This window comes from Oncorhynchus mykiss, chromosome Y (assembly GCF_013265735.2).
Source record: "Oncorhynchus mykiss isolate Arlee chromosome Y, USDA_OmykA_1.1, whole genome shotgun sequence".
In the NCBI taxonomy this organism is placed as follows: domain Eukaryota; kingdom Metazoa; phylum Chordata; class Actinopteri; order Salmoniformes; family Salmonidae; genus Oncorhynchus; species Oncorhynchus mykiss.
Window position 1 is genome coordinate 16,892,872 of NC_048593.1, and position 72,089 is coordinate 16,964,960.

The 72,089-nt window shown below is 44.4% G+C and overlaps 1 protein-coding gene across 3 annotated transcripts; it reads left to right on the top strand.

Moving 5' to 3' along the window:
* The first annotated feature begins 7,856 nt into the window (after window positions 1–7,856).
* On the top strand, window positions 7,857–56,204 carry LOC110509336 (patatin-like phospholipase domain-containing protein 7). 3 transcript variants are annotated; one of them, XM_036967282.1, is made up of 35 exons: window positions 7,860–8,059; window positions 16,048–16,139; window positions 16,326–16,409; window positions 19,237–19,324; window positions 19,621–19,700; window positions 21,327–21,415; window positions 21,490–21,630; window positions 21,721–21,880; window positions 22,197–22,277; window positions 22,651–22,779; window positions 23,018–23,098; window positions 23,505–23,715; window positions 23,804–23,892; window positions 24,051–24,206; window positions 24,598–24,675; window positions 28,039–28,244; window positions 28,360–28,491; window positions 29,155–29,278; window positions 30,164–30,277; window positions 32,808–32,874; window positions 33,017–33,166; window positions 33,659–33,722; window positions 33,996–34,164; window positions 35,056–35,238; window positions 36,616–36,734; window positions 39,343–39,499; window positions 40,252–40,368; window positions 40,785–40,854; window positions 43,991–44,107; window positions 44,321–44,469; window positions 44,856–45,008; window positions 49,542–49,661; window positions 53,555–53,642; window positions 54,249–54,367; window positions 54,713–56,204. In XM_036967282.1, the coding sequence occupies exons 2-35, from the start codon at window positions 16,050–16,052 to the stop codon at window positions 54,830–54,832; spliced, it is 4,095 nt and encodes a 1,364-aa protein (XP_036823177.1). In that variant the 5' UTR covers window positions 7,860–8,059; window positions 16,048–16,049; the 3' UTR covers window positions 54,833–56,204. The 3 variants fall into 3 exon arrangements, with proteins under 3 accessions (XP_036823179.1, XP_036823177.1, XP_036823178.1); XM_036967283.1 differs by having other exon boundaries at window positions 23,807–23,892; XM_036967284.1 differs by lacking the exon at window positions 54,249–54,367 and having other exon boundaries at window positions 7,857–8,059.
* Window positions 56,205–72,089: the final 15,885 nt, after the last annotated feature.

Sequence of the window (72,089 nt, forward strand, 5' to 3'; positions counted from 1 at the left end):
CGGGACTCTAGAGTAACTCCGTAGCTATGTTAATTTAATGTTAAAATCTGAGTTTGTGTTGTAGTGTAGTGAGAAGGGACAGGAATCATAGATATAGTCTACTGAGAAGGGACAGGAATCATGGATATAGTCTACTGGGAAGGGACAGGAATCATGGATATAGTCTACTGAGAAGGGACAGGAATCATGGATATAGTCTACTGGGAAGGGACAGGAATCATGGATATACTCTCTTGAGAAGGGACAGGAATCATTGATATAGTCTACTGAGAAGGGACATGAATCATGGATATAGTCTGCTGAGAAGGGACAGGAATCATAGATATAGTCTAATGAGAAGGGACAGGAATCATAGATATAGTCTACTGAGAAGGGACAGGAATCATGGATATAGTCTACTGAGAAGGGACAGGAATCATGGATATAGTCTACTGAGAAGGGACAGGAATCATGGATATAGTCTACTGAGAAGCGACAGGAATCATAGATATAGTCTACTGAGAAGGGACAGGAATGGGAATGGTGGTGGTGTAGCACTGTACATTCAGAATCACATACCTTTTAAGAGGAGGGATGACCTTAATGTACGTCAAATAGAGGCACTATGGGCTCAAGTACATCTGCCTCACCAGGCACCCATATTGGTAGGATGTGTGTATAGACCTCCTAGCTCTGTCATATCTGGATGATTTATGCACTGGGTTTGACCAGGCAACAGATAGTAACATAGATTTATTTACCTTGGGTGATTTTAATGTAAATTGGAAAGATCATAATCATTATAATTCATGATTCAAATAGAATTCAATTAATGAGATTTGCTGAGAGTTGTGGTTTGAAGTGAATGGTTAATGATACTACTAGATCATCAGCTAAGTTAGGTCACAGTTCGAACAAATGCATTGATCTGATCTTCTGTAATATACCTTTGCAATGCTTAAAAGCCAGATCAATGCCAGTGGGCTGGACAGACCATAATATTGTGACCATAACCATGAACACCAAGGTTCCAAAGAAACCCCCAAGGATTGTGGTCAAGAGAAATTTCAAAACATTTAATCATGAGCTATTTCTAAATTATTTGGCTGCTGTACCCTGGGAGCTGATTAATCTAGAGGATGATTTAAATCATGCTACAGAATGTTTTATTGATTTGCTCACTGAGGTAATGGACCATCATACACCACTAAGAAAGAGTACAGTTGGGGCCTCCCGGGTGGCGCAGTGGTCTAGGGCACTGCATTATGGTCTAAGGCACTGCATCACATCGTGCTAGCTGTGCCACCAGAGACTCTGGGTTTGAGCCCAGGCAATCATTTTGCAGATTTTTTTTAACAAAGAAAATGAATTTACTGAGTGATAATGTGAACAGCAATTCTTTCAAACAAGCTATTGTTCAATGGATTGATGGTCATATTATGAGCAAAAAAAACCCTGCTCTTTTAGTCTACAAATGCTGTCAGTAGAGGTGGTGTTAAACCTATTGAAGTCATTACCCAATGGTAAATCTACAGGTTATGATCTTATGGATAATGTTTCACATCGCTATGCTGCTCCCAGATAGCAGCTCCACTGAAATACATATTTAATTGGTCACTGGAAAAGGGGACATTTGCAAATGCATGGAAGCATGCTAAACTGTGTCCAATCCCGAAAGACAGCAAAGAACCCATTACTCCTGCCAGTAGTCAACCAATTAATCTAATACCTTCACTCAGTAAGATATTGGCGGGTATTGTGAGTAGACAAATATGGGAGTACATGGAAAAGAATGATCTGATTACAGCCAATCAGCATGATTATCGCAAAAACCATTCCACTACCACTGCATTGGTTGACATGACTGGCCAGAGGCTCAATACTATGGATAATGGCAGGTTTGTGGGTGTACTATTTTTAGATTAGAGTGCAGCAGTTGATTTAGTGGATCACGTTGACAAAATTATTGCATTATGGGTTTAAGAAGGCAGCATTGAATTGGGTAGAGTCGTATCTAACTGACAGGAAACAGTTCACCTAAAGTGGGGCAAAAATGTATTTAGTCAGCCACCAATTGTGCAAGTTCTCCCACTTAAAAAGGTGAGAGAGGCCTGTAATTTTAATCATAGGTACACTTCAACTATGACAGACAAAATGAGAAAAAAAATCCAGAAAATCACATTGTAGGATTTTTAATGAATTTATTTGCAAATTATGGAGGAAAATAAGTATTTGGTCAATAACAAAAGTTTATCTCAATACTTTGTTATATACCCTTTGTTGGCAATGACAGAGGTCAAACGTTTTCTGTAAGTCTTCACAAGGTTTTCACACACTGTTGCTGGTATTTTGACCCATTCCTCCATGCAGATCTCCTCTAGAGCAGTGATGTTTTGGGGCTGTTGCTGGGCAACACGGACTTTCAACTCCCTCACAAAGATTTTCTATGGGGTTGAGATCTGGAGACTAGCTAGGCCACTCCAAGACCTTGAAATGCTTCTTACGAATCCACTCCTTTGTTGCCCGGGCTGTGTGTTTGGGATCATTGTCATGCTGAAAGACCCAGCCACGTTTCATCTTCAATGCCCTTGCTGATGGAAGGAGGTTTTCACTCAAAATCTCACGATACATGGCCCCATTCATTCTTTCCTTTACACTGATCAGTCGTCCTGGTCCCTTTGCAGAAAAACAGCCCCAAATCAAGATGTTTCCACCCCCATGCTTCACAGTAGGTATGGTGTTCTTTGGATGCAACTCAGCATTCTTTGTCCTCCAAACACGACGAGTTGAGTTTTTACCAAAAAGTTATATTTTGGTTTCATCTGCCCATATGACATTCTCCCAATCTTCTTCTGGATAATCCAAATGCTCTCTAGCAAACTTCAGACGGGCCTGGACATGTACTGGCTTAAGCAGGGGGACAAGTCTGGCACTGCAGGATTTGAGTCCCTGGCAGCATAGTGTGTTACTGATGGTAGGCTTTGTTACTTTGGTCCCAGCTCTCTGCAGGTCATTCACTAGGTCCCCCCGTGGGGTTCTGGGATTTTTGCTCACCGTTCCTGTGATCATTTTGATCCCACGAGGTGAGATCTTGCGTGGAGCCCCAGATCGAGGGAGATTATCAGTGGTCTTGTATGTCTTCCATTTCCTAATAATTGCTCCCACAGTTGATTTCTTCAAACCAAGCTGCTTACCTATTACAGATTCAGTCTTCCCAGCCTGGTGCAGGTCTACAATTTTGTTTCTGGTGTCCTTTGACAGCTCTTTGGTCTTGGCCATAGTGGAGTTTGGAGTGTAACTGTTTGAGGTTGTGGTCAGGTGTCTTTTATACTGATAACAAATTCAAACAGGTGCCATTAATACAGGTAACGAGTGGAGGACAAAGGAGCCTCTTAAAGAAGTTACAGGTCTGTGAGAGCCAGAAATCTTGCTTGTTTGTAGGTGATCAAATAGTTATTTTCCACCATAATTTGCAAATAAATTCAATAAAAATCCTACAATGTGATTTTCTGGATTTTTTTTTTCTCATTTAGTTGAAGTGTACCTATGATGAAAATTACAGGCATCTCTCATCTTTTTAAGTGGGAGAACTTGCACAATTGGTGGCTGACTAAATACTTTTTTGCCCCACTGTATATCCATGGGTTGTTTTCTTCCTCTCATGCTTTAGACTGTGGAATTCTGCAGGGTAGCTGCCTTGGGCCACTTCTTTACTTAATATATATACCAACAACCTTCCTTATGCCTTATCTGAAACTCAAGCTACTATATTTGCAGATGATACTACAATTTATACAACAAGACAATCCCTTCAACAGGTACAGAAAGCTCTACAAGTAGATCTAGAAAATATCAGGGAGTGGGTTTGCTAGAACAAACTTGTTGTGAACTAAGAAAACCAAGGTTAAGCTGGTCTGTTCCATCAGGAAAAGACCAACAAAGCATGGGATACAATTATGTATGGGGAAAGGAAAGGGAAAGGGGGATACCTAGTCAGTTGTACAACTGAATGCCTTCAACTAAAATGTGTCTTCCGAATTTATCCCAACCCCTCTGAATCAGAGAAGGGCGGGCTGCCTTAATCGGGGATTACAAATTGAGGAAGTGGCAGAAACCAAACTACTACGGGTGCAGCTACACAGCTGCTTATCATGGTTGTCTCAAATAACTCATCTATGTAAAGAAAAATATTAAAACTGCATGCATGATCAGAAGGATAGTTCAATGTTTATCGGAAAAGATTCTTAAGCAAATGACCCAAGCATTAATTGAGAGTCAGGGGAACTACTGTTCTGTTTTCTGTGGACATGCATCAGCAAGTCAAATTAGGAGGTTGCAGATCGCACAGAACAAAGCAGCAAGGATTGTTTTAATGTGGTTCTTCTGTTGTAGTCATGCTCACTGCTCATTGAATAATGGCACCGGAGGGGATGGCTTCCGTTTTACCGGGCTCCTAACCAACTGTGCTATTTTTGTATATATTTTTTTGCATTTTTTGTAACTCATTTTGTACATAATGTTGCAAGTACCATTGCTACTACCGTCTCTTATGAACGAAAAGAGCTTCTGGACATCAGAACAGCGATTACTCACCTGGAACTGGACGAAGATTTTTTCTTTAATGAGTCCGACACGAAGGATATACTGCTTCCCGGAGACCAGGCCAAAATCCCTGTCATTCGCGTGAAGAAAAGACCGAAAAACTGGGTCCACCCCGGGTGCTGTAAGGGAATTCTGCCCTATGTGCACACAAGTGACCAAAGGAAACTTCTTTGATCAGAGGTTAATTTGTTTAATAAGGATTGCAAACCGGATTGCCACCCAGAGTTTACACTTACAGTCATTTGCAAGTAACACAGCACAAAAGATGGGGTTTTCCCTTTTCATCCCCTACTGAGGATCACCCCACCCAGGGTTATGTACCTTAAATGTAATACCATATAAGCTCATAATTAATAGTTGCTAATACAAAGATGTCTCTGCTAGGCGGAGTTCAGCTTATTGTTAATGGCAGTTAGTTTCCCAATCCTTCGTCCTTCTATTGCTATCATGTGCTAGCAGAAGTAAGACTGGAACATAGTATCAACAGGAACTGAAAGTATAGCTTCAACACACAGACATCTGACTTTTTGTACAGTTGACATCTTCGTGCACTTACAAAGTCTCTACCACGTATTCTTAATCTCAAGCTAAAGCAAAACATTAATCATTGTACTTTTGTAATTACAGGTGTTCCTGTATTGTACCGATATTATAAAATTCCTTTCAGTGCTTTGTGAGAATTTGTCGGCAAGTGAGCAAACCACCAACCCCCTCTGTATTATTGGCCAACGCGCAATCATAGGAAAACTGGATGATCTACGATTGAGACTATCCTACCAACGGGACATTCAAAACTGTAATATCTTATGTTTCACCGAGCCGTGGCCGAAAGACGACATGGATAATATAGAGCTGGCTGGCTTGTCCGTGTTTCGGCAGGACAGTACAGCTACATCTGGTAAGACGAGGGGTGGGGGTGTGAGTCTATTTGTCAATAACTGCTGGTGCGTGATGTGTAATATTAAAGAAGTCTTGAGGTATTGCTCGCCTGAGGTAAAATACCTCATGATAAGGTGAAGACCACACTATCTACCAAGAGAGTTCACATCTATATTATTCGTAGCCGTCTATTTACCACCACAAACCGATGCTGGCACTAATACGGCACTCAACGAGCTGTATAAGGCCATAAGCAAACAACAAAATGCTCATCCAGAAGCAGCGCTCCTAGTGTCCGGGGACTTTAATACAGGCAAACTTAAATCTGTTTTAACCTACTTTCTACCAGCATGTCACATGTGCAACCGGATTTTTAAAAACTCTAGACCACCTTTACTCCACACACAGAGATGCATACACAGCTCTCTATCGCCCTCCATTTGGCAAATCTGACCATAATTCTATCCTCCTGATTCCTGCTTACAACAAAAACTAAAGCAGGAAGTACCAGTGACTCACTCAATACAGAAGTGGTCAGACGATGCGGATGCAACCCTACGGACTGTTTTGCTAGCACAGAATGGAATATGTTCCGGGATTCATCCAATGGCATTGAGGAGTATAGCACCTCAGTCACCAGCCTCATCAATAAGTGTATCGACGACGTCGTCCCCACAGCGACCATTTGTACATTTCCCAACCAGAAGCCATGGATTACAGGCAACATCCGCACCAAGGTAAAGGCTAGAGCTTTCGCTTTCAAGGAGTGGAACACTAATCCGGAATCTTATAAGACATCACACTATGCCCTCAGACGAACCATCAAACAGGCAAAGTGTCAGTACAGGACTAAAAATGAATCCTACTACATCGGCTCTGATGCTCGTCAGATGTGGCAGGGCTTGAAAACTATTACGGACTACAAAGGGAAACACAGCCGCGAGCTGCCCAGTGACACAAGCCTACCAGACGAGCTAAATGCCTTTTATGCGGCAAGCAACACTGAAGCATACATGAGAGCACCAACTGTTCTGGATGACTATGTGATCACGCTCTCTGTAGCCGATGTGAGAAAGACCTTTAAACAGGTCAACATTCACAAAGTCACTGGGGCTAAGCTTCCTGACATCCAGGACCTAAATACTAGGTAGTGTCAGAGGAAGGCCCCCAAAAATTGTCAAAGACAATTCTGTCTCTGTAGCACCTCGAGACAGAGAGAGAGAGAGAGAGAGAGAGAGAGAGACAGAGAGAGAGAGAGAGAGAGAGAGAGAGAGAGAGAGAGAGAGACTGATATAGGTAGTGAGGAGAGACCTTGTTGTATGGTTGCATCTATCTCCACCAAGCTCCAGTAAATCAGATGACAAGCCAAATAACTAAACAAAATAGTACCTATATTTAGGATTATTGTATCAGTTTGCCTACTTCACATTCATGTCTGTATATGACAATTTATTGGATTAAAAGTATGCATGCCGTTTTGTGAAAATGGCTATGACAAATTACATGGTATACATGTGCATTTATTGCTAGCTAAGATATTATTTATATTGTGGCACAATGTCTCATCTCACTAACAATTGCTAAGGTGAACAACAAATTCCACTATTGTGGCTAATCTGTATTGTGACTAGCTTCACATAGATGACTTATCCCATCATAACAACATGCTTCTCCTTATTTTGACTGTAGTTAAGCTAGCTGCGAACTTAGATACCTGTGATTTTTGAGACCTAATTTTGAGACCTATGTGTTAATTGTAGGGGTGCCCATGGGGCTGAGGATAAGAAATGTCCCATGCGAGAGAGGTACGTTGAGGTTTCCAGGGTTAGAGCTGTCATATGCTGAGGCAGTGAAGAAAGTAGAGGAAGATGGGTCAAGGCCAACAAGTGATATATGTTTCAGTAAGATTTGATTTTTAGCATTTATAGCAATAGTTATCAACTGACCTGCAGGGATGGAATGTACGTTGCAGAAAATTGGGGTCGTGGTGGCAGCTGCAGAGAGGTATTTGGTGGTGCGAGACATCAGACGAGTTACAGGGTGTGTTAAGTGGTGGTGTCCCATCCTTTCAGGTTGTTGGTCTGAGGTAGGACAAAATACATTTAAATAGTGGAGTAGGGTGTTGTTATTTTTTATAAGATGTTATTTAAAAAAAAATGTGAGTGTTTGATGGTAGGGTATTTTCAAGCAAAGTATAAGGGAGTTGTACTCCAGTCTAGTAGGTGGCGGTAATGCAAAATGTATTGGATGTCAACCGACGTTAAACCTCGTCGAAGAAGAATACGGCTTATTTTGGGTGGAGTAAAACATCTCGCTTCGCCTCTTCCTCTCTGACAGTGCTCGTGTAAACAGGAAGTACATAGCCAACTGAGAATATAAACACAACTCTGATAGGATGAGTGCACATAACGATAGCCAATTGGAATGAATTACACTGTGCGTAGATCTGACGGCAACAGCAGGGATTGACTAGTGATGTAAATGGGTGGGGTTGGGCAGCCAGGAGGAATAGGTTATTTTTATTTTTTTCTCAACTGAATCATATGGCTAGCTATGTTGGACGAGAAAGAGAGAAATAGCAAGTCAAGAAAGTTCTAAAGTAAGTTTCCAGCTCCTACATTTCATGAGCTTTATCTTTATGTGATTAGACTTTGTGTGGCTTCGATTGATTGTGACTGTTTCCAACGTTAACCAGCGTTTCTGCTTACTAGTAACGTCAGCCAGGTAACGTAAGCTAGTACATGAACAGTCTATGCATGTCTTCTTGTACACACTAGCGTGCACGTAATAATCGTAATATTTATTGTAGCTAAGTCAAACGCAAATCAGCTAACTAGCTAGCGTCTCGCTTGAAGTTGCCTGGATATTGACTGGGACGTCAAACGTTCAGCCTGCTGACAGAACTTCTAACTTACCTCTTAACGTTACTAGAGGCTCTAGCCCTTGATCATGACTCTCAGTTCCATGATATCTCCCACTCTTTCAGTCCATCAAATTTCCATAACTCCCTCCCCAGGCTCCGGGGCCTGAGAGGGTGGTAATTGTACGTGACCGGTTGGAAAAAGTAATACCCAATTGTTGGGTAGAAGTAAAGATACCTTAATAGAAAATGACTCGAGTGAAAGTCATCCAGTAAAATACTACTTCAGTAAAATTCAAAAAGTGTTTTGTTTTAAATATACTTAAGTATCAAAAGTATAAAACAAATCCCTGATATTAAGCAAACCAGACGCAACCATTCTTGTTTTCTGTAGGAATGTATAGTAAAGTAAAAGTTGTCAAACATATAAAAAGTAGAGTACAGATACCCCTCAAAAAACACTTTAAGGTATTTTTACTTAAGTACTTTACGCCTCTTCTCATGCCAGTACATCGTGTAAATCCTTTCCCCCAAAATCCTTCAGTCCCAGGAACCGCTCTGCCACTTCCACAATAACATACATCCTTCTGGACCTCTGCTCCACCTTAGCAGTGCCATTGACCACCATTGCCATAAAAAAAAACACAAATTCCACCTTCACATGCAACATCTCTGGGTCCTTCTGGTGAGAGCCTGCCCGTGGAGAATGCCTACCGACCACCGTGGACTCTTCAGGGCCACTCAATCCCTAAACCTGTCTCACTGCTGCTGTATATGAGATGATCTGATTAATCCTGACACTAGCCACCTCATCTTCCTTCACCCTCGTCGGGCACTCCAAAGATGTCGCTTCATGGTGCCCACCACAATTGCAACACTTCACTTTCTCCTCACTTCTACAATACATTATAATTCACATATCCCAACTTCACCTGGGTAGGGAGGGGCTCCGCTTTAAAAACAAAAGAACAGACCGACATTTCACTTTCGCTCCATTAACCACTCGATTCAACCGACTTGCATCAATCACTCCAAGAATATGTTTAGTCTGTGCAACATCGACTTCCCACGAGATGCCAGATATTACCACCTTGAAGTGCGCCCTGTTCCGAAGAGACACGGGCAAACCTCTCGAATCGGGTGAGATGCAGCACACACGGATCCTCAGAAGTACATAAAACAAGCCTGCCTTGTGATTATCATAGCCTTTACTTTACCCAGCACTCTCTCCACCAGTTTGGATATCTCAAATGAATTCTTCAAGATTGGTAATCCAATCAACTGCTCATCATCAACAAACTGTACTCCTACAAGATACGAAGGAACATTCTCAGCGCTGTACTCTACTTTGCTGTTTTCCATTTTCTGTTGTCATATTTTCCTTAATTCTACCGCCATTAGATTCAAGATCCTCAACAGCTTCTGCTTCCGTCGTCATTTTTCTCCTCCCAAAAACAAAAGGTTAAATTGATACACACCTTTTTAGGGTTTGTGTTCCCACAAGGCCATATCTTCATGTTACAGCACATGTCTTCTGTCTGTTTTCCGTAAACCTGTTTGAATGAGCTATTTGCGTCTAACACCTGTGAGTAAACGGAAGACGGACACCATAAACATATTGTCTCTGAATAATACTGTCGGCTGCAACGGTGTTAAAACAGTAAGCTGCATTTTGAATTTGTGAAATCATTTTGATTTATATGAAAGTAGAGAGATTTATGTTTTTAGAACCGTACCGCAATTGAGAATCGATTCACATTTAGATGGAGTATTTGGCAATTTAGACTTCCAGAGCCAATTCACCTTTAAACACAACATGTAAGGAGGTCCTTGGACTATAAGGAGTAACGTTGGCCCAATAATGGACTAAATCAGTCTAATTTACCTATAGTCGAGAATACCTGGTTAAATTGTGCTTGGGAGCATTTTTAAACTCTCCATTTTTGACGTTGGAAAAAATAAGATGTCATTCCTGTGAAAATGTGTGTGCTACATTTTACGTTCATAAATATTTTGACATTATTTGATGATCTTAGCTAAAATGCGTTAATTCCCCTATGGTCAGACAAAATGTGAATAGAAACCGCAAATGTCTTGGTAACAGGAAATATGCCTATTTCATGACACAGTTTTAAAAAGTAATTTTTGACTGACCACATGCTTAAACTTAAACTTAAAAGTTACATATCACAACTTCCATTTGAAATGTTTTGGCGATCAGAGCAGCGTTGAGGGAGTCTTATTTGAGTCAGAAAAGTATGTTCATATGACAAGGATAATGTACAAAACCTTGCAGAGAGCATTTCCAACTGAAATCACTTAGAAAAAAATAGAAACTATCTGAACCATGACTTTAAAAGAACACGAAAAAAACAAAAAAAGCACACGATGGAGGGAAAGTTGGAGCTTAACTAACAAAATGACAGTTAACAAAAATGTATGATTAATCCAGTATAAACTAATGTTTAGAATTGATTATGAGACAAAATTCACAGATTCTACAGCACAACGGCAGAGTCATGTCTTAAATGTAAAACTAATGATGACTCCAATAATCCATGCTTTCTTGGAATGTCCAAAAGTTATGGACGCGAGCTAGAAAGTTGACTGTCAGAAGTATTACAATGTAAAGCTACTTTGAATCTGTTTGTCTGCATATTTCAAGACATACTAAATGGGGGTTTGGCAAGATACCCAATGGGTTCGATGATTCTCTTCTCATTATTAACACAATGGAAAAATCAAATTGAATATTGAAATAGCATGGGCGACCGAGGAAAAACAAATTGGAACAATTTAAGGCCAAGTGGCAAACAACAATGCAATCACAAAGGATGGGGGTTTGAGCATGCGGGTCTGGGCAAATGAGCTGTACAGCGCCTTCACAAAGTCTTCACACCCCTTGGCTTATTCCACATTTGGTTGTTACAGCCTGAATTCAAAATGGATTAAATATATATTTTGTTCTCAACCATCTATACACAATACCCCATAATGATAAGGTGAAAAGATTTTTTAAAGATTTTTTTTGCTAATTTATTAAAAATAAAACAAATGAATTTACATAACTATTTACACCCCTGAGTCAGTACTTTGTAGAACACCTTTAGCAGTGATTTACAGAGTCTTTCTGGGTAAGTCTCTAGGAGATTTGCACACCTGGATTGTGCAACATTTGTCCATTCTGTTCTTTTCAACATTCTTTATTTCGTTGTTGATCATTGCTAGACAACTGTTGTCAGGTCATAGATTTTCAAGTAGATTTAAGTCAACTGTAACTCAGCCACTCAGGAACATTCACTGTCTTGTTGGTAAGCAACTCCAGTGAAGATTTGGCCTTCCGTTTTAGGTTATTGTCCTGCTGAAAGGTGAATTTCATCTCCCAGTTTATGGTGGAAAGCAGACTGAACCAGGTTTACCTCTAGGATTTTCCCTGTGCTCAGCTCCATTCCATGTATTTTTTATCCTAAAAAAACTCCCAATTCCTTAACGATTACAAGCATACCCATACCATGATGCAGCCACCATCAAGCTTGAAAATATGGAGTTGTGGTACTCAGTAATGTTTGGGGAAAATCCAATACAACACATCACATAACACTTTGTATTCAGGACAAAAAGTGAACTGCTTTGCCACATTTTTTGCAGTATTACTTTTGCAAGCAATATGCAATGTTTTGGAATATATTTATTATGTACAGGCTTTCTTCTTTTCATTCTGTCATTTAGGTTAGTATTGTGGAGTAACTACAATGTTGATCCATCCTCAGTTTTCTCCTTTCACAGCCACTAAACTTGAACTGTTTTAAAGTCACCATTGGCCTCATGTTGAGATCCCTGAGCAAGTTTCCTTCCTCTCTGGTAACTAAGTTAGGAAGGCCACCTGTATCTTTGTAGTGACTGGGTGTATTGATACACCATCCAATGTGTAATGAAACACCATCCAACGTGTAATGAATAACTTCACCATGCTCAAAGGGATATTCTGTGTCAATTTTATTTGTTTTTCTACCCATCTACCAATAGGTGCTCTTCTTTGCCATGCACTGTAAAACCTCCATGGTCTTTGTGGTTGAATCTGTGTTTGAAATTCAGTGCTCGACTGCCAGACCTTACAGATGTGTGTGGGGTACAGAGATGAGATATTGCACACAGAATGAGTCCATGCAATTTACTATGTGACTTGTTACGCACATTTTTAATCCTCAATTTATTTTTGGCTTGCCATAACAAAGAGGTTGAATCCTTCTTGACTCAAGACATTTCAGCTTTGGATTTTTTATTAATTTGTAGTAAGAAAAATATTCCACTTTGTCATTATGGGCTAGTGTATGTAGCCCAGTGACAAATAAATCTGTATTGAATCTATTTTAAATTGCTGTAACACAACAAAATGTGGAAAAAGTCAAGATGTGTGTGAATACTTTCTGAAGGCTCTGTAGTCGTTTGTGTGAGTCTGCAAGTTGATGTTTGTACAGGACCAGTCAAAAGTTTGGACACATCTACTCATTCCAGGGTTTTTCTTAATTTTTTTCTATATTGTAATAATAGTGAAGACATCAAAGCTATGAAATAACACCATGTTGTTACCAAAAAAGTGTTAAACAAATCAAAATATTTTAAATTTGAGATTCTTCAAAGTAGCCACCCTTTGCCTTGATGACAGCTCTGCACACTCTTGGCAATGTCTCAACCATCTTTCCTTAATTCATTTGAGCCAATCTGTTGTGTTGTGATGACAAGGTAGGGGTGGTATACAGAAGTTATCCCTATTTGGTTAAATACCAAATCTGTGTTATGGCAAGAACTGCTCAAATAAGCAAAGAGAAACGATAGTCCGTCATTAATTTAAGACATGAAGGTCCGTCAATCCGGAACATTTCAAGAACTTTGAAAGTTTCTTCAAGTGCAGTTGCAAAAACCAAGAACTGGCTCTCATGAGGACTGCCACAGGAAAGGAAGACCCAGAGTTACCTCTGCTGCAGAGGATAAGTTCATTAGAGTTAACTGCACCTCAGATTGCAGCCCAAATAAATGCTTCAGACTTCAAGTAACAGACACATCTCAACATCAATTGTTCAGAGGAGACTGCGTGAATCAGGCCTTCATGTTCGAATTGCTGCAAAGAGACCACTACTAAAGGACACCAATAATAAGAAGAGACTTGTTTGGGCCAAGAAACACGAGCAATGGACATTAGACCGGTGGAAATCTGTCCTTTGGTCTGATGAGTCCAAATGTGAGATTTTTGGTTGCAACCGCCGTGTCTTTGTGAGACGCAGAGTAGGTGAACGGATGATCTCTGCATGTGTGGTTCCCACCGTGAAGCATGGAGGAGGAGGTGTGATGGTGTGGGGGTGCTTTGCTGGTGACACGGTCAGTGATTTATTTAGAATTCAAGGTACACTTAACCAGCATGGCTACCACAGCATTCTGCAGCGACACACCATCCCATCCGGTTTGGGCTTAGGGGACTATCATTTATTTTTCAACAGGACAATGACCCAGCACACATCCAGCCTGTATAAGGGCTATTTGTTCAAGGAGAGTGATGGAGTGCTGCATCAGGCGACCTGGTCTCCACAATCACCCAACCTTGACTCAATTGAGATTGTTTGGGATGGGTTGGACCGCAGAGTGAATGAAAAGCAGCCAACGAGTGCTCAGCATATGTGGGAACTACTTCCAAACTTTTGGGGAAAAAAGCATTCCAGGTAACACTTTTTTTTGTTGGTTACTACAGTCGTGACCAAACGTTTTGAGAATGACACAAATATACATTTTCACAAAGTCTGCTGCCTCAGTGTCTTGAGATATTTTTGTCAGATGTTACTATGGAATACTGAAGTATAATTACAGGAATTTCATAAGTGTCAAAGGCTTTTATTGACAATTACATGAAGTTGATGCAAAGAGTCAATATTTGCAGTATTGACCCTTCTTTGTCAAGACCTCTGCAATCTGTCTTGGCATGCTGTCAATTAACTTCTGGGCCACATTCTGACTGATGGCAGCCCATTCTTGCATAATCAATGCTTGGAGTTTCAGAATTTGTGAGTTTTTGTTTGTCCACCCGCCTCTTGAGGATTGACCACAAGTTCTCGATGGGATTAAGATCTGGGGAGTTTCCTGGCCATGGACCCAAAATATCAATGTTTTGTTCCCCGAGCCACTTATTTATCACTTTTGCCTTATGGCAAGGTGCTCCATCATGCTGGAAAAGGCATTGTTCGTCACCAAACTGTTCCTGGATGGTTGGGAGAAGTTGCTCTCAGAGGATGTGGTGGTACCATTCTTTATTCATGGCTGTGTTCTTAGGCAAAATTGTGCGTGAGCCCACTCCCTTGACTGAGAAACAACCCCACACATGAATGGTCTCAGGATGCTTTACTGTTGGCATGACGCAGGACTGATGGTAGCGCTCACCTTATCTTCTCCGGACAAGTTTCTTTCCAGATGCCCCAAACAATCGGAAAGGGGATTCATCAGAGAAAATTACTTTACCCCAGTCCTCAGCCGTCCAATCCCTGTACCTTTTGAAAAATATCAGTCTGTCCCTGATGTTTTCCTGGAGGCAAGTGGCTTCTTTGCTGCCCTTCTTGACATCAGGCCATCCTCCAAAAGTATTCTCCTCACTGTGCGTGCAGATGCACTCACACCTGCCTGCTACCATTCCTGAGCAAGCTCTGTACTTGTGGTGCCCCGATCCCGCAGCTGAATCGACTTTAGGAGACGGTCCTGGCGCTTGCTGGACTTTCTTGGGCACCCTGAAGCCTTCTTCACAACAATTGAACCGCTCTCCTTGAAGTTCTTGATGATCCGATAAATGATTGATTTAGGTGCAATCTTACTGGCAGCAATATCCTTGCCTGTGAAGCTCTTTTTGTGCAAAGCAATGATGACATCACATGTTTCCTTGCAGGTAACCATGGATGACAGAGGAAGAACAATGATTCCAAGCACCACCCTCCTTTTGAAGCTTCCAGTCTGTTATTCGAACTCAATCAGCATGACCGAGTGATCTCCAGCCTTGTCCTTGTCAACACTCACACCTGTGTTAACGAGAGAATCACTGACATGATGTCAGCTGGTCCTTTCGTGGCAGGGATGAAATGCAGCAGAAATGTTTTTGGGGGGATTCAGTTCATTTGCATGGCAAAGAGGGACTTATCAATTAATTGCAATTCATCTGATCACTCTTCATAACATTCTGGAGTATATGCAAATTGCCATCATACAAACTGAGGCAGCAGACTTAGAACATTTATACTTGCGTCATTTTCAAAACTTTTAGCCATGACTGTACATGTTGTCTTCAATATTATTCTACAATGTAGAAAATAGTAAAAATAAAGATACACCCTGGAATGAGTAGGTGTGTCCTTTAAATATTATTTAAAAAATAATAATTTTCTGATACAAGACAGAATTCATTGTTCCTTCAATGATGGCAAGTCGTCCAGGTCCTGAGGCAGCAAAGCATCTCCAAAGCATCACACTACCACCGTTGGTATGAAGTGCAGTGTTTGTTCCCTTTATCTAATATTACGTTTTGGTTGAAGATCTGATAACATTCGGTGTCCAAAATATGTAAAAATATAGGCTCAGAAAGGGGCAAATACTTGTTTGCGGCACTTTATCACATTGTACACCAGATAATCTGTAGCTGGAATGTGCGAGCTACTTTAGCAACTTTCTCCATCCCATGTGTGTGTGTGTGTGTGTAGGAATGGGCGGCGAAGAGGATACTGATGACCAGTGCAGTTGGACCAGTGCGTTGAGTCACAATCTCAACGATGACATGTCAGGACTGAAAACGGTATCTTAAGTCCAGCAAATGCCATGTTCTATTACATCATTTATTTTCAAACACTCCTATCATAATATTGATTCCTGTGTGTGTGTGTGGGGGGGGGGAGGAGGGGGTTACTGGATCTATAAATCTTTGCATTTGTCTGCACTCTACATCAATTATTTATGACTTTGTTTGACTGTTTCTCCACAGTACTTAGCAGGAAAGGTGCCCAGCAGGGAGGATATCAGGGCACGTGTCCAGCAGTTTGTGGAGGAGAGGATGCAGACTACCATGGTACAGAGATCCACTAAGCTTTATGAACGTGAATGTGTACTTAGCTAGGGTGTATTTATTGTCGCACACCTTAGCAAAACGTTTTCACCGCAGCAAATCTTTTTGCAACAGCATACCATTTTTTGTTAGACAAATTCAGTTTGGTCCCTCCCTGTTTCGCTCCGTTAGCTTCTGTTTACCTCCGATCGGTTCTGATGCTTCCTAGTGAGTACACCCGGGTGTATTCTCTAGGACGCTAACTGGACGTACCTGATCTTGTCCAATAGAAACTTGTTTACATTGCAGCAAAAAAAATGTCATTTGTGAAACGTTTTGGTACTGTTTGCTATGGTGTGCATGCACTAGTGAATACACCCCAGATAAACTTCTATTTCCATGCGTGCAAAACGTTTGAATAAAGCAGAAAACCTAACATAATAACCATAGTAAAGTCTCTGGCCTTCTGAAAGTAACTCCTACATCAACAATGTCTAGTAAAGTCTCTGGCCTTCTGAAAGTAACTCCTACATCAACAATGTCTAGTAAAGTCTCTGGCCTTCTGAAAGTAACTCCTACATCAACAATGTCTAGTAAAGTCTCTGGCCTTCTGAAAGTAACTCCTACATCAACAATGTCTAGTAAAGTCTCTGGCCTTCTGAAAGTAACTCCTACATCAACAATGTCTAGTAAAGTCTCTGGCCTTCTGAAAGTAACTCCTACATCAACAATGTCTAGTAAAGTCTCTGGCCTTCTGAAAGTAAATCCTACATCAACAATGTCTAGTAAAGTCTCTGGCCTTCTGAAAGTAACTCCTACATCAACAATGTCTAGTAAAGTCTCTGGCCTTCTGAAAGTAACTCCTACATCAACAATGTCTAGTAAAGTCTCTGGCCTTCTGAAAGTAACTCCTACATCAACAATGTCTAGTAAAGTCTCTGGCCTTCTGAAAGTAACTCCTACATCAACAATGTCTAGTAAAGTCTCTGGCCTTCTGAAAGTAAATCCTACATCAACAATGTCTAGTAAAGTCTCTGGCCTTCTGAAAGTAACTCCTACATCAACAATGTCTAGTAAAGCCTCTGGCCTTCTGAAAGTAACTCCTACATCAACAATGTCTAGTAAAGTCTCTGGCCTTCTGAAAGTAACTCCTACATCAACAATGTCTAGTAAAGTCTCTGGCCTTCTGAAAGTAAATCCTACATCAACAATGTCTAGTAAAGTCCCTGGCCTTCTGAAAGTAACTCCTACATCAACAATGTCTAGTAAAGTCTCTGGCCTTCTGAAAGTAACTCCTACATCAACAATGTCTAGTAAAGTCTCTGGCCTTCTGAAAGTAACTCCTACATCAACAATGTCTAGTAAAGTCTCTGGCCTTCTGAAAGTACATCCTACATCAACAATGTCTAGTAAAGTCTCTGGCCTTCTGAAAGTAACTCCTACATCAACAATGTCTAGTAAAGTCCCTGGCCTTCTGAAAGTAAATCCTACATCAACAATGTCTAGTAAAGTCCCTGGCCTTCTGAAAGTAAATCCTACATCAACAATGTCTAGTAAAGTCCCTGGCCTTCTGAAAGTAACTCCTACATCAACAATGTCTAGTAAAGTCCCTGGCCTTCTGAAAGTAAATCCTACATCAACAATGTCTAGTAAAGTCCCTGGCCTTCTGAAAGTAAATCCTACATCAACAATGTCTAGTAAAGTCCCTGGCCTTCTGAAAGTAACTCCTACATCAACAATGTCTAGTAAAGTCTCTGGCCTTCTGAAAGTACATCCTACATCAACAATGTCTAGTAAAGTCTCTGGCCTTCTGAAAGTAAATCCTACATCAACAATGTCTAGTAAAGTCTCTGGCCTTCTGAAAGTACATCCTACATCAACAATGTCTAGTAAAGTCTCTGGCCTTCTGAAAGTACATCCTACATCAACAATGTCTAGTAAAGTCTCTGGCCTTCTGAAAGTAACTCCTACATCAACAATGTCTAGTAAAGTCTCTGGCCTTCTGAAAGTAACTCCTACATCAACAATGTCTAGTAAAGTCTCTGGCCTTCTGAAAGTAACTCCTACATCAACAATGTCTAGTAAAGTCTCTGGCCTTCTGAAAGTAACTCCTACATCAACAATGTCTAGTAAAGTCTCTGGCCTTCTGAAAGTAACTCCTACATCAACAATGTCTAGTAAAGTCTCTGGCCTTCTGAAAGTAACTCCTACATCAACAATGTCTAGTAAAGTCTCTGGCCTTCTGAAAGTAACTCCTACATCAACAATGTCTAGTAAAGTCTCTGGCCTTCTGAAAGTAACTCCTACATCAACAATGTCTAGTAAAGTCTCTGGCCTTCTGAAAGTAACTCCTACATCAACAATGTCTAGTAAAGTCCCTGGCCTTCTGAAAGTAACTCCTACATCAACAATGTCTAGTAAAGTCTCTGGCCTTCTGAAAGTAACTCCTACATCAACAATGTCTAGTAAAGTCTCTGGCCTTCTGAAAGTAACTCCTACATCAACAATGTCTAGTAAAGTCTCTGGCCTTCTGAAAGTAACTCCTACATCAACAATGTCTAGTAAAGTCTCTGGCCTTCTGAAAGTACATCCTACATCAACAATGTCTAGTAAAGCCTCCTTAGGCACCAAGAATAAACAAAAAGAGGAAGGAGGCCTTTGATGTAGCCCCCCCACCTCCCCCTTTGGTCTCTACATGACTTCTTGATCGGACTTCAGTGATCATGTTTGTTGTTGTTAGAATGTTCTGTGGTTCCCAGTGCCTGTGTCTGACACCAAACTAGCCATAGAATATAATAGAACACTGTAATTGAATGGATCTTTATGGTAATAACTTTGTTTTGTTGTCCAGTTGACTGGCGTGCTGATCGGGGCTGTTGTGGCAGTTTCTCTCATTGGCATCGTGGTGCTCTTCCTCTATAGAAGATACAAGCTGGCCAGTGAGTCATCCATCCTCTTCCTCCCCACTTCATGGGACAAACATGAGGGGCAAGGAAACAGTTGATATTAAACTTTGACATTAAAGTAATTGAACACATTTGGTGGCAAATGACAAAGTATAACCACATCGGCATAATAATAGGAAATAATAACGGGACTTATGAATTGGACCTGAACAGAGAAGTCCTATGTTTTACGGGACAGCGTTCATTGTTCATTCGTTGTATGCTCAGTAGCCACTGTTGCACAAGTGCTGTTATCTTTGTTGATAGCATGTTGTTGTGTCTATTCGAAGGTGGACAGCAGGCTGTTCCCCGCTATCGCTTCAGGAAGAGAGACAAGGTGCTCTTCTACGGCCGGAAGATTATGAGGAAGGTTAGTCATTATTGTTCTGTGTTCCAAATGGCACCCTAGTCCCTTTATAGTGCCACTACTTTTGACCAGGGACCATAGGGATCTTTGAGCGTTAAGGCTAAGAAGTTTGGTTAGGACCCGGGTTTGAATTCCGGCCAGGGGTATCACCTGAATTTGCGACAATACTACTTTTACCTGGGAAAATGGAAGTGATTCTTCCCCAGGTCACTCAGCTCTCTGCCATGCATTACGTATCAGGGCCCATATTCATGTGAACATTTAATACACTTTTTAAATAAGGCTGTAACGTAACAGAATGTGGAAAAAGTCGAGGGGCCTGAATACTTTCCGAATGCCCTGTATATATTGACACCCTCGCACTTTTATTAAATAATTATTTATTCTAAAATCAGGTAGATAATAAAATAAAAAACTTTTGGTCACTGTTACAGCTATTGCAGAACCAATTTTATTTTTGTCAACTTAAGTTTACAATTTTAATTAGGAAAATAAAGACAAAGGGCATGTGCAAAATGATTGGCACCCCGTACCTAATATTTTGTTGTACAGCCTTAGGCCAAGAGAACTGTCAACAAGTACTTATTGTTGCTGTCAATGAGCTTGCTGCTTTCTACTGGCAAATTGGCCCAATCTTCTGCAGCAAACTGCTCTGTTTGAGGTGTCCCACCACCTGCTGCTGTTTTCATGTTTCATAACTGCTGTTATGGATGTGATTCAGGTCTGGCCTCTTTGCTGGCCACTCCAGAACATTCCAGGGTGCTTTTGATGTGTATTTGGGGGTCTTTGTCCTGCTGGAAGACCCACAACCTTCATCAGAGGCACCGGTTTGAATCCCGAGTCGACAAGGTGAAAAATCAGTTCATGTGCCTTCTGAGCAAGGCACTTTTTTATTTATTTTATTTAACCAGGAAAAGCTCATTGAGACCCAGAGTCTCTTTTTCAAGGGAGACTTGGCCAAGAAGGCAGCAACAATCAATACATTACAGAAATAAAACATACAACAACATGATCCACCCTAAAAAAAAAAAGCATTTGCACTCCTCTGTAACAGTCTCTCCCATCAATATTTAAAATCATTCAGTGGCACTAACATATATACTGTAGATGGATTGTAGACTATTCCATGCCTCTGGTGCACAAGAAGAGAAGGCAGTCTTGCCTAATACTGTGAATGTCCTGGGGATTTTAAGTAGCAACCACCTAGCAGACCGGGTATGGTAACTGCTGGTGGTGAAGGAGACCAGACTACAGAGATAAAGAGGGAATTTACCTAAAAGGGCTTTGTAGATAAACACATACAAATGTATCTTTCTGCGCATATAAAGTGAGGTCCAACCATTTGGTACAAGGTGCAATGGTGGGTGAGTGACTTGGCATTTGTTTATCATGCATCCTTGCTCTTTATTACAGAGTCCAGTCTCTTAACCATAATTGCTCCATGACAAATGAGCACCACAAAGTGCAAGGGGTGACAAAACTGTGTCTTCTGATGATAAGAAATGTCAGTTACATGTTTCCCCACTAGGGGGCAGAGCGAATTAGCATTTTGTGCTTTTGGGAACTCATTCCTTCCTTCATTCCTTCCTTCCTTCCTTCCTTTGTTGTCTCTCTCTCTGTCACTCATAGGTCCAGACCCTTTCCTCAACTCCATCTTCTACCTCGGTGTCCAAGATGCGCCCTCGGAAGAGACCCAAAGTCCTGAGTATAGCTCGCAGGTACCATCTCTACTCAAAACTACCGATCAGGAAGGGTGCACTAGTCTCTGCTATTTAATGTGTTTGTGTTCTAGGATCCTGCGTATCCGTAAGGAGCCCCCTACTCTGCAGCCCAAGGAACCCCCTCCCTCCCTGCTGGAGGCGGACCTGACTGAGTTTGATGTTCAGAACTCCAACCTGCCCTCAGAGGTCCTCTACATGCTCAAAAACGTCCGGTAATCACAACCACACACGCACACACGCGAACACCAGTAGCATTGTGTGTGTGTTCTGTGTCACTCTTTGCTGTCTCCCTCTGTTCTCAGGGTGCTGGGCCACTTTGAAAAGCCTCTGTTCCTGGAGCTGTGTCGTCACATGGTCTTTGTGGAGCTGCAGGAGGGGGAGGGGCTGTTCCGGCCGGGCGACGACGACGACAGCATCTACGTTGTCCAGGATGGACGTCTGGAACTCTGCATCCACGAGAACGTAAGACTGGGCTAGAATACACAATGAAACCTACTGTAGACGAGCTCAGCGCCAGCTAAGTCAATATCAGACTTATTTTTATAAGTTATTCTTTGCACCTAGGGGAACTTATCTTTCTGGACAAAAATTTGACCAACTGGGGACATTTTGTTAGGTTTAGAATTAAGTTTAGGGTTAGATTTGGGGTTAGGAGCTAGGGTTAAAGTTAGGTTTTTGGGTTAGGGTTAGGTGCAGTGAAAATAGGATTTTGAATGAGACTGATTTGTGTGTCCCCACAAGGTTAGTTATCCGTGTGTGTGTGTGTGTGTGTGTACAGGATGGCACAGAGCCGGTTGTGAAGGACGTGCTCCCGGGGGACAGTGTCCACAGCCTGCTCAGTATTCTGGACATCATCACCGTGAGTTTACTGTGGTCTTATAGGGCACCTTATTCCCAGAAGTGGTGCACCATACAAGGAATTAGCTGTCATTTGGGACGCGTCCTATGTCTTCCCTCCATCTGACACGTGTCACACCCCGCCTCTGTCCTCCTCACCTCTGGCTTATCCTCTCCATCCATCTCTCCCTCCTCCCCGTCCTGTCCTCCATCCATCCATCTCTCTGCCTTTTGTCTCTTCACTACTGTACCTCTATTCATCTGTTCATGTTTCCCCTTCTCTTTTCAGACATCACTCCTCCTTCCTGTTTTTCTGATTTCACCTCCTCCCCTGTCTCTTTTGTCCTCTCTCTCTCCCCCTCCCTGTGTGATTGGTTGGTTCCTGTGTTCCTCAGGGTTACCCCGCCCCCTATAAGACTGTGTCAGCGCGGGCTGCGTCTCGCTCCACTATCCTGCGTCTGCCCGCCTCAGCCTTCCAGTCTGTGTTTGAGAAGTACCCCGAGACTCTGGTGCGCGTCATTCAGGTACGGCCCCAACCTCAGCCCACTCCCGAACACACTTCAAACAAACAACCCCCCCCCCCCCCCCCCCCCCCCCCTAATGGCAAGGGCTGCATCCCAAACTCCACATTATTCCCTATTGGCCTGTTTGGGACACACCCAAGGGTGAATACTCGGCCTAACCTGAGTTGAAAGTACACCCTGATTGTTCTGGAGAGGTATCACAGGCATTGTTGTGTAGTGGTGTTTGTTTGTGTTCCAGATAATCATGGTGCGACTCCAGAGAGTGACTTTCCTGGCGTTACATAATTACCTGGGCCTAACCACAGAGCTCTTCAACCCGGTAACACACACACACACATTAAGGCCAGCATCATAACACTATCCTCCCTGCGGAATCATAAAGCTCAGTGAAAATGAATAACATGGATCCCAAGCCTCTATAAATAACATAAAGGGCAGTAACACTGATGGAAGAGCAACGGCAAGAGGGTTTAAAAGTTATGTCACTCAGACCCTCCCTGACCCAATCTTCTCCAACAGCCACATTATTCTACAGTGGAATTCTGTCATACAGATTGGATTTTCTCTAGTATTCATTCTATTGTTCACCCACCTCATATTGCATTCTCTTTATAGCCAATCAAACATGCATCCAAGGCCACATTTGTTGTGTTATTAGTGAAATGCATGATTAGGTTGATATGGGGTGAATAGTTAATGCAATATTTTGCGTCTTTGATTGACAGGAGCGTCAGGCGGTCCCCTTGGTGGCGGTTGCTGGGGTGATAGAGGGGAGTCCGGGCAGGATCCCACGCAGACCCCACTTTCAGGAGGACCCAGTCTTTGCCCCCACACCTGCACTCGCAGAAACCTCCTCGGACACAGAAGCTGGAAAAGAGAGCCTGTCCAACACCTTTAGGAAGACTCGCTCTATCTCTATGCCCACTGACGGCACAGGTAGGCTTGTCCCCTGCCCAGTGCTGCAACTACACTCACTTGGGACTTCACACGTACACTATGCCCATCAATACCTCTCTCTGCTCAGCAGGGGTGACGGGGATCGACCTGAACATGGCGTACGAGCGAGCCAGAGTCACCATAGACGAGCGCCCCTCCAGCCCTGTCATTTATAAGGTGAGCCCCCTTTTCTCCCTCTGCCTATGGGCCCTGGTCAAATGTAGTGCACTAAATATGGAATAGGTTGCCATATGGGACGCAGGTCACTGTCAGACCTCTGCCTCACTCATGTCTGAACCCCCTCCCCCTCCCTCTTTCCCCTCACCTTCCTCCAGTCCATCCTGAAGAAGAGTGTGACCATGCAGCACACGCCCTCTGCCGTGTTCCACTATACGGACAGCGGGGGGCGCTCCGACACCGTCCACCCCAGCAAGGTCAGCTCCATCTTTCAGGCTGCCAAGAAAGACCTGCTGGGCATCATCCAGCTGCAGGTGAGATGTTTCGGACCGGGAGTACCATATAGATCTATAGTATATTGTTAAATACACGGAAATATAATTACTAGACATTCCAATGTGAGTCATTCCAGTGTGACGGGTGGATCGGTGGCCGCATGTATTCTATTTCTCACTGTAATGCTCTCCATAGAGGTAGAATAACTAGAACAGTCGTCACCTTTCAAGTCATTCTTCTGTCCATGTGTGGATCGGCGGCCATATGCCGTTCTACATCTATGGAGAGCACCACTGTGAGACGGTACCGAGTGTGTTCCCGGGAACTTAGCTTCCTCTTGCGGCCTCACGTTCTCTCTCGTCAATGTCTGAATCCCTAGCAGTCTCTCACCTTAATCCTGCTGTACCATAATCTCTCCCTCTCTGTCAGGACCCTGGTCTGTTGGAGGGCAGGGTGACTCTGCACCAGGTCAAAGCAGGCTCTGTGGTGGCCAGACAGGGAGACCAGGTCAGAGCACCATACTGTCTGCTTTACTTCATCAACCTGGTTCTCCTCTTTGGTCATACCTATCCACACCGGGGTTCAAATACTATTTGGGAGCATTCCTTTGTCTGTGCTTGATTGAACTTCCATAGCTCAATGGACCAATGGAATAATCCGAACACTGGGGAAATTTACAACATTTCCTCCCCACTGTCGCACTGATGCAATTCCACAAAATGCGCAACATGTATAGCAGAAAAAATTAAATGGGACATTATACAAACAGGTTGTCTCATTAATGTATTTAGCACACAAATTCGCCATATATTCAAAGCACACGCATAATTGACACTGGATTGGACAATCGACTGCACACGAAAACTGAATGCCGTTTAGAGTTCTCGTCAGAACTGAAAATAAACCGAATGCCGTCTCGTCAGAACTGAAATTTCTATCCCCTTCTGACCCACAAATGAAAGCCCAGACGTGGTCCAACATCACAGAAATGAAAGAGCTGCGGGCGGCAGCGACGTGAGGAGAAGAGGAAACAACCATTGTGCCTAGGAAAGGCGCAGAGACAAACTCTTTAGTTAGGATCAACTGAATGAGGAAAATATTGGAATTAAGTAGGCTAATGCAATTTTAGTAATTTATCAAATTCTGGCTTCTACTGAAACTCCCAAAGTCATATCCAACTGAAAAAGCAATAGTCGTGTGTGTGTGTGTGTGTGGTCACCTAGGTTATCATTTCAGCACTGTTTTGATTGTGATCGCGCTGTTTTGAGACAAGCGCAGGGGACCCATCTAGATAAATCAATCAATATCAAATTTGTGTTTAGCACTGAATCTCCATTTGGATATTTGGTAACAATTAGGCTGGGAAAATGTTTGCTAAGTTAAGGTGAGTGCTAATGATCATCTTTACTCTTGTTTGCTCATATACAGTTGAAGTCAGAAGTTTGCATACACTTAGGTTGGAGTCATTAAAACTCGTTTTTCAACCACTCCACAAATTTATTATTAACAAACTATAGTTGTGGCAAGTCGGTTAGGACATCTACTTTGTGCATGGCACAACAAATGTTTTTTTCCAACAATTGTTTACAGACAGATTATTTAACTTATAATTCACTATATCACAATTCCAGTGGGTCAGAAGTTTACATACACTGAGTTGACTGTGCCTTTAAACAGCTTGGAAAATTCCAGAAAATGATATCATGTTCTCAGAAACTTCTGATAGGCTAATTGACATAATTTGAGTCAATTGGAGGTGTACCTCTGGATGCATTTCAAGGCCTAGCTTCAAACTCAGTGGTCCTTTGCTTGATATCATGGGAAAATCAAAAGAAATCAGCCAAGACCTCAGAAAAACAATTGTAGCCCTCCACAAGTCTGGTTCATCCTTGGGAGCAATTTCCAAACGCCTGAAGGTACCACATTCATCTGTACAAACAATAGTACTCAAGTATAAACACCATGGAACCGCGCAGCCGTCATACCGCTCAGGAAGGCGACGCGTTCTGTCTCCTAGAGATGAACGTACTTTGGTGCGAAAAGTGCAAGTCAATCCCAGAAAAACAGCAAAGGACCTTGTGAAGATGCTGGAGGAAACGGGTACAAAGTATCTATATCCACAGTAAAACGAGTTCAATATCGACGTAACCTGAAAGGCCGCTCAGCAAGGAAGAAGCCCCTGCTCCAAAACCACCATTAAAAAAAGCCAGACTACAGTTTGCAACTGCACATGGGGACCAAGATTGTACTTTTTAGAGAAATGTCCTCTGGTCTGATGAAACAAAAATAGAACTGTTTGGCCATAATGACCATCCCAACCTTGAAGCACGGGGGTGGCAGCTCATGTTGTGAGGGTGCTTTGCTGCAGGAGGGACTGGTTCACTTCACAAAATAGATGGCATTATGTGGATATATTGAAGCAACATCTCAAGACATCAGTCAGGATGTTAAAGCTTGGTCGCAAATGGTTCTTCCAAATGGACAATGACCCCAAGCATACTTCCAAAGTTGTGGCAAAATGGCTTAAGGACAACAAAGTCAAGGTTTTGGAGTGGCCATCACGAATCCCATAGAAAGTTTGTGAGCAGAACTGAAAAGGCATGTGCGAGCAAGGAGGCCTACAAACCTGACTCTGTTACACCAGCTCTGTCAGGAGTAATGGGCCAAAATACACCCAACTTATTGTGGGAAGCTTGTGGAAGGCTACCCAAAACGTTTGACCCAAGTTAAATAATTTAAAGGCAATGCTACCAAATACTAATTGAGTGTATGTAAACTTCTGACCCAATGCGAATGTGATGAAAGAAATAAAAGCTGAAATAAATCATTCTCTCTACTATTATTCTGACATTTCACATTCTTAAAAAAAAGTGGTGATCCTAACTGAGCTAAAATGGGGAATTTTTACTAGGATTAAATGCCAGGAATTGTGAAAAACTGAGTTTAAATGTATTTGGCTAAAGTGTATGTAAACTTCCGACTTCAACTGTATTAGCTGATTTTGCTAGCATGTTATACAAGTAGATTTTTCTCTTCAGCCTAGTCCTATTCCTGACCAAAAGCCTTTGACTTGTCTGATAATCAGTGTGATTTTGTTTCTCTGAATCTGTCTGTATATTTGGTTAATTGACCTCTGGCTGGACAAGTGAAAGTGAAAGCTCATTTATTTGTTTTCTCATCTATCACTGATCAGAAACCTTGAGCGTGCAATAACGTAGCCTAAATCAAGTGTATTATTGACGCAAGTAGTAGCCTTATATAGAGCCTAGGCTATTTCCCTGTCGTCCCAATCCCACTGAAACCCCAAATCCTGACTCCTGTCTCGCATGAAAATTCCTAACTTTATTCTGTAATCCATAGGTTGCATGATCGAAGCAGGTCTCTCGCCTATATATGTCAAAATACCGCTATGACATTTCCCCTGCTTCTCTGCACTCGTATCACTGCCCATATGAGAGCCTACTTAGAGAATGTGTGATCAACACACTGTATGAAGGTCGATATGGATATATATTTTTTAAGAATTGGTCCCCGTTAAGAGATTAATATTTAAACAATTTTTGAGGAACATCGTCACGCTCCGAATTTATGAACATCCTGTTTCGCAATTCACAACAATGTCATTGGCGATCAAAGTTACACTCATGACCAAATATCAGTTTCACTTGCTGTGAAATCTGGACATAGAGGAGCAGCCAAGTCGACAATGTGGCCCAGCGGTAATCTTATTTTGGGAGAACCCTAGCATAGTGAACATTTTCTTGGTTTTTAAATTGGCACTTCCAATTTTTCCGGTATAAATATGAATTATTCCCAGGATAGGAACTTGGTTGATTTCCTGGAAAGTATTCATCCCAGTGTGTTTTGCAGGAGGTGAGTGTGCAGTTTGTGATCTTGGGCCTGCTGCATGTGTACCAGCGGATGATCGACCGAGAGGAGGACACATGTCTGTTTGTGACCCACCCCGGGGAGCTGGTGGGCCAGCTGGCTGTACTGACCGGCGAGCCCCTCATCTTCACTGTCCGAGCCCACCGAGACTGCAGCTTCCTCTCCATTTCCAAGACCCACTTCTACGAGTGAGGCACTGGGAATACACACTGTCGTGCACATGTATTTCATATGCATACATGCATGCACACTCTGACATTTACGTGTGTATGTGTGTGTGTGTGTGTGTGTCCCATCGCTCAGGATCATGCGCGCAGAACCCACAGTGGTGCTGAACGTAGCTCACACGGTCGTTCGGAGGATGTCGTCCTTCGTCAGGCAGATAGACTTTGCTCTGGACTGGATGGCTGTGGAGGCCGGCCGGGCAGTCTACAGGTAGGTAAACCCCTCTGTCCACACCGATGTCTATCACGCTCCATTCAGCTTGACTGCCTTCACTGATCTACAGTATTTCCATCTACAATGAATCCCCAGTCTTAAAGGGATACGGCGAGATTTCAAGATTTGAGGTTGTTTTTCTACGTACCATTTCTATGTATCTGCAGGTTTGGAGATTATTTGAAGTTAGCATATCTTTATTTTAGCGCAATTGCTGGAAGTCTCCCGGTACATTAGCCAGCTCCTCCTCAAAAGCAGGGGAATAAGACTTAACTACTCCAAAGCTGGGTGGTTGGTCATTTATAGTCTCACAAAGTAGTCGTTATTTGTGTCATCTTTTTAATTTGACTGATGATAATAAGAAACGAGATTCTATCCACTTCCTTGTTCCCTGTCGCATAGAGATGGCAGCGCATCTGTCCCATTATTGTGTCTGTTAGCGCACGGGACTTCAATCATCTCCAAACGGCACCCGGAGACATAAAAATGGATTCCGTGAGTTTGTCTGACTCTGGGCAAGGAGAGAAAAAAGACTGAAATCACGCAATATCCCTTTTAACCTCAAACATGATAATGAAAGTCAAGACATTACTACAATCCAATTCAGGAAGCGTGAATTTGTCTGGCTACAGTTGAAACAATCCTCTCTCTCTCTCTCAGACAGGGGGATAAGTCAGACAGCACCTTCATAGTTCTGAGTGGCCGTCTGCGCTCCGTCATCATGAAGGAGGACGGCAAGAAGGAGCTGACCGGAGAGTACGGCCGCGGTGACCTCATCGGCGTGGTAAGGGGTCAAATGACAGGTGGCACAATGGGTGGTACCATTTTAAAAACGCAGCCGCCGTAGCATAAACAATGCCGGGCTTTTAAAGAATTCATTGTTTTTTATTGATTGTAGATGTAAGCAAACCCATTTAGACACCGACACGGTTTTATGCAAGGTCATGAGTACGCCCCACCGTGACATGGCTATTCACAACATCTCAGAGGTGTGTGTCACTCACTCACTCACTCCAGAGAGGATTTATCTCTGTTTGGTAACCCCTCTCCCTTTAATTCACTGCATTACGCTCCCATTGGCTGACGTGGATTTGCATTGCTGTGGCGATGCCTATGCTGCTAAGAATACCTGCCTGAGGCGAATCGTCCGATGCCATGGTTACCGGCTCCAGACGGTAGCCGTAGTTACGGTGTCCGTGAGGACAGAGTCAGGAGAGCGTGGAATGCGAGGATACAGAATTAGACCATGTGTGTACCGGCAGCACAGTGTTATTACAGAGAGAGAGATCAATCGGTTTGTTATGACAGGTCACTGCCTGGCTGGCTTGTTGACGCTGATGAAAATGGACACGAGAATCACCGGGGCTTAAAAAGTCTGGCTCTCCATGCTTTTCTTGGTCCGTTCCTCTGATCACTCATTTTTTTATGTTAAATAGTTATTTACATTTTCTGCACCAGTAAGTGCTTTTTAAAGAACTAAATATGTTCCTATTTGTAGGGCTAAGATCACTTCAACTCCATATGAAAACAAGGAATGTGCAATGATTATTAAATCAATTGCAAGAGTGTTAAGGGGTAAGTTTGGTGCATAGTTCCTGTATAATGATTGAGGGATGATTCGCAGTGTTGACCAATGGGAGCCTCTGGTGGTTGTTGTGTCCCCGTCCAGGTGGAGGCCCTGACCCATCAGAACAGAGCCACCACGGTGCATGCAGTACGTGACTCCGAGCTGGCCAAACTACCAGAGGGAGCACTCGGCTACATTAAGAGGAAGTTCCCACAGGTATGTAGGTCAACTGGCTTCATAGACTTAGATAGACGACTCTAATACCCAAAAACATGTTTTAACATCGGCAGCGCCATTGAGGACTTTCACCATTTGTGTAAGTAACTGGGTGGGAAGGATCATATCATTCCATCAAGGTCATCCGGAGGGATCAGCCAATCAATTGTGAGTAGGGCTGTTGCGGTGACTGTATTACCGCCACACCGGCGGTCACGAGTCATGAAGGCAGTCAAATTCTACGTGACCATTTAGTCACGGTAATTAGGCTTCTCCAAGCTCTGATGCTGCTGATGGTCATTAGTAGACTACCAAACTTGATAACTGCCTGGTACTCAGCACTCTATTGTCCCTCTAATCACTGACATCCATGCAAATAGTTCGAAAATCTAATCAAACACTTCATGAGCTCATGCTGCGCAACATTTCTATAGGCTATGCAGTTGCATGAGAAAACAGAGTGATGGCCTCTATTAAAAAGAGGAGGATTTCTATAGCTTTCTATAGGCTAGGCCTACTATATTTATTTGTCAACTTTCCTAATGTTAAGCACATTGTTTATCTTTACAACCGGAGTAGCCTTTCGTTAAGAAGCCTTTTGGACTTGGACCTGGCGCTCCGGTACCGTTTGATGTGCGGTAACAGAGAACAGTCTATGACTAGGGTGGCTGGAGCTTTTGACAATTTTTAGGGCTTTTCTCTGACATCGCCTGGTATAGAGGTTCTGGATGGTAGTAAGCTTGGCCCTAGTGATGTACTGGGCCGTAAGCACTACCCTCTGTAGTGCCTTGCGGTCTGAGGCCGAGCAGTTGCCATTCCAGGCAGTGATGCAACCAGTCAGGCTCTCAATGGTGCAGCTGTGGGACCTTTTGAGGATCATAGGACCCATGCCAAATCTTTTCAGTCTCCTGTGGGGGAATAAGCTTTGTTTTCACGACTGTCTTGGTGTGTTTGGACCATGACAGTTTGTTGTTGTTTTTGACACCAAGGAACTTGAGGCTCTCAACCTGCTCTACTACAGCCCCACTACTGTATATAGACTTTCTTTTTTTTCTACTCTCATTGACTTGTTTAATGTGTTTTTGGCTTGTTTACTCCATGTGTAACTCTGTGTTGTTGTCTGTGTCACACTGCTTTGCTTTATCTTGGCCAGGTCACAGTTGTAACTGAGAACTTGTTCTCAACTAGCCTACCTGGTTAAATAAAGGTGTTCTCAACTAGCCTACCTGGTTAAATAAAGGTGTTCTCAACTAGCCTACCTGGTTAAATAAAGGTGTTCTCAACTAGCCTACCTGGTTAAATAAAGGTGTTCTCAACTAGCCTACCTGGTTAAATAAAGGTGTTCTCAACTAGCCTACCTGGTTAAATAAAGGTGTTCTCAACTAGCCTACCTGGTTAAATAAAGGTGTTCTCAACTAGCCTACCTGGTTAAATAAAGGTGAACTAAATTTTAAAAAAGGAAAAGCCCCGTCGATGAGAATGGGGGCGTGCTCAGGACCCCTTTTCCTGTAGTCCACAATCATCTCCTTTGTCTTTTTCACATTGAGGGAGAGGTTGTTGTCCTGGCACCACACGGCCAGGTCTATGACCTCCTCCCTATAGGCTGTCTCATCGTTCGGTGATCACTGTTGTGCAGACTTAAAATGTATTAAAAATCAAAACATATAGTCCGTTTGTAGAACAACAAGTTACATGAATAACTCTAAATTTAGCATATAGAATACCTATTTCTTTGTTAACCGCTCAACACAGAATAGCCGCATGTGTACACAATTGTATTCTTCATACTATTAAAATAATGCCACGGAATCCTAAGCAAATCTTGTCTGCTAAATGAACTAGTGTAGCCCACAGCCATGTGGCATAGCCAGATCAGGGCCTGACATAAGGACAACTCAGAGTATGCTATTCTGTTCTTCTGAAATAGACTACATTTTCTTCATAACATGTTTCTTTAGACCTGTCTAAAATAAATAATGGATTTATTGTGAAGGTGTAGGCTATATTACATGGATTTATTAGACTTGTTCAAATGTAGATGTTCCAAAGGTCTGCATCAGTGGCTTGTAGGTTAGATGTGGAAGCCAGGAGATGCTAAATATGTTTGTTAATTAACGGTCAATTACCGTGAGGCAGACAGTTATTTGCTTGACAATCACCGGCTGACGAAAATTCGTGACCACCACAGCCCTACTTATGAGCAAACGTTCCATAACTGCAGGTGGCGGTAAATCACCAACCTTGGGTTTTATACCTGCTCAAACAACCCACTCCAGGTGGCAGTATGCACCCTTTCAGTTTGTTTACCAACTCATAGAAGTAGAAGAATACATGGACTACTTTAAAATAGAGATGGCCTCTATGGTGCTGCCCGTGCTTTCACAGATGCCATGATGGGACAGATACAAAGATGAGAAGTCTAACTTGGTCTATGACTGGCTTTCACTCCCTCACACACACTTCGCATTCACACACACACGACACTCCACACACACACACACACGCTGACGCTCTCTTTCTCTTGTTTTAGGTAGTCACGAGGTTGATTCACCTTCTTGGCCAGAAGATCCTTCAGCAGGTCAATGGCCCTCTGACAGGTGTGTAGGCGTGTGTGTGTGTGTTTACAGGCACCTTTTGTACCCAGAAGGATCTAACCCCTCATTTACCTGCTATGTGTAATATATCTTTATGATAATGTGGCTCTCTCCATCCATGGCTGTGTGTTTGTCCTCCTCCCAGCCCGGAGCCTGGCCCTGCACACCCCAGGCAGTAAGTGGGATGCAGGGAACCCGGCGTCCAACCTGTCCACTGTCACCGTGCTGCCTGTGTCTGAGGAGGTACCCCTCACAGCCTTCACACTGGAGCTGCAGCACGCACTCATCGCCATTGGTAACCACACACACATTCCACCTCTGTCTTCATCATGTCAGTTCAAGGCTGTCTAGACAGTGCAGTTCAGCAGTGCTGCCCTTCTATAGATTTCTCATCTATATAGATAGGGGGGGTGACATTGTGTTTATGCCCGGGTGCTGTTTCCTATGATCTAATATTCTGCTGAGGCTGAATTAATGATCTCCATTCATGGGGACCTTGAATTGGCCGTCCTCCCTCCTCAGTAGAATGAGCTGTGTTCCGGTGGCCAGGTCATCTCTTAGAAAGCTTTAGGGCCTGGGGAATGAAATGAGTTAGTACAGTTGGACTATGACTGTGTCTTTTTAATTTTGTATTATCTTTAATTCTGCATTGTTGGAAAAGGACCCGTAAGTAAGCATTTCACTGTTAGTCGACCCCTGTTGTTTACGAAGCATGTGACAACTACAATGTGATTTGATTTAGGTATGCCCTTTCCACAGACCTGACCTAAATTGTCCTTCTTCATAGGCCCCACACTTCTACTGACCAGCGACAGCATCAAGCAGCGCCTGGGAGCGGCCGCACTGGACAGGTGAGCTTGACTGAACGGGGTTGTGTGCATCTTGAACTACCCACATGCATTATAAAAGGTTCCTTATATTTGTTAAAGAAGTAAATCATTGTCTCTCTCTCGCTTCACCCTCCTGTCTGGTCTGGTCGGTGTCTCTCTCTCGCTTCACCCTCCTGTCTGGTCTGGTCGGTGTCTCTCTCTCGCTTCACCCTCCTGTCTGGTCTGGTCGGTGTCTCTCTCTCGCTTCACCCTCCTGTCTGGTCTGGTCGGTGTCTCTCTCTCGCTCTGTGTCAGTGTTCATGAGTATCGTCTGTCCAGTTGGCTGGGCCAGCAGGAGGACATCCACCGCATCGTGCTCTACCAGACAGACTACACCCTGACCCCCTGGACCCAGCGATGTATCCGCCAGGCCGACTGCATCATCATTGTGGGACTGGGGGAGCAAGACCCCGCTGTGGGGGAGGTACGGGGGGAACCAGGAGGGACTGGGGGCTCTGGGAGGGGAACTGATTTTGGGAAATGGAATTCTACGGAGCCATCCTATGAGTCTGTCACTTGTAACACATTTGGACTGTTACAGAATCATTTATGTGCTTCCACAGAGGGTGTAGCAATACGTTTGCGTGCGTGACCACACGTACAACATTTTGCCTAGCCTTTGAATATTTTCAGTGGCAGCAAATGCTTCAGAAGCAGAGGAAATAGGCCCCTCTCCTGGGGTGTAATCCTTAGTGCAAACAGTTGCAATCAAAACAAGAGTTTCTATTGGACAAATTCCGGTAGGTTGCTCACCGTTCTGTTTGACTGACGGAGGGACGGACAAAACAGACCGGGACCTCCCATGTTTGTTGCAAAACTAGCATTAGGTTTTGGAGAGGTTAGCTAGCTTAGCGTGTTAGCATGATGCTTAGGGAGAGGTTAGCTAGCTTAGTGTATTTCCATGGCGCTTGGGGAGAGGTTAGCCAGCTTAGCGTGTTAGCATGATGTTTAGGGAGAGGTTAGCTAGCTTAGCGTGTTAGCATGATGTTTAGGGAGAGGTTAGCTAGCTTAGCGTGTTAGCAGGCCACTGTGTTTGATGTGGGATTAGGGTCAGTGCAGATCCTTGGGTTCTTTAGTCATGCCTGGCTCTTGGTGGCAGGGTTGACCTCGCTGACCTCTTATCCCTGATATGATATCCATTTTCTAAGATAAAGAGAGGAATACCAACCAGTCACAGACTCAAGTGGCTTGATACTATTGTGTAAGAAACTCCTCTCCTCTCAGTATGCAGTACATGCCTGTTTAATTCTGGACAAACTATGTCCTACTTCTCCTTGGCCAACCTCTAGTTGACCCCTGGCCTTTGACCCTGTAGTTGGAGCGGATGCTGGAGGGCAGTGCGGTGAGGGCCCAGAAGCAACTGGTGTTGTTACACAGGGAGGACGGCCCCCCGCCCCAGGGCACTGTGGAGTGGCTCAACATGAGGAGCTGGATCTCCAGACACCTGCACCTCTCCTGCCCACGCAGGGTCTTCTCCAAGAGAAGCCTGCCCAAACTGGTACACACACACACACACACCTGATCTTCCAAAACTGGTACACACACACACCTGATCTTCCAAAACGGGTACACACACACACCTGATCTTCCCAAACTGGTTCACACACACTCACCTGATCTTCCCAAACTGGTACACACACACACACACCTGATCTTCCCAAACTGGTACACACACACACACACCTGATCTTCCCAAACTGGTACACACACACACACACCTGATCTTCCCAAACTGGTACACACACACACACACCTGATCTTCCAAAACTGGTACACACACACACACACCTGATCTTCCAAAACTGGTACACACACACACACCTGATCTTCCAAAACTGGTACACACACACACACACCTGATCTTCCAAAACGGGTACACACACACACACCTGATCTTCCAAAACTGGTACACACACACACACCTGATCTTCCAAAACTGGTACACACACACACACACACCTGATCTTCCAAAACTGGTACACACACACACACCTGATCTTCCCAAACTGGTGCACACACACACACACACACACACACACACACCTGATCTTCCCAAACTGCACACGCCACCCATGATAAGGATGTGACAAATATAACATTTTTTTCTTTAATGTTTAAACTGCCGTTTTTAATCGGTTTTCCGTTAAAACAATAAGAAGATGAATAGAATTCCATGGGAATTCACAAGGCTGCTGCCAGCTACAGTTTGGGTCTTTTTCAGAAGGTTAAGCATTGCACCTGTACTGTCATTACTGTACCTCAATTCCACCTCTCAAAGTTTCCATTTCCTTCTCATTTAACCTTCTCATTTCAATATTGCCATATAGGCCTTCGCTGCTGTCACTTGCCTTCCTCTGCCATTTTTCCAACTGTTAACGATGATGTCATAGTGGTGAAGAGTCGACTCCAAAATAATTGATTCCTCGACTCCTTGCACGTCGACTCCCGGTATCGACTCCCATTGAGTGTCAAGATTTGTTTCCTCTAAGAATTGACTCCTAAGATTCAGTATTTTTGGAGACTGATTTGTTGCCGTATCTGCGCATGTGTATTGGCTCGCGCCGTGCTGTTCACGGAGTGGTGGCCAGGGCGCCAAAACAGCGGCGAAGATGAGCATCGCGCTTCAACGCTCTTAGTTTTTTCGAAAATGCTGTTTACTTTCTGCATCGACGTAACACAACTAAAAAATAATTATTCTTAACCTTAAGCTTCCCGATTTGTATTTTTTTTTGTATTATTTTGTTTTATAAATGTTCACGCCCCTTAACTCATAACTAAGGAAGGAATTGCCTCACAACCCCACAGTTATTTCCAGTGTCCCACCATTTGAATAAATAGTGTTTTAATATCTGCTGTGTATTGCTCTCCTCTCCAGATTGAGATGTATCAGCGTGTGTTCCAGAAGCCGGCTGACCGCCACTCTGACTTCTCCCGGCTGGCCAGGGTCCTGACCGGGAACGCCATCGCCCTCATACTGGGGGGAGGAGGGGCCAGGTACGCCCCAATGACCCCTGATCTCTATCCTCTAGGTCACTGATGTCACTAGGCCCCATTTATAGTCATTTCTATGGAGCCGTGTAGGGGGGGGGGGTGTTGTCTTTCCTAATGCATGAAACACTCAAAGCAGACTGCTTCCACTTTTCTGCCAAATGTAACATCTTGCTCATTTCCTTTTCTCTTCTTCTCCTGTCTTTCTCTCTCTTCTCCTTCCGTTTGTCCTGTTTTTGTGTTGTGTTCAGGAGATGTTTCAAGGTTGGTTCCTCTTGTCTCTCTCTCGCTCTTATCTCGTGCCTGTTAAATGCTTTGTACTAATATTTGTCTTGTTCCCCTTGGGGAATTCGGGACTTGCGTGAAGCACGCGTTAAATGAAAGGTCATTTCCTTTTTCATGCCCCTTTCTCTCTACTCTTATTCTAACCTTGAACTTTAGTATGAGAATAGCATGCTATTCACCCACTATTCCTCTGGGGTGGAGATGGTATAAATGAAGGTGTGTCCACAGATACGCCATATTCTGACCTTGACTTAATCCCCTAATAATTCCACCCTCTTTTCACACGAGGAAACCATGAATAAAGTTTCAGCCACCCTACCGGTTCCAAGTGGAAAAAGCATCTGCTTTATTTTTCACGATTTTTTTTAGAATCTCAATGCAACTGTAATTTAGACATTTTATAAGAGCTGGGTAAATTAGTCATCTGTTTGGAGATTGTAAACACACGCGTGGCAGATCATTTCCCCTTATGATCCCTGAAGGCGGAACCATACCAGCAAACTGACAGTCCTTTTCCACAGTGAAATAGGCTATATATAGCTGTGCCGTTATTCAGATATTTTATTGTATGCCCTTATAATTTGCCGAGATAACATCTGTTTTATTTGACCGTTTCGAGCATGTGAAATATTAGCCACGACATCGGGAGCCACCGTTCCGTGACATACATTTAGAACTGTCACTTTAGGGTTTCCTTCAGTTTGTACCTTACATCTTGCGTCATTCCATTCCAATGTACCTTTCTGTCCTCTGTCACATCAGTGTAGTTGTTCCTGAGGGTCTCTAGCGTTAGTGGATCACATTAGGCTAATGTTGTGCGATGATTTGGGACATGTAGCCTGTTTTGAATCGTTATGGCACTCAGACCCCACGTTAGCAGTTTAAAGCTGGAGCCTGGCGCACGGTTCATGATGACTGGACCGTTGTCGTACAGTTCCATGATTATGGTACATTTATAGGACTATTGTTCAACTCATATTGTAAACTTTTCTTTTTCCTTTTTTTCTACCTTCCAATATTTCATGCATTGATCTAGAATATGGCAACTTTCAGGTTGAAGCAAACCACTGTATTTTTTATTCCTCAATATATTTTGTGCGTAAAGGCTCTTAACTCGATACGTTCCTAACCTTTAAATGTGCCTAAATAATCTCCAAGATCAGAGTGTTTTTAAATCTACCAGTTGGTGCTGAAACGGAGACCAATATACATACATTTAGATGGCGTTCTTTGATTGATCCCTATAATCTGAACCCGTTCTCTCAATGTCTTCTAGTGAGTCTGTCAACAAACCCATATTACAGCACACCGTATTTAAAGGGACAGCTTAACATAAATGCACTGAAAGCCCTATTGCATGCAATCTCCACGAGCAAATGTGTTGTCCAGCGAGTGGGAGGATTTTTTTTAATTTAAATGTTTATATTTTTTATTTTTACCCCGTTTTCTCCCCAATTTCGTGGTATCCAATTGTTGTAGTAGCTAGTATCTTGTCTCATCGCTACAACTCCCGTACGGGCTCGGGAGAGACGAAGGTTGAAAGTCATGCGTCCTCCGATACACAACCCAACCTAGCCGCACTGCTTCTTAACACAGCGCGCATCCAACCCGGAAGCCAGCCGCACCAATGTTAAGGAGGAAACACCGTGCACCTGGCAACCTTGGTTAGCGCGCACTCCGCCCGGCCCGCCACAGGAGTCGCTGGTGCGCAATGAGACAAGGACATCCCTACCGACCAAGCCCTCCCTAATCCGGACGACGCTAGGCCAATTGTGCGTCGCCCCACGGACCTCCCGGTCGCGGCCGGTTACGACTGAGCCTGGGCACGAGTAGGAGGATTTTCAGTGGTTGAATTAAATGTATTCAGTGGTTGAATTAAATGTATTCAGTGGTTGAATTAAATGTATTCAGCGCGCGCAAGGGAACCACGCCTGCAAAGCCCGTTTACATACCTGCATAAGGTAAGCCTGAATACCAACTACTGGGAAGTGTGTAGGATAGGGCGTTGACATACTGTATGTGGTAGTGTTAAACAAGTTGGCTACTTGGCAGGTACAATCCCTAACAGTACACGTTATGTTGTGTGAAACCATTTCCAACAACCTGCAATGCAATCTGTTAGTACACCTGCCAAATACAGGGAACACTGCAGAGACGGGTTAGCCATCAGAACCACAAACATGACGATGGAAGCCAAGACATTACCTCAATCTACATTCCGATACGTTTTAATGAGGGAGCATGTGTGTGTGTGTGTGGAGTCGTGAGCATATTTCCAATGTCTCTCGCTCCTCTTCCTCTCATCCTCTCTCTCCTGTTCCTCTCTCAGGGGCTGTTCTCAGGTGGGTATCATGCATGCTCTGAGTGAGGCAGGGATCCCTGTGGACCTGGTGGGAGGTGTTTCCATCGGCTCCCTGATGGGGGCGCTGTACGCAGAGGACCGCAGTCACTGCCGCATGAGGATGAGGGCACGAGAGTGGGCTATGGTGAGAGGAATTCACCACGGCTAGTGTCTTTCGCAACGCATCTTTCCGCGATTCCTCGCGTCCTCTGTCGTTTCACGCTGCCAATTTAGTCATTTAGTAGTCGCTCTGACTTTTTTCGGGTTGTGCCTGATTTTTTATTTTTTTTCGTCTCCGGGATTCGAACCAGAAACCTTTTTGGTTACTGGCCAAACGCTCTTAACCGCTAGGCTACCTGCCGCCCCACCTAACCTGGGCAGTCAGTCTGTTATTCTCTCCTTCTCAAAATGCATTAGGAGGAACAAGAGTCCAAGGGGAAGGACATTGTATCTTTTTTGTCCAAAATGCCTTGAGAAGGAGGCAAGGAGAGAGGATGTGAGGAATCCAGAAAAGACCAAATCGAGGAATATTAACTTGATCTTCACTCAACCTTCAAGTGGGGCGGCAGGGTAGCCTAGTGGTTAGAGCGTTGGGCTAGTAACTGGAAGGTTGCAAGTTCAAATCCCCGAGCTGACAAGGTACCAATCTGTCGTTCTGCCTCTGAACAGGCACTGTTCCTAGGCCGTCATTGAAAATAAGAATTTGTTCTTAACTGACTTTCCTGGTTAAATAAAGGTAAATAAATAAAGAAAGTGTTTAAATGTTGTCCAGGCCGGTCAACCTTGAAGAAACATGATTTTGACCTCTCTACCTCTCATTTGACTTGGTCAAATGAAGGTGAAAGTAAACGTGTTCTCATGGATTTGTTGGGGGTTCTTCTTGGTGGTGTGTTGCAGGGAATGACGTTGGTGTTCAAGAAGGTGTTGGACCTGACCTACCCCATCACTTCAATGTTCTCTGGCGCTGCCTTCAACTCCAGCATTTACACGGTGTTCAAGGGCAAGCAGATAGAGGTGAGGAACGGATAGAGGTGAGGTGAGGAACGGATAGAGGTGAGGTGAGGAACGGATAGAGGTGAGGAACGGATAGAGGTGAGGCGAGGGACGGATAGAGGCGAGGGACGGATAGAGGCGAGGAACGGCGCAGTCGGAGTTAGTCGGTCTTGCGTCTCTCTTGTAAAAAAGGCATTTTTCATCATAATGGGATCACCTGTGTAAACAAAGAGTAGATTAAATACATTTTTTTAAATTGCCTGTCGTACACGGCCTGAAAGATTGAACTTATTATACTAATAAGAAAAGGAGCCTGCTTTGAAACGCGTTGGCAATAAATATAATTGAAGGGAATTAAGCCTCCGCCCTGAACCTTCTTTTACAGGTGCAATATTGACATAACCATTTAATGACAAGTGGTGCTGTTGTTTGTTCAGGACCTGTGGATCCCCTATTTCAACATCACCACTGACATCACTGCCTCCACCATGAGAGTGCACACAGACGGTTCGTCCTCAAGTCTCTCTATAGCGCTCTCTCTCTCTACCGCTCTCTCTCTACCGCTCTCTACCTCTACCTCTCTCTCTCTCGCTCTCTACCTCTCTCTCTCGCTATCTTCCTCTCTCTCTCTCTACCGCTCTCTCTCTACCGCTCTCTCTCTCTCTACCTCTCTCTCTCTCTACCGCTCTCTCGCTCTCTCGCTCTCTACCTCTCTCGCTCTCTACTCTACATCTCTCTCTCGCTCTCTACCTCTCTACCTCTCTCTCTCTCTACCGCTCTCGCTCTCTCGCTCTCTACCTCTCTCGCTCTCTACTCTACCTCTCTCTCTCGCTATCTTCCTCTCTCTCTCGCTATCTTCCTCTCTCTCTCGCTATCTTCCTCTCTCTCTCGCTATCTTCCTCTCTCTCTCGCTATCTTCCTCTCTCTCTCGCTATCTTCCTCTCTCTCTCGCTATCTTCCTCTCTCTCTCGCTATCTTCCTCTCTCTCTCGCTATCTTCCTCTCTCTCTCGCTATCTTCCTCTCTCTCTCGCTATCTTCCTCTCTCTACCGCACTCTATACCTCTCGCTCTCTACCTCTCTCTCTCTACCGCTCACTACCTCTCGCTCTCTACCGCTCACTACCTCTCGCTCTCTCTCGCTCTCTCGCTCTCTACCGCTCTCTCTCTCGCTCTCTCTCTACTGCTCTCTCTCGCTCTCGACTGCTCTCTCTCGCTCTCTCTCTACTGCTCTCTCCCTCTCTCTACCACTCTCTCTACCACTCTCTCTCTCTACCACTCTCTATACCTCTCGCTCTCTACCTCTCTCTCTCTACCGCTCACTACCTCTCGCTCTCTCTCTCGCTCTCTCTCTCGCCTTCTCTCTCGCTCTCTCTCTCTCTCTCTCGCGCTCTCGCTCTCTACCGCTCTCTCTCTCGCTCTCTCTCTACTGCTCTCTCTCGCTCTCGACTGCTCTCTCTCGCTCTCTCTCTACTGCTCTCTCCCTCTCTCTACCACTCTCTCTACCACTCTCTCTCTCTACCACTCTCTCAATCTCTTTCAATCTCTCTCGCTCTCTACCTCTCTCTCGCTCTCTACCTCTCTCTCGCTCTCTACCTCTCTCGCTCTCTCTCTACTGCTCTCTCTCGCTCTCGACTGCTCTCTCTCGCTCTCGACTGCTCTCTACATCTCTCGCTCTCGCTCTCTCTCTCTCTACCTCTCTCTCGCTCTCTACCGCGCTCTATACCTCTCGCTCTCTACCGCTCACTACCTCTCGCTCTCTCTCTCGCTCTCTCTCTCGCTCTCTCTATCTTCCTCTCTCTCTCGCTATCTTCCTCTCTCTCTCGCTATCTTCCTCTCTCTCTCGCTATCTTCCTCTCTCTCGCTATCTTCCTCTCTCTCTCGCTATCTTCCTCTCTCTCTCGCTATCTTCCTCTCTCTCTCGCTATCTTCCTCTCTCTCTCGCTATCTTCCTCTCTCTACCGCACTCTATACCTCTCGCTCTCTACCTCTCTCTCTCTACCGCTCACTACCTCTCGCTCTCTCTCGCTCTCTCGCTCTCTACCGCTCTCTCTCTCGCTCTCTCTCTACTGCTCTCTCTCGCTCTCGACTGCTCTCTCTCGCTCTCTCTCTACTGCTCTCTCCCTCTCTCTACCACTCTCTCTACCACTCTCTCTCTCTACCACTCTCTATACCTCTCGCTCTCTACCTCTCTCTCTCTACCGCTCACTACCTCTCGCTCTCTCTCTCGCTCTCTCTCTCGCCTTCTCTCTCGCTCTCTCTCTCTCTCTCTCGCGCTCTCGCTCTCTACCGCTCTCTCTCTCGCTCTCTCTCTACTGCTCTCTCTCGCTCTCGACTGCTCTCTCTCGCTCTCTCTCTACTGCTCTCTCCCTCTCTCTACCACTCTCTCTCTCTACCACTCTCTCAATCTCTTTCAATCTCTCTCGCTCTCTACCTCTCTCTCGCTCTCTACCTCTCTCTCGCTCTCTACCTCTCTCGCTCTCTCTCTACTGCTCTCTCTCGCTCTCGACTGCTCTCTCTCGCTCTCGACTGCTCTCTACATCTCTCGCTCTCGCTCTCTCTCTCTCTACCTCTCTCTCGCTCTCTACCGCGCTCTATACCTCTCGCTCTCTACCGCTCACTACCTCTCGCTCTCTCTCTCGCTCTCTCTCTCGCTCTCTCTCTCGCTCTCTCTCGCTCGCTCTCTCGCTCGCTCTCTCTCTCGCTCTCTCGCTCTCTCTCGCTCTCTCTCTACTGCTCTCTCTCGCTCTCGACTGCTCTCTCTCGCTCTCTCTCTACTGCTCTCTCCTTCTCTCTACCACTCTCTCTCTCTACCACTCTCTTAATCTCTTTCAATCCCTCTCTCGCTCTCTACCTCCTCTCTCGCTATCTTCCTCTCTCTCTCGCTATCTTCCTCTCTCTCTCGCTATCTACCTCTCTCTCTCGCTATCTTCCTCTCTCTACCGCACTCTATACCTCTCGCTCTCTACCTCTCTCTCTCTACCGCTTGCTCTCTCGCTCTCTCTCTCTCTCGCTCTCTCTCTCTCTCGCTCTCTCTCTCTCGCTCTCTCTCTCTCTCGCTCTCTCTCTCGCTCTCTCTCGCTCTCTCGCTCTCTACCGCTCTCTCTCGCTCTCTCTCTACCGCTCTCTCTCGCTCTCTCTCTACTGCTCTCTCTCGCTCTCGACTGCTCTCTCTCGCTCTCTCTCTACTGCACTCTCTCTCTCTACCACTCTCTTAATCTCTTTCAATCCCTCTCTCGCTCTCTACCTCTCTCACTCTCTACCTCTCGCTCTCTCACTCTCTACCTCTCGCTCTCTACCTCTCGCTCTCTACCTCTCTCTCTCGCTCTCTACCTCTCTCTCGCTCTCTACCTCTCTCTCGCTCTCTACCTCTCTCTCGCTCTCTACCTCTCTCTCGCTCTCTACCTCTCTCTCGCTCTCTACCTCTCTCTCGCTCTCTACCTCTCTCTCGCTCTCTACCTCTCTCTCTACCTCTCTCTCTACCTCTCTCTCTACCTCTCTCTCTACCTCTCTCTCGCTCTCTACCTCGCTCTCTACCTCTCTCTCTCTAACCCTCTTTCCTTCTCTGTTTTAACTGATTGAATTGTGAAGAAGGCAGCTGTTCCTCTTATGTGTGCCTCCATGTGTTTAATTGTACCTGTCTCAGGCTCTCTGTGGAGGTATGTGCGTGCCAGCATGTCTCTCTCTGGCTACCTGCCCCCTCTATGTGACCCTAAAGACGGACACCTACTGATGGACGGAGGCTACATCAACAACCTACCAGGTCAGCAACACACACACACACACACACTGCAGTGGCAAGATAAGACAAGGTGGGGATAGGCTTCTCTCCTGCTCAGCGATGTACCACTAACAATTATTATTTGGTGGGTGCTTCTATTTGTCCGATGTACATGTTCAAGTGTGTAAAAAGTGAAACTCCTCGATGTTCATTGTCACCTTAAGCCCTAAACCCGCGTCTCCGCCCCTCTCCCAGCGGACGTGGCTCGCTCCATGGGTGCCAAGGTGGTGATCGCCATAGACGTGGGCAGCCAGGACGAGACCAACCTCACCAACTACGGCGATTCGCTCTCCGGCTGGTGGCTGCTATGGAAACGCCTCAACCCACTGGCAGAGAAAGTCAAGGTGAGCCTCTCTCACAGCACTGTATAGGACTACAGCCTCAGGTGTTAACCAAAAGCTTTGGTGTGATGATATGGCATTCATGTCATGTCCGACTTTGCAATTCATTGTTATGAAATGGTATTGGTTTCATATCGGAGTGAAAATGTGTTGTCGTTCACTGAGAATATTTCTGCAGTTTTTCACAAACTGTGAATGTGTGGAGTTACTTTGTGTCTCCAAAATGGTACCCTCTTCCCTATTTAGTGCTCTAATTTTGCTCTGGTCAAAACGTGTGCACTATATAAGGATTAGGGTGCCACTTTGGACACACTAGGCACTGGAGGTATGTGCACAGTTGTCACCCTGCTGTGCTAAGTGTTGTGGCATTTGACCCTTGACCCCTGTAGGTGTTGAACATGGCAGAGATTCAGACGCGGCTGGCATACGTGTGCTGTGTGCGTCAGCTGGAGTCGGTGAAGAGCAGTGACTACTGCGAGTACATCAGGCCTCCCATAGACCGTTACCGTACACTGGAGTTTGGCAAGTTTGACGAGATCGCTGTGAGTCTCCCTCTCTCTTTCTTTGACCTGGGCAGCCAGTCTGTTATTCTCTCTCTCTCTCTCTCTTTTACCTGGGCAGTCAGTCTTTTATTCCCTCTCTCTCTCTCTCTCTTATTCTTTCTGTGTCTTTGACCTGGGCAGTCAGTCTGTTATTCTCTCTCTCTTTGACCTGGGCAGTCAGTCTGTTATTCTCTCTCTCTCTCTTTGACCTGGGCAGCCAGTCTGTTTTTCTCCCTCTCTTTGACCTGGGCAGCCAGTCTGTTATTCTCTCTCTGTGTCTTTGACCTGGGCAGTCAGTCTGTTATTCTCTCTGTGTCTTTGACCTGGGCAGTCAGTCTGTTATTCTCTCTCTGTGTCTTTGACCTGGGCAGCCAGTCTGTTATTCTCTCTCTGTGTCTTTGACCTGGGCAGCCAGTCTGTTATTCTCTCTGTGTCTTTGACCTGGGCAGCCAGTGTGTTATTCTCTCTCTGTGTCTTTGACCTGGGCAGTCAGTCTGTTATTCTCTCTCTCTCTCTTTGACCTGGGCAGTCAGTCTGTTATTCTCTCTCTGTCTTTGACCTGGGCAGCCAGTCTGTTATTCTCTCTCTCTCTCTTTGACCTGGGCAGCCAGTCTAATTCTCTCTCTGTGTCTTTGACCTGGGCAGTCAGTCTGTTATTCTCTCTGTGTCTTTGACCTGGGCAGTCAGTCTGTTATTCTCTCTCTCTCTTTGACCTGGGCAGCCAGTCTGTTATTCTCTCTCTGTGTCTTTGACCTGGGCAGTCAGTCTGTTATTCTCTCTGTGTCTTTGACCTGGGCAGTCAGTATGTTATTCTCTCTGTGTCTTTGACCTGGGCAGTCAGTCTGTTATTCTCTCTCTCTCTCTTTGACCTGGGCAGTCAGTCTGTTATTCTCTCTGTGTCTTTGACCTGGGCAGTCAGTCTGTTATTCTCTCTGTGTCTTTGACCTGGGCAGTCAGTCTGTTATTCTCTCTTTGACCTGGGCAGTCAGTCTGTTATTCTCTCTGTGTCTTTGACCTGGGCAGTCAGTCTGTTATTCTCTCTGTGTCTTTGACCTGGGCAGTCAGTCTGTTATTCTCTCTGTGTCTTTGACCTGGGCAGTCAGTCTGTTATTCTCTCTCTCTCTTTGACCTGGGCAGTCAGTCTGTTATTCTCTCTGTGTCTTTGACCTGGGCAGTCAGTCTGTTATTCTCTCTGTGTCTTTGACCTGGGCAGCCAGTCTGTTATTCTCTCTCTCTCTCTTTGACCTGGGCAGCCAGTCTGTAATTCTCTCTCTGTGTCTTTGACCTGGGCAGTCCGTCTGTTATTCTCTCTGTGTCTTTGACCTGGGCAGCCAGTCTGTTATTCTCTCTGTGTCTTTGACCTGGGCAGCCAGTCTGTTATTCTCTCTTTGACCTGGGCAGTCAGTCTGTTATTCTCTCTGTGTCTTTGACCTGGGCAGTCAGTCTGTTATTCTCTCTGTGTCTTTGACCTGGGCAGTCAGTCTGTTATTCTCTCTGTGTCTTTGACCTGGGCAGTCAGTCTGTTATTCTCTCTGTGTCTTTGACCTGGGCAGCCAGTCTGTTATTCTCTCTGTGTCTTTGACCTGGGCAGTCAGTCTGTTATTCTCTCTCTCTCTCTTTGACCTGGGCAGCCAGTCTGTAATTCTCTCTCTGTGTCTTTGACCTGGGCAGCCAGTCTGTTATTCTCTCTCTGTCTTTGACCTGGGCAGCCAGTCTGTTGTTCTCTCTGTGTCTTTGACCTGGGCAGTCAGTCTGTTATTCTCTCTGTGTCTTTGACCTGGGCAGTCAGTCTGTTATTCTCTCTGTGTCTTTGACCTGGGCAGCCAGTCTGTTATTCTCTCTGTGTCTTTGACCTGGATAGTCAGTCTGTTATTCTCTCTGTGTCTTTGACCTGGGCAGTCAGTCTGTTATTCTCTCTGTGTCTTTGACCTGGGCAGCCGGTCTGTTATTCTCTCTGTGTCTTTGACCTGGGCAGTCAGTCTGTTATTCTCTCTGTGTCTTTGACCTGGGCAGTCAGTTTGTTATTCTCTCTGTGTCTTTGACCTGGGCAGTCAGTCTGTTATTCTCTCTCTCTCTTTGACCTGGGCAGCCAGTCTAATTCTCTCTCTGTGTCTTTGACCTGGGCAGTCAGTCTGTTATTCTCTCTGTGTCTTTGACCTGGGCAGTCAGTCTGTTATTCTCTCTCTCTCTTTGACCTGGGCAGCCAGTCTGTTATTCTCTCTCTGTATCTTTGACCTGGGCAGCCAGTCTGTTATTCTCTCTCTGTGTCTTTGACCTGGGCAGTCAGTCTGTTATTCTCTCTGTGTCTTTGACCTGGGCAGTCAGTATGTTATTCTCTCTGTGTCTTTGACCTGGGCAGTCAGTCTGTTATTCTCTCTCTCTCTCTTTGACCTGGGCAGTCAGTCTGTTATTCTCTCTGTGTCTTTGACCTGGGCAGTCAGTCTGTTATTCTCTCTGTGTCTTTGACCTGGGCAGTCAGTCTGTTATTCTCTCTCTCTCTTTGACCTGGGCAGTCAGTCTGTTATTCTCTCTGTGTCTTTGACCTGGGCAGTCAGTCTGTTATTCTCTCTGTGTCTTTGACCTGGGCAGTCAGTCTGTTATTCTCTCTGTGTCTTTGACCTGGGCAGTCAGTCTGTTATTCTCTCTCTCTCTTTGACCTGGGCAGTCAGTCTGTTATTCTCTCTGTGTCTTTGACCTGGGCAGTCAGTCTGTTATTCTCTCTGTGTCTTTGACCTGGGCAGCCAGTCTGTTATTCTCTCTCTCTCTCTTTGACCTGGGCAGCCAGTCTGTAATTCTCTCTCTGTGTCTTTGACCTGGGCAGTCCGTCTGTTATTCTCTCTGTGTCTTTGACCTGGGCAGCCAGTCTGTTATTCTCTCTGTGTCTTTGACCTGGGCAGCCAGTCTGTTATTATCTCTTTGACCTGGGCAGTCAGTCTGTTATTCTCTCTGTGTCTTTGACCTGGGCAGTCAGTCTGTTATTCTCTCTGTGTCTTTGACCTGGGCAGTCAGTCTGTTATTCTCTCTGTGTCTTTGACCTGGGCAGTCAGTCTGTTATTCTCTCTGTGTCTTTGACCTGGGCAGCCAGTCTGTTATTCTCTCTGTGTCTTTGACCTGGGCAGTCAGTCTGTTATTCTCTCTCTCTCTCTTTGACCTGGGCAGCCAGTCTGTAATTCTCTCTCTATGTCTTTGACCTGGGCAGCCAGTCTGTTATTCTCTCTCTGTCTTTGACCTGGGCAGCCAGTCTGTTGTTCTCTCTGTGTCTTTGACCTGGGCAGTCAGTCTGTTATTCTCTCTGTGTCTTTGACCTGGGCAGTCAGTCTGTTATTCTCTCTGTGTCTTTGACCTGGGCAGCCAGTCTGTTATTCTCTCTGTGTCTTTGACCTGGATAGTCAGTCTGTTATTCTCTCTGTGTCTTTGACCTGGGCAGTCAGTCTGTTATTCTCTCTGTGTCTTTGACCTGGGCAGTCAGTCTGTTATTCTCTCTGTGTCTTTGACCTGGGCAGTCAGTCTGTTATTCTCTCTGTGTCTTTGACCTGGGCAGCCGGTCTGTTATTCTCTCTGTGTCTTTGACCTGGGCAGTCAGTCTGTTATTCTCTCTGTGTCTTTGACCTGGGCAGTCAGTTTGTTATTCTCTCTGTGTCTTTGACCTGGGCAGTCAGTCTGTTATTCTCTCTCTCTCTTTGACCTGGGCAGCCAGTCTGTTATTCTCTCTGTGTCTTTGACCTGGGCAGTCAGTCTGTTATTCTCTCTCTCTTTCTCTTTGACCTGGGCAGTCAGTCTGTTATTCTCTCTCTCTCTTTGACCTGGGCAGCCAGTCTGTTATTCTCTCTGTGTCTTTGACCTGGGCAGTCAGTCTGTTATTCTCTCTGTGTCTTTGACCTGGGCAGCCAGTCTGTTATTCTCTCTGTGTCTTTGACCTGGGCAGCCAGTCTGTTATTCTCTCTGTGTCTTTGACCTGGGCAGCCAGTCTGTTATTCTCTCTCTCTCTCTCTTTGACCTGTGCAGTCAGTCTGTTATTCTCTCTCTCTCTTTGACCTGGGCAGTCAGTCTGTTATTGTCTCTCTCTCTTTGACCTGGGCAGCCAGTCTGTTATTCTCTCTCTGTGTCTTTGACCTGGGCAGCCAGTCTGTTATTCTCTCTGTGTCTTTGACCTGGGCAGTCAGTCTGTTATTCTCTCTCTTTGACCTGGGCAGTCAGTCTGTTATTCTCTCTCTCTCTCTCTTTGACCTGGGCAGTCAGTCTGTTATTCTCTCTGTGTCTTTGACCTGGACAGTCAGTCTGTTATTCTCTCTGTGTCTTTGACCTGGGCAGTCAGTCTGTTATTCTCTCTTGCTTCCTCTCGTTTTCCCATGACCCCCTCTTACTCTAGACCTCACCTCTTCACACTTCACTATTTGTCTCTCTTGCCTCCTCCATCTTCAGTCAAAAGTGTGAGAAGGTTTTCAAGGATTGCCTGAGACCCCCCACCCCCCCATTAGCTACATTACATTCAGCCTTGTGTGTGTGTGTGTGTGTGTGTGTGTGTGTGTGTAGGAGGTGGGCTACCAGCACGGCAAGACGGTGTTTGACGTGTGGAGTCGCAGTGGAGTGGTGGAGAAGATGCTGAAGGACCGTCATCAGGAAGAGTTTCACAACACGCACAGCAACAACAACGTGAGGGAGGGAGGGTCAGGGAGTGACTAGATCATCACATGTTTAAATGTTCAGGAGAGAATTCCAGGACCACGGAGCTCAGTAACTAAAACTGTTCTAATTCTTGGTACTGTTAAAAGCAAATGAGAACGGGACCGTAATTGATATTTATTTGCTGACCTGATTAAAGAAGAACAGGTATAGATAGTGTCATTTTACCCAATGTGGCCTTATAAACCAGTGTTTATCCCACGCGAGGTCGATGACGACCAGCCAACGGCGCTGTAGAGATCACAGTGATGTGTTTAGACGTTTTTCATTGGTAATGAACCTGAGGGCCTCATGCTATGCTGAGTCAAGTGCTCTCAGGGTTGTGGTTGAGGCCTGCATATATATACAGGGCCTTTTGTTACATTACAGCCTTATTCTAAAATGGATTAAATAGTTTTTGTTTCGTCATCAATCTACGCACAATACCCCACAATGACATCACAATACCCCGTAATGCCATCACAATACCCCATAATGACATCACAATACCCCATAATGACATCACAATACCCCATAATGACATCACAGTACCCCATAATGCCATCACAATACCCCACAATGACATCACAATACCCCGTAATGCCATCACAATACCCCATAATGACATCACAATACCCCATAATGACATCACAATACCCCATAATGACATCACAATACCCCATAATGCCATCACAATACCCCACAATGACATCACAATACCCCGTAATGCCATCACAATACCCCATAATGACATCACAATACCCCATAATGACATCACAATACCCCATAATGCCATCACAATACTCCATAATGCCATCACAATACCCCATAATGACATCACAATACCCCATAATGACATCACAATACCCCATAATGCCATCACAATACCCCATAATGACAAAGCAAAAACTTGTTTTATTTATTTTTGTTTTTTATTTATAAAAATGTGATGTAATTCAGACCTTTTACTCAGTACTTTGTTGAAGCACCTTTGGCAGCGATTACAGCCTTGAGTCTTCTTGGGTATGATGATACAAGCTTGGCACACCTGCATTTGAGGAGTTTCTCCCATTCTTCTCTGCAGATCTTCTCAAGCTCTGTCAGGTTGGATGGGGAGCATCACTGCGCAGCTATTTTCAGGTCTTTCCAGAGATGTTCGATTGGGTTCAAGTCTGGGTTCAAGCCCACTTGTCCCAAAGCCACTCCTGTCTTCACCCCAGTCTGAGGTCCTGACGTCTCTGGAGCAGATTATCAAGGATATCTCTGTACTTTGCTCCGTTCATCTTTCCCTCAATCCTGACTAGTCTCCCAGTCCCTACCGCTGAAGAACATCCCCACAGCATGATGCTGCCTCCACCATGCTTCACCGTAGGGATGGTGCCAGGGTTTCCTCCAGACGTGATGCTTGGCATTCAGCCCAAATAAATCAATCTTGGTTACATCAGACCAGAGAATCTTGTTTCTCATGGTCTGAAAGTCTTTAGGGGACTTTTGGCAAACTCCAAGCGCCACTCTACCATAAAGGCCTGACTGGTGGAGTGCTGCAGAGATGGCTGTCCTTCTAGAAGGTTCTCCCATCTCCACAGAGGAACTCTGGAGCTCTGTCAGATTGACCATCGGGTTCTTGGTCACCTCTCTGACCAAGGCCCTTCTCCCCCAATTGCTCAGTGTGGCCAGACGGCCAGCTCTAGGAAGAGACTTGGTGGTTCCAAACTTCTTCCAGATGGAGGCCACTGTGTTCTTCGGGACCTTCAATGCTGCAGAAATGTTTTGGCACTCTTCACCAGATCTGTGCCTCGACACAATCCTGTCTCGGCGCTCTACGGACATTTCCTTCAACCTCATGACTTGGTTTTTGCTCTGACATGCACTGTCAACCCTGGGACCTTATATAGACAGATGTGAGCCCTTCCAAATCATGTCCAATCAACTGAATTTACCACAAGTAAACTGCAATCAAGTTGTAAAAACATCTCAAGGATGATCTGCGGAAACAGGATGCACATGAGCTTAATTTTGAGTCTGATAGCAAAGGGTCTGAATACTTATGTAAAGAAGGTATTTCTGATTTTGCTTTGTCATTATGGGGTATTGTGTGTAGATTGAGGATTGTTTTATTTAATCCATTGTAGAATTAGACTGTAACGTAACAAAATGTGGAAAAAGTCAAGGGGGCTGAATACTTTCCGAATGCACTCTGTAACTGGCGCAGCGGTCTAAGGCACTCATCTCATCGCAGCGGTCACTGCATCTCAGTGCTAGAGGCATCACTACAGACCCTGGTTCGATTCCAGGTTGTATCACAACAAGCCATGATTGGGAGTCCAGAGGGCGGCGCACAATTGTCCCATCGTCCTGGTTAGGATTTGGCCCGGGGTAGGCCGCCATTGTAAATAAGAATTTGTTCTTAACTGAATTTCCTGGTTAAATAAAGGTTAAATTAAATCTAAAGCCACCAGTAATGTACATCGTACCAGCTCCTTCCTGGCCTCCAGAGAAATAGAAGCCTTATGCCGTTAATAAAAATACCATGCATTTTGTTTACCCGAATTCAGAACCAGCTTCAAATCATACAGTTTCTGTTGTATTGTGTTAAGTGCTCTTTGGGCATTTTGAAAAGCTGAAGATAAACTACTACCACTTGAATGAAGAACAGTATTATCTGCATAAAAATGTACATCCGCTATTTCAATATGATCCCCAATGTTGTTGATATACAAAATGAACAACAGTGGGCCCAAAATAGAACCTTGCGGAGCACCTGAGCACAACTCTGTAGACTCAGATTTACAACAACCCACCATTACACATTGTGTATGATTTGATAGGTAATTTATAAACCAATCTAGAGCATGACTAGTAATTCACAGGGGGCTGGCTCATGTAGACCTTTTAACCTTTTCAAATAAACTGCCTGCATCTAGAAAGTTCTGATTTAAGGCTTTCAGAATAGAGGTTCTCTCAGATACAATCTGTGTGTCTACCAACAATTGTTTGGGAAGCTGTGTATCTTTTTAAAGCTTTCGCTACTTGCCAAAATGTGGCGGGATTATTTAAATTATCCAAAGTAGATTTAAGGTAGGGGTCTGCTTTCAGTTTTCGGGTCGTAGCCACACCCAGATTTCAAAGACGTTTAAAAGCCATCCAATCATCTGCCGAACCAGACCCTCTTGCTTTAGCCCACATAGCATTTAATACCCTTATGATTTGAGCAGGTTCATCAGTAATCCAAAGGTTCTCTCTGCCCGTAATCCTGAATTTTTTTAAGGGGCCTATTGCATACATCCTGGAATGTGTTGTGGAAGGAAGAAAAGGCTAGTTCAACATCAGGGATTAATTCCATTCCATTCAATGCTAAATACAAATGTAAAAAACCTTGAATATCGAACCGCTTCCAGTTTTCTTTTCGTAACGACAGGTGGAGATCGCTTAGGAATTTTACCATCTCTCACACAGGCAATAGCACAGTGATCACTTATGTCATTTGCAACAAAACAAAGAGTCACAAATCATGTAGTCCAACAGCAGATCAGTAAAAAGTGTGCGATGTAGGTGAGAGAGAGAGAGAGGCAGGGGCAACTGTACCAGACAGAGAGAGACAGACCAGGGCAGGCTGGAAGCAGCAGGTATCAGGAGGAGGTTGAAGAGGTCCTCAGCAGACAGCCAGGGCGACAATAGATGATCAAATAACTGTTGGTCGGAAAAACAAAACCACGACGGCGATACAATCGCTAACCAGAACAGTAATAAAATCCAGACCAGAATGGATGGTCATGACTAGATAATGTACAAATGTGTATTTTAATGCTATTATTCTGAATGATTTCTGTATGGGGCCTCTAGTGTATGATACCAGTGTGCTGTCTGTCCTATGTGTTCTGCAGGGACCTGTGACCTGTCCCAACGCCTCCTTCACTGACCTGGCAGAGATCGTGTCCCGCATTGAGCTGGCCAAACCAGCTCTCGTCGACGGTGAGACTGGCAGATGATCTGATCTGCATATAGAGCAGCAGAGTGCTGTGGAGGTCAAACAAGCATTATAAGTTGTAGGCCTATCACAACGAGACACATGACCTCTGGGAACAAGAGAGGGGAAAAGCTGTAACTGTGTTATTTTAACTGGAAAAGGGCATTTTTTTATTGTAAGCTGGAAAGAGCCTGCGAGCCAATAGCTGTTGACCTTCCTGTTACCATCACAGCTGGAGCAATTGAATATTTATGTTTCTAATGCCGCTCTGCTAGCTTTTCACCCCCCCTCCCCTCTCTGTCATGGGTTTGGCACTCTGCCTCCTGCTCTTCCTGGGGAAGATAAGCTCATTTTCTATCTTGTCTTTCTCCTTGCTTGTTGTTGACTATTGTTTGGGCTCTGTGAATGCAGCCACACTCACTTAGCAGATACATTTGTTTTGGTTAAATGATGATTTAATATGCAGCTATGACAGTTCCTATGACACCCCTCCTTCCTCTTTCATCACCCCTGTCCACTCTCTTCTTCACCACCTTTCTCTTTGTGCACCTTTCCATCTCTCTCTTTCCACCCTGCCACGCTTCCCTCTCCATGACCCTTCCCTATCTCAGAGGAGTCCGACTACCCCACAGACTATGAGGAGGAGGCAGTGGAGAGTGCCTACTCAGACTTTGAGCTGTCCAATCACTACAGCGAACACACCACCGAGGGGGAGGAGACTGCGGACACGGTGCGGTGAAGGGTTTACATTTTTACATTTTGAGTCATTTAGCAGACGCTATTATCCAGAGTGACTTATAGTTTACAGTCTGAAGTTTGTGTCCTTTTTTTGTACTAGTTCCCCGTGGGAATCGAACCCACAACCTGGCGTTGCAAGCACCCTGCTCTACCAACTGAGCCACACATTGTTGAATGTTGATGCTTTTTCTTAACTCGATAGTGCGTGCCAGTGTAAAATAAGAGGACATATTAGGACCTGTGCCGTCTTATCATTTTCTCTCTCCTTTTGAGACTTTTAAGCCTGAGATTAGCCTAATGACATATCAGCTAGTCACTGTGTCCTCCTCATCCTCAGGATGAAGAACTGCTGGACATGGGGAGAAGACGTCGCCCTCCTCCCCCGGGATACAGCGACATGAGCCCCCTCTCCTCCCCCCACCCCCCGCCTACAGCCCCACCCCTTGGAGGAAACTGAGGGGAACCCCACCGCTGAGCGAAGACCATGCTAAGAGTCACTGAACCCACAGTCTGGAAGCGCAAGGAACTGACTCTCTGGCTGCCTGTCCCTCCAGCACTAGCGCTAACACAGTGCCTTACAGACCCACAACAAATACAGGACCAACTATTTTCAACAGTCAATGCATAATCATATTCCTGTCTGAGTCTGTCTGACTAGCCACCTGGAGATGGTGGAGATTGATTGTTTGTGTCCCGTGTTCTTCCCTCTTAATATAAATCACTGTAGTTTAATGGGACACAAGCTGGGCGGTGGTGAAGATGCGGCAGTCTCTTCTGAAATGGCTGCCTTCTGGTGTTTGGAGCTCACACCTTCTGTACGCCTCCTGACAGCCTCGGTGTCTGAGGTCCTAGATTGCGATAAAACGAGAAGAAAGAGGATCCTTTCCGAGTCACGGGTATGGGGCGCAGTTCGACGTGCACAGTGTGACGGGACACACAGGAGAAGCAGCGGTAGCATCTGTTTATTCTTCTCATCTGTTTTCTGGCTTCAATCAATTAGATGAAGGGGTGGTTAAATGCAGACCACATTGTTAATGCTATATAGCATTTATCTATGTACAGGCACATCCAAGACCGCTAGACAATTGACCAGTGTAACACAGTTGATTTGACTAATGAATTATTAACCTTTACTTACCTCTAGAGCTAACTTTATAGATGTACTGGCACAACATTAAGCAAATCAATGCAATGTATTATTCTTTTTTTTACGTGTGTTTATCAGTGCAGTGCCTTTAACCCAGCTGATATTGACGCACCGGTAGCCTTTCATTGTGTTGTAGATCTTAGAAAGTCCCTTTTGCTACAGTCCCCTGAGGTTGTACGGCCTGCGTCCTGATTGGCACCCTATTCCTTTTACAGTGCACTACTTTAGACCAGGGCCCGTAGGGCTCGGATCAGAGGTAATGCGTTGTATAAGGGGATAGGATTGGGAGTCAACCTGTCTAAATGCAGAAGAGACGCTGTGTGTGTGTGTGTGTGTGTGTGTGTGTCAGTAACAGGAGGCTTGTTTATAAAATGCATGCATATGTTCAGTGAATGGAACAAAGCTTTTTGTGAACCCTTACTGAACTAAACTGGCCAACTTGACCTTTTTAACACATTTCAAGCTATTTAATTGTGCCTTTGGTGACTGACAATCACTTGCTGATTAGTTCAACTTGAATGTTGAGCACAGTTTGCCAATGACCCTGTTAAACAATGAAGGACTCGTGTACTATTTAGGTGTTGCTTGTGTGTGAATGTTATTTGTACCACCAAATTGATGTTTTTGATAATCCATTGTATAACACTGCTCACTAATAATAAACCACTATTGGTTAGCTGAGTCTCTTTACATTTGTGTTTGTCTATTTCCCCAGTTTTGTACTAATGAGGGGATTTGTTAAAAGGATGTTTTTTTTCTCACTATGAAATCGTTGCTGGGAAACAATTGAGTGCCTTACTGCGGTTGTTTTCAATTCAAATGGTCCAAAAAAAGGGCTTTTTAGCGAGATCCATTTTTCAGCAATCATTTTTCTAGGACTCTGGGAGTGGTCTGAGTGGGGAGGGGAAAACTAGCTTTTAAAGCCGCAATATGTACCTTTTTCGGAAACCCAAACAAATTCACATATTAATGTGTGTTAGATCGATCATTCTCATTTAAAGCAAGTCTAAGAAGCGGTAGATCTGTTCTATGTGAGCTATTTCTATGCTTCCCGTTCTTAAGTTTGTTTTCGTGTCTTGTGGTTTTGTACAACGGCTTCGAACAGCTGAAAATACTATATTTTTGGTTATAGTAAAGATATTTCATAGTGGTTTAGATGGTACAATGATTCTCTACCTGCTTGTTTTATCACAAACTACACTGAACAAAAATAGAAACGCAACATGCAACAATTTTGAAGATTTTACCGAGTTACAATTCATAAGGAAATAAGTCAATTGAAATACATTCATTAGGCCCTAATCTATGGATTTCACAGGACTGAGAATCTGTTTGTCACAGATACAGGACATGCTCATTGAACATCTCATTCCAAAATCATGGGCATTAATATGGAGTTGGTCCCCCCTTTAATGCTATAACAGCCTCCACTCTTCTGGGAAGGCTTTCCACCAGATGTTGTAACATTTCTGCAGGAACTTGCTTCCACTCAGCCATAAGTGAGATTGGGTGAGATTGGGCACTGATGTTGGGCGATTAGGCATAGCACGCAGTCGTAGTTCCAATTTACCCAAAAGGTTTGATGGGGTTGAGGTCAGGGCTCTGTGAAGGCCAGTCAAGTTCTTCCACCGATCTCGACAAACCATTTATGTGTGGACCTCGATTTGTGCATGGGGGCATTGTCATGCTGAAACAGGAAAGTTCTTTCCCCAAACTGTTGCCAAGTTGAAAGCACAGAACTGCTGGAATGTCATTGTATGCTGTAGCCTTAATATTTCCCTTCACTGGAACTAGGGGGCCTAGCCCAAACCGCACCCGACCATTATTCCTCCTCCACCAAATTTTACAGTTGACACTATGTATTCGTGCGGGTAGTGTTCTGGCATCCGCCAATTCCAGATCTGTCCATCGGACTGCCAGATGGTGAAGTGCGATTCATCACTCCAGAGAATGCTGTGGGGCTGCTTGGCCATGGAAACCCATTACATGAAGCTCCCGATGAACAGTTATTGTGCTGACGTTGCTTCCAGAGGCAGTTTGTAACTCGGTAGGGAGTGTTGCAGACGATTGTACGCACTACACCCTTCAGCACTCGGCGGTCCCGTTCTTGTGTGGCCTACCACTTCGCGGCAGAGCCATTGTTGCTCCTAGACATTTTTACTTTACAATAATAACAGTCACTCTAGCAGGGCAGAACTTTACAAACTGACTTGTTGGAAAGATGGCATCCTATGATGGTGCCACATTGAAAATCACTGAGCTCTTCAGTAAGGCCATTCTACTGCCAATGTTTGACTATGGAGATTGCATGGCTGTGTGTTGATTTTATACACCTGTCAGGAACAGGTGTGGCTGAAATAGCTGAATCCACTAATTTGAAGAGGTGTCCACATACTTTTGTATATATAGTGTACCAACAAAAAAAAACCTAGGGGCGTGGATCAGAAAACCAGTCAGTATCTGGTGTGACCACCATTTGCCTCATGCAGTGCAACACATCTTCTTTACATAGATTTGATCAGGCTGATGATTGTGGCCTGTGGAATGTTGTCCCACTCCTCTTCAATGGCTGTGTGAAGTTGCTGAATATTGGCGGGAACTGGAACACGCTGTTATACACATCGATCCAGAGCATCCCAAACATGCTCAATGGGTGACATATCTGGTGAGTATGCAGCACATGGAAGAACTGGGACATTTTCAGCTTCCAGTAATTGTGTACAGATACTTGCGACATGGGGCCGTGCATTATCATGCGGAAATATGAGGTGATGTTGGTGGATGAATAAAACGATAATGGGCCTCATGATCTCATCACGGTATCTCTGTGCATTCAAATTATCATCGATAAAATGCAATTGTGTTCGATGTCTGTAGCTTATGTCTGCCCATACCATAACCTCACCGCCACCATGGGGCACTCTGTTCACAACGTTGACAAAAGCAAACCGCTCACCGACATAACACCATACACGCTGTTTGCCATCAGCCCGGTACAGTTGAAACCGGGATTCATCCAGTGGCAATCGAAGGTTACGACGCTGAACTGCAGTCAGGTCAAGACCCTGGTGAGGACCTCAAGCACAGAGGCGAGCTTCCCTGAGACAGTTTCTGACAGTTTGCGCAGAAATTATTTGGTTGTGCAAACCCACATTTTCATCAGCTGTCTGGGTAGCTGGTCTCAAATGATCCCGCAGGTAGAGAAGGCGGCTGTGGAGGTTCTGGGTTGGCGTGGTTACACATGGTCTGCGGTTGTGAGGCTGGTTGGATGTTCTGCAAAACTCTCTAAAATGACATTGGAGGCGAATTATGGTAGAGAAATTAACATTAAATTCTCTGGCAACAGCTCTGGTGGACAATCCTGCAGTCAGCATGGCAATGACACGCTCCCTCAAAACTTGAGTATTCTGACCCCTTGACTTCTTCCACATGGATAAAATACTTTTTCCCCCACATCAATCTACACAAAGTAGCCCATAATGACAAAGCAAAAACAAAATTCTTTGCAAATGTATATTTTTAAAAAACAAGGCCCCACAGTTGACAGTGCAAGTCAGAGCAAAATCAAGCCATGAGGTTGAATGAATTGTTTGTAGAGCTCCAAGACAGGATTGTGTCGAGGCGCAGATCTGGTGAAGGGTACCAACACATTTCTGCAGCATTTAATGTCCCCAAAAACACAGTGGCCTCCATCATTCTTAAATGGGAGAAGTTTGGAACCACCAAGACTCTTCCTAGGCTGGCAGCCCGGCCAAACTGAGCAATTGGCAGAGAAGGGCCTTGGTCAGAGAGGTGACCAAGAACCCGATGGTCACTCTGACAGAGCTCCAGAGTTCCTCTGTGGAGATGGGAGAACCTTCCAGAAGGACAACCATCACTGCAGCATTCCACCGATCAGACCTTTATGGTAGAGTGGCCAGACGGAAGCCACTCCTCAGTAACATGCACATGACAGCCCGCTTGTAGTTTGCCAAAAGGCCCGTAAAGGACTCTCAGACCACGAGAAACAAGATTCTCTGGTCTGATGAAACCAAGATTGAATCTTTGGCCTGAATGCCAAGCGTCACGTTTATAGGAAACCTGGCACCATCCCTATGGTGAAGCATGGTGGTGGCAGCATGATGGGGGGGCTGTTTTTCAGCAGCAGGGACTGGGATACTACTCAGGATCGAGGGAAAGATGAACAGAACAAATTTTAGAGAGATCCTTAATGAAAACCTGCTCCAGAGCGCTAAGGACATCAGACGGGCGAAGATTCACCTTTCAACAGGACAACAACCCACAACCAAGAAAACGCGGGAGTGGCTTTTAGGAGAAGTCTCTGAATGTCCTTGAGTGGCCCAGCCAGAGCCCGGTTGGGCCACTCAATAAACTGTTTTTGCTTTGTCATTATGGGGTATTGTGTGTAGATTGATAAAGGGGGAAAAAACAATTGAATACATTTTAGAACAAGGCTGTAACATAACAAAATGTGGAAAAAGTCCAGGGGTTTGAATACTTTCCGAATGCCCTGTATATAATATTCTGTTGTGTGACACAACTGCACATTTTAGAGTGTAATTTTATAGCCCCCATCACAAGATGCACCTGTGTAATGATCATGCTGTTTAATCAGCTTCTTGATGTGCCACACCTGTCAGGTGGATGGCTTATCTTGGCCAAGGAGAAATGCTCACGAACAGGAATGTAAACACATTTTTTCACAACATTTGCAAGAAATCAGCTTTTAGTGCATATGTAAAATTTCTGGGATCTTTTATTTCAGCTCATGAAACATGGGACCAACATGTTCAGTGTATTAGAATGTTAGTACGCATGAAATGACAAAGCGATTTCTGCATAGTGCATCTTTAATTTTAGCAACCAATCGTATTGATGTGTGTAATGAGTTTTTCCCACTCGCCATCTCCCCAAGGGACAGTGGACCTTGGTCAGCTGGTAAGGATCTGTGAGGGAATTTGGGTCAGAGAGAGGGGGATGGAGATAAGCAGCACAATTCGACCCAACCAAATCATGAGAAAACAAAAAGATAACTACTTGACACATTGGAAATAATTAACAAAAAAACAGAGCAAACTAGAATGCTATTTGGCCCTAAACAGAGAGTACACAGTGGCAGAATACCTGACCACTGTGACTGACCCAAACTTAAGAAAAGCTTTGACTATGTACAGACTCAGTGAGCGTAGCCTTGCTATTGAGAAAGGCCGCCGTAGGCAAACATGGCTCTCGAGAGAAGACAGGCTATGTGCTCACTGCCCACAAAATTAGGAGGAAACTGAGCTGCACTTCCTAACCTCCTGCCCAATGTATGACCATATTAGAGAGACATATTTCCCTCAGATAACACAGATCGACAAAGAATTCGAAAACAAATCCAATTTTGATAAACTCCCATATCTACTGGGTGAAATTCCACAGTGCCATCACAGCAGCAAGATTTGTGACCTGTTGCCACAAGAAAAGGGCAACCAGTGAAGAACAAACACCATTGTAAATACAACCCATATTTATGCTTATTTATTTTCCCTTGTGTACTTTAACCATTTGAACATTGTTAATACACTGCTCAAAAAATAAAGGGAACACTTAAACAACACAATATAACTCCAAGTCAATCACACTTCTGTGAAATCAAACTGTCCACTTAGGAAGCAACACTGATTGACAAATTTCACATGCTGTTGTGCAAATGGAATAGACAACAGGTGGAAATTATAGGCAATTAACAAGACACCCCCAATTAAGGAGTGGTTCTGCAGGTGGTGACCACAGACCACTTCTCAGTTCCTATGCTTCCTGGCTGATGTTTTGGTCACTTTTGAATGCTGGCGGTGCTTTCACTCTAGTGGTAGCATGAGACGGAGTCTACAACCCACAAGTGGCTCAGGTAGTGCAGCTCATCCAGGATGGCACATCAATGCGAGCTGTGGCAAGAAGGTTTGCTGTGTCTGTCAGCGTAGTGTCCAGAGCATGGAGGCGCTACCAGGAGACAGGCCAGTACATCAGGAGACGTGGAGGAGGCCGTAGGAGGGCAACAACCCAGCAGCAGGACCTCTACCTCCGCATTTGTGCAAGGAGGAGCAGGAGGAGCACTGCCAGAGCCCTGCAAAATGACCTCCAGCAGGCCACAAATGTGCATGTGTCTGCTCAAACGGTCAGAAACAGACTCCATTAGGGTGGTATGAGGGCCCGACGTCCACAGGTGGGGGTTGTGCTTACAGCCCAACACCGTGCAGGATGTTTGGCATTTGCCAGAGAACACCAAGATTGGCAAATTCGCCACTGGCGCCCTGTGCTCTTCACTGATGAAAGCAGGTTCACACTGAGCACATGTGACAGAGTCTGGAGACGCCGTGGAGAACGTTCTGCTGCCTGCAACATTCTCCAGCATGACCGGTTTGGCTGTTGTCAGTCATGGTGTGGGGTGGCATTTCTTTCATGTGCTCGCCAGAGGTAGCCTGACTGCCATTAGGTACCGAGATGAGATCCTCAGACTCCCTGTGAGACCATATGCTGGTGCGGTTGGCCCTGGGTTCCTCCTAATGCAAGACAATACTAGATCTCATGTGGCTGGAGTGTGTCAGCAGTTCCTGCAAGAGGAAGGCATTGATGCTATGGACTGGCCCGCCCGTTCCACAGACCTGAATCCAATTGAGCACATCTGGGACATCATGTCTCGCTGTCCAGGAGTTGGCGGATGCTTTAGTCCAGGTCTGGGAGGAGATCCCTCAGGAGACCATCCGCCACCTCATCAGGAGCATGCCCAGGCGTTGTAGGGAGGTCATGCAGGCACGTGGAGGCCACACACACTACTGAGCCTCATTTTGACTTGTTTTAAGGACATTACATCAAAGTTGGTACAGCCTGTAGTGTGGTTTTCCACTTTGAGTGTGACTCCAAATCCAGACCTCCATGGGTTGATAAATTTGATTTCCATTGATAATTTTTGTGTGATTTTGTTGTCAGCACATTCAACTATGTAAAGAAAAAGGTATTTAATAAGAATATGTCATTCATTCAGATCTAGTGTTATTTTGTGTTCCCTTTATTTTTTTTGAGCAGTGTATATACTGTATATAATATGACATTTGTAATGTCTTTATTGTTTTGAAACTTCTGTATGTGTAATGTTTACTGTTAATATTTATTGTTTATTTCACTTTTGTATATTATCTACCTCACTTGCTTTGGCAATGTTAACACATGTTTCCCATGCCAATAAAGCCCCTTGAATTTAATTGATAAAAGAAATGGAGAGCAAGCAGACTGTGTGCTTTTAACAGGATCTACTGTACATGACAGAGGAAAGAAATGAGAAGGTGAAACGTGAAAGGGACGTGAGAGAGAGTGATCATGATAGAGGAAGTCCAGTACTGAATGTCTTCGACAGGACACACAGACGGATGGGCCGTTATGGGAATATGTGGGCTGAGGGGTCATTTTTTACTGAGGCTAAGTTAATTTATGGAAAGTCATTCTTCATGGTCATACGTCTGTCTGTCTGTCTGTCTGTCTGTCTGTCTGTCTGTCTGTCTGTCTGTCTGTCTGTCTGTCTGTCTGTCTCTCTCTGTCTGTCTGTCTCTCTCTGTCTCTCTCTCTCTCTGACCAGTTCATCTGGGACACAGATGTAAACAGGTAAGTGGGTCACTTTCAACGCTTCAGGTATTTGAATACCTCATTCTGACACATGAATACAAATAGAAACACATGGACGCTCAACTTCCTCAATTACACAAACACTCACTTACAGTACATATAGTATGTCCTTATGTTTACTTGCCGGTAAACTCCCACACACTTCCTTTTACTCACATAGTCGTCTATGCCCCACGCTCTCTTCAGTTGAGACATCATTCTTTCCTCATTTAATCACTGCAATTGTCTGTGTAATTGTTTTTATCTGTTCTTTGCCCCACTAAATCTTCACAGGACTTTAAATGGAAGAAAATCAATTTCCTAACAAAATTAGTTTTGATTAAACTTTTATGTGTGCGTGAGCGCTTGCCCGTGCGTTTTTTTTTTTTGGCACACTGGCTCAGTGGAGGATTAGATGTGTCATTTCCACTATTGCAGACTGGCCTCGTCTCCTCAAGGAGCTGTGAGTGAAATAGAGCCAAGCCCCATAGTTAAGGTCGGCCTGGACGAGTCACCTCATCTCGTCTGTGTGAACTGAACATTGTCCTCCGACAGTTCATCTGCCAATCATCTGCCAATCAGCCGGCAGTAAGACTCTCTCTCCCAGTGTATGCCCAAAATAGCACCTTATTCCCTATATAGTTCACCACTTTTGACAAGGGCCCATACGTAAGGAATAGGGTGCTATTTGGGACACATCTAATAGTGTCTATGTCCGTCTGTGTTAGTGATAACATGACACCAATATCCCTTCACCTGAAAGGCACCAGGAGGAATCGGTGTTCTGAGAGAATGTGTGTATTGATGGGTAAGTTTGCCTTAAGACAGAATCCATTCATCCATAATAGTACCTGGTTCTGTAGACGGGTGTAGCTTGTTCTGCCGTTGTTGAGGTTCTCATTTGTCTGCAGTGTTCAATGCTTTTCTAGTAGATGACAATGTGGATTAGATTAGTGGCCAGCGGCCATGTTCTGTATATGACTTACTTCTTTCTGGCATTATGATCAGTGCCCACTGCCGCACAGGCCAAATCACTGTAAGATGTGTTACCACCAGCAGCCTGCTCTGTCTACTCTGCGGTTTACCATGCTGCAGGTCATTCAGAATGACCTTAATCTTTGTGTTTGTGAATTAAGTTTTCTATCTGGGTCATGTCTGGATGCAGGTGTGTTCATTTAAATATATACAGTGGGGCAAAAAAGTATTTAGTCAGTCACCAATTGTGCAAGTTCTCCCACTTAAAAATATGAGAGAGGCCTGTAATTTTCATCATAGGTACACTTCAACTATGACAGACAAAATGAGAAGAAAAAAATCCAGAAAATCACATTGTAGGATTTTTTATGAATTTATTTGCAAATTATGGTGGAAAATAAGTATTTGGTCAATAACAAAAGTTTATCTCAATACTTTGTTATATACAATGACCGAGGTCAAACGTTTTCTGTAAGTCTTCACAAGGTTTTCACACACTGTTGCTGGTATTTTGGCCCATTCCTCCATGCAGATCTCCTCTAGAGCAGTGATGTTTTGGGGCTGTTGCTGGGCAGCACGGACTTTCAACTCCCTCCAAAGATTTTCTATGGGGTTGAGATCTGGAGACTGGCTAGGCCACTCCAGGCCCTTGAAATGCTTCTTACGAAGCCACTCCTTCGTTGCCCGAGCGGTGTGTTTGGGATCATTGTCATGCTGAAAGACCCAGCCACGTTTCATCTTCAATGCCCTTGCTGATGGTAGGCTTTGTTACTTTGGTCCCAGCAAATTACAGGCCTCTCATCTTTTTAAGTGGGAGAACTTGCACAATTGGTGGCTGACTAAATACTTTTTTGCCCCACTGTATATATATATATTACTATAGGCTTAAATAGGCAGGATACACAGTTCAAGAATGGGATGTTTTTCTGTATTTTTAACATTAAGTTTTAAGATCACTCTATTGGTAAATTGCATACAAGGTTCAAACAAAATTTGACTTCCGCTTTTAACCCAACCCCTCCGAAAGACACACATACACAGATTCCTTTGGAGAGGTGCGGGGGGCAGCCAAATTGCCCACTGGGCACACACTGGTTGAATCGACGTTGTTTTCAAGTGGAATAGACGTTGAATTGACATCTGTGTCCTGACGGTGGGTGCCCGGGGTGCTGTTGTTGTGGTGGCTTAAGTGCCTTGCTCAAGGGCACACGGGCAGGCAATGGTATCCCGGATTTGATACCAGCAACCATACAGCTGCCAGCTCACTTCCCAACAGATTTTCCCGGCCGGACCCGGGATTTGAACTGGCAGCCCTCCGGTTGCTGGCACACTGCTAGGCGATCATTTTCTCTCTCAAATATATGCAGCCCATACCTTCCTAGTTTTGTTTTAACAACCTTCTTTACCTCTGTCTCTCTCACACACACACCTTATCCCCCCTCTCCTTATCTCTCTGTGTTCCCTGGCGGCCTGCTCTGGTTTTTGGGGCGACCAGGAGGTGGTTTTTCTGTGGGTAATCACTCACTTCCATCTCCCTTGACAACGGCGGGGCGCTGTAATTACACTCTGGTTGCCGTGGTACACCTGCTGACATGGACGACGCCACACATCCTTCAGGCGGCACAGTCCTCAGGCGACAGAGAAGGGAGCATGGGAGCAACACACTGTGATTGGCACTGCAGGTGGCCAATAGGGAGGAGTCCCAGAGGGAGATCCACAGCAGTGGGTGGAGACACACTGGGAGAGAACAGATGTGAATGTAGTTCCTGGCTTGTGTCCTGGACTGCATACCACCTCGACTTATTACACACCTCGTAGTGTTTGACCTTGGTTGATGGCCTTTTGTAGGTTACATTGTTATGAATGTGTTGTTGTTTTTGTTTTTTTAAAGCATAGAAATAAATACTTGGATTGATGCAATAGGCTTTACAGGAGGGGTGTCAATCAAATGTTGTACTGGGGGCTGCACTGGAAATGGTTTCTACTTCCTCGCCGTCAAAATGTGCAAGAAATAGTCCTGTACCAATAGTTTTGGGGATTTTCAGTGCTGTTTACCTATACGGCAAACAGTATGGTTAGATAACTTCATAAGGAATCGTTTAAGAGGTGTAGTGAAAAGCCCCTATGCATGCACTTGAAATGGATGAGCTGATGAGCTACGTTCCTGGAGGAGAAGAAAGTATTGTCCCAAACTCCCAACCTTTTTTTGGGTACTGTACCACTAAAACACTTTGACTTGCCTGACGTACCCCTTTCATGCGCGTCCGACCGGCATGATTCCTAGATGAGATTTGGACTAAATTAGGTTTAATATCAATATTATTTGTCTGTGTCTGTCATAACTGCGAATAATGATAATAAGTTACAATAATAACACTTGTGTCTTTTAACATCAGTTTAATATTTTTGATTGGATTTTTTTACATCTTCATGTGTCCAGACAAATTATACAAAAACAAAGAATACATTTTATACACGTACTCCCAATACATGTAACCCATATTTACAGACTTGTGTATGAAACAAACAATGAGAAAGTTGACCCTGTCCCTCACTCATAAGCTTTGTCAATCTTGGTGTGTGGCAACAACAGTGATCAGGCTTTTCTCCGTGTCGAGTCTGTTCCTGTGCTTGACCTTGATTAGGGTCATGGATGAAAACGTCACTTTACATAAGTATGTAGATCCAAAAGGCAGCGGTTGAATCTGTGCATGTTTCAGGATATTCCTTCTCCACATCCCACCAGAACTGTGACGGTCTTGTCTCTGAGTACCTCATCTTCAGGCCACAGTTTGAGGACACATCCAGAAGATTTGTCTGCAGTCTGGTCGGAGTGTTGTTGTTGATACTGTCAGTCATGAAATTATTACACACCCAGTCAAGTTTGGCAGACTGGTTTTCAATGTCCGTGAAGTAGGAGTTGAACTCACTGAGTTTGGATAAATGTGAGCTTACTATTTGCACTCTGTCAACATCATCTGTAGAAAGTATATCCCCATTTTCGCATTTCCTCTCCCAGAGTTTGATCTTCATTTTATTAAATTTTTTATTTCACCTTTATTTAACCAGGTAGGCTAGTTGAGAACAAGTTCTCATTTTCAACTGCGACCTGGCCAAGGTAAAGCAAAGCAGCTCAACACAAACAACAGCACAGAGTTACACATGGGGTAAACAAACATACAGTCAATAATGCAATAGAAAAAGTCTATATACAGTGTGTGCAAATGAGGTAGGGTAACGGAGGTAAGGCAATAAATAGGCCATAGTTGCGAAATAATTACAATTTAGCAATTCAACACTGGAGTGGTAGATGTGCAGAAGATGAGTGTGCAAGTAGAGATACTGGGGTGCAACGGAGCAAAATAAATAAAATAGAAGTAGTTGGATGGGCTAATTACAGGTGGGCTATGTACAGGTGCAGTGATCTGACAGCTGGTGCTTAAAGCTGGTATTCATGTATTCATGAATCCACACACTTTTGTCTTTACCTGGCAGAGTTAGATTCAGATTGTTCAGTTTGCTGAATACAGCAAGATAGACGATTGAGGCCACCCAGTCTGTGTCCTCGAACACAGCCACAAGGGGGTGTGAGTACTCAGACAGAAAATCCCTTCAACCTGCAACTCAAAAGGCCTCTGTAGTGTTTTCCCTCTGGATAGCCAACTGAGGTCGGTGTGAAGCAGTAGCTGCTGGTGCACAGTCCCATTGTCACCACAAAGCCTTTAAAACAGTCAGTGATTCAGAGCCACCTGGTCTCAGAGCATGTCGTATTATTCTGTACGTCAATCCGGGACACTCCATTTAGTATGTATTAATCTGTGGACGTCCATCACGCATTTCATATGATATGTTCCGAATTACAATTTATATGAAATGTTACGATTTGCAAAATGTACAATATGTGGTGAATTTGCTTAATATACAATATATTACGGATTTCCTAAATGTTTTTGCCCTAGCACTAAACACCTGATTTAAATGACCAACTCATCATCAATCTTCGATTATTCGAATCAGGTCTGTAGTGCTAGGGCAAAAACAAAAACGTGCACCCAGGAGGAAGGACCCTGATCTAGGTCATTACTGGCCTAGTCACCTAATATATCCCTCCTCCTCTCTCCTCTTTAGATGAAGTGACAGGGCACTGAGTCATCATCATAGGGTAGACCCAGGGATGCTAGTAGTATACGACTATGATGCCGGAAATGTCTTACTTTTGCTTGAAAGGAATTCTCTTAAAAGGTGGTATACGGCTTGACGTGAGGAAAGACTATTTACTATTCGCATTTCATTTCAATTTAACGATCCTCTTTATCCTGTCATCTGATTTCACCCTCGGCAACGACCAACAGTATTCAGAGAGTTAATGATGCAATGTTCTCTCTTATGGCAGTAGATTAGAAATTCATTCGATTAGAAGTTCAGTACAGAGAGAGAGAGAGAGAGAGAGAGAGAGAGACAGACCGAGAGTAAGAGAGAGAGAAAATAAAATGGGGGAAAAGGAAGGATAGAGAGATTTAAAGCTCGGAAGAAATAAACGGAGGAGAGAATGGCAGAGTTGACCTCACATAAACAAAGTGACTCAGCACTATGCTCAAAATGGCTGCCTGATCAAGTGGAGTTTTTTTTTCTCCCCCATGTCCATGCAGACACAGTTTCTGAAGGGTTATGCTGTTGTTTTTGAAACAGTAGTACTACTTTTCTGATTTACTCGTTCATGCAGTATCCCACGTTATCTGCCATTTAACGCCACTACGTCCCCCTCATGTTAGTGTTTAGAATTGTCTTTGTTGGATGGGGACGACAACTACTTCAACTGACCTACTGTATATCTTGATCAACACACTTTTTTTCAGATAACAGTGTAAACTTGATGACACAGGGATTTATGTCCATGTCCCTTTGAAGGTTTCAGTACCGTTGTGACCCCGCCTCTCTGTGCCTCTGTTGACACATTGATTGGTTAAATAATATCATGTGATACGGTGGGTTCCGGATGGTTGTATACACATCATTACGTCTTGTCAAAAGTGTATTTTCTAAGAGAGACATGTTTTGAAGGCATCCTTGTCAAATTGGTTTCATCAGATCAGTGTAGCAATAATGCCTTGGCCACTGTGGAGTTGTCTGATGTCTCTCCATGAAGATCAGTAGAACATTCCGCCCAGAGGTTCTGCTAAGCAGTTAGACCCCTTGGGCCAGCTATCACTCAGCCATCCCCTATGTGAGGTTGGGTCTATACACTTCTGGTCTGGCTGAACAACTTTCATCGCCCATCAGATAGGTGACGACGGCAAAGGTGTCACCACCTGTTAAAGGAGGAAAGAGAAAGAGAGGAAAAGGGAGAGAGAGAGCGAGTGTGAGGGAGTGAAAAACAGAACATAATGAGATGAGAGTCAGAGTTGCTGATTGATCCAAAATCAGAGCGTGTGGTGCTGGGAGGCTACACGCGGTTCCTGGTTGGTTATTTATACACACTGGTGTTGCTAAGTGGGAGCGTGAGGCGCCATGTGGAAGGTGAATGGAAGCTCAGCCCTGTCGATGTGCGTCACTGGGGTTTGGGAGCATCTAAATACAGAATCGCACACTACCTGCGTCCCAAATGGCACCCTATTCCCTGTATAGTGCACAGAGCCATATGGGGAATAGGGTGCCATGTAGGATGCAGAGACAGATACACACGTTGCATTGCACACTGTCAGGAACACAGCGTAGGCCCAGATCTACACACTTTAAGCCAAGTGAGCAAATGCGCAAACTTAGTCATATTTACTTTCTCATTTGACTTTTGCTTACAAAGCTCATGGAGGTTATTGTAAACAGCTAAAGCTAGTTTCCCCAGCACAACATCAACCGTTTGAAATGATCACAGAATGAGTTAGATGTATTAATATGCATGTCAATGACATTTCCTGGGCTGTTTAATGCAGATGAACTACAGTTAATGAATATGCCGATGAGTTAGACGTGCCAGGTCAATCTGATAACCTTTCGTACAGCAGACCTGCGTTCAAATACTTTTCAAAATCATTTCAAATGCTTCATCTGTGCTTGAGTGAGCTTGCCGCTATTAAGAAACATTGGAATGTGCTCATGGCTGATCCGACTTGCCAAAAGATTTTCTCAGACTCTCCTCTTTTCATACTGCAGGGCCAGGAATGTCAGGGACTTCGTTGTTCGGGCTGACACTCATGTCCCCCCCTGAAAAGAACTGACTGAAGGCCGACTTGCTTCTACCCCTGCCGTAGTTGTGCAGCATGTAAAAAGGGGAGCGTGTTCAGCAGCTCTGCCACTGGCAAACAATACACTATCAAACAGTTCCTCACATGCAGCTCTCCTAACGTCATATTTCTTATCTATTTTCCATGCAATAAGCCATATGTGGGATAAAACGTTCACGTAGGGGTGGTCATCTTGAACTTAGTTTTCTCCAGACAGAATGCCGGTGGGTGTTCTATTTAAAAACCTCACCTTGTCCGAGAGAGATTTACACAGTTATCAAAACATCACGCCAGGGTGAGCCTACACAAAACACAGACCTTGTTTTTAGTGTATTTAAAATCCCCTATGGGAAAAATGAATGGTAGAAAAATTATTGGAACCATTTCCCTGTTTGACCGCAAGGTTTTATGGGTATTGTGACACGTCCACTGTGGGGCTCTATTGCCTCTTATTGGTTTTCATACCGCCATCTAGTGATACACTATCAAAATGCAGGTGGATCTCCAAGCTCCCCGACTCTTACAATCCTGTGTTATTTTTTCTGAGGAAATGTTCACATGGTATATGTAAAAGCAATAATTGATGATATTTCTCTGTCCGCTTTTGTATATGTTGTATATAATCTAGATCATGCATTCTACTGATTCATTATTTTTCTGATGTGGTTTCTTGCTTGATCATATGACAAACAGAACCAGCCAAATGTTTGGACACACCTACTCATTCAAGGGTTTTTCTTTATTTGAACTCTTTTCTACATTATAGAATAACAGTGAGGACATCAAAACTATGAAATAACACATATGGAATCATGTAGTAACCAAAAAAGTGTTAAACAAATCACAATGTATTTTATATTTCAGATTCTTCAAAGTAGCCACCCTTCGCCTTGATGACAGTTATGCACACTCTTGGCATTCCCTCAACCAGCTTCACCTGGAATGCTTTTCCAACTGTCTTGAAGGATTTCCCACATATGCTGAGCACTTGTTGGCTGCTTTTCCTTCACTCTGCGGCCCAGCTCATCACAAACCATCGCAATTTGGTTGAGGTCGGGTGATTGTGGAGGCCAGGTCATCTGATGCAGCACTCCATCACTCTCCTTCTTGGTCAAATAGCCCTTACACAGCCTGGCGGTGTGTTGGATCATTGTCCTGTCGAAAAACAAATGATAGTCCCACGAAGCAGTATCGCTGCGTATCGCTGCAGAATGCTGTATTAGCCATGCTGGTTAAGTGTGCCTTGTTGGTCACCATGATGTTTTCATATCTAGATTTTGCATTCAAGCCTCAGAACATACAGAACATTAATAGACAAGAACAGCTCAAGGACATGATGGGTTCTGACTTTTAAACTTGAAATATTGTTCATTATCAGGTATCCTATAGAAATGATGAGTGCCTTAGTCTGGTTTCTACGCCAGAAGGTAATGGTTATCTGTAGGAGGAATGTAAATGGTGGAGGCAATTAAAGCTTGGAATGTACTGAGTAAAAGAAAGGCCATCACATGGTTGCAGTCACTGATAAGGGTGGAGAAACTTGGTTTAGTGAGGAATGGAGGTCACGTCAGGTCACATTAAGGGAGAAGGAACCGTTTATTGCCTGCATCACTTAATTTCCTACCTAGCATCAAATATGTGGTGTTTAGAGAGAAGGAGGATATATTGAGGTATATATACTACCACTGGTGGAAACATGTTTTTGTCTGTGAAGCTGTCTGACCCTTGAGTGA

What these genes read in the sequence shown, in the direction of transcription:
- LOC110509336 (XM_036967282.1), top strand. Translation starts at nt 16,050, where the DNA reads ATGGGCGGCGAAGAGGATACTGATGACCAGTGCAGTTGGACCAGTGCG. An exon ending in GCCGGCCGGGCAGTCTACAG is followed by an intron (nt 28,492 to 29,154) that starts GTAGGTAAACCC and finishes TCTCTCTCTCAG; the next exon opens with ACAGGGGGATAAGTCAGACA. An exon ending in ACACGCACAGCAACAACAAC is followed by an intron (nt 49,662 to 53,554) that starts GTGAGGGAGGGA and finishes TGTGTTCTGCAG; the next exon opens with GGACCTGTGACCTGTCCCAA.